This window comes from Theobroma cacao, chromosome 10, assembly GCF_053813885.1.
Source record: "Theobroma cacao isolate CCN51 chromosome 10, ASM5381388v1, whole genome shotgun sequence".
NCBI classification, from domain to species: Eukaryota; Viridiplantae; Streptophyta; class Magnoliopsida; order Malvales; family Malvaceae; genus Theobroma; species Theobroma cacao.
The window spans coordinates 24728196-24800284 of NC_142648.1; the positions used below are offsets into that span (position 1 = coordinate 24728196).

General features: G+C 32.1%; 5 protein-coding genes across 13 annotated transcripts; 1 reads left to right on the forward strand and 4 right to left on the reverse strand.

Moving 5' to 3' along the window:
* Positions 1-12111: 12111 nt before the first annotated feature.
* On the reverse strand, positions 12112-16443 carry LOC18587111 (uncharacterized). 9 transcript variants are annotated; one of them, XM_088810604.1, is made up of 12 exons: positions 16272-16443; positions 15845-15900; positions 15432-15503; positions 15119-15198; positions 14933-15006; positions 14416-14468; positions 14176-14298; positions 14029-14078; positions 13230-13280; positions 13009-13048; positions 12591-12683; positions 12112-12476 (listed from the first exon to the last, which is right to left on the reverse strand). In XM_088810604.1, exons 2-7 carry the CDS (start codon positions 15858-15860, stop codon positions 14189-14191), a joined length of 405 nt encoding a protein of 134 aa, XP_088666730.1. In that variant the 5' UTR covers positions 15861-15900; positions 16272-16443; the 3' UTR covers positions 12112-12476; positions 12591-12683; positions 13009-13048; positions 13230-13280; positions 14029-14078; positions 14176-14188. The 9 variants fall into 9 exon arrangements, with proteins under 9 accessions (XP_088666730.1, XP_088666731.1, XP_088666729.1 ...); XM_088810605.1 differs by lacking the exon at positions 12591-12683; XM_088810603.1 differs by having other exon boundaries at positions 12112-12683.
* A 14399-nt stretch (positions 16444-30842) lies between these two features.
* LOC108663702 (uncharacterized) lies at positions 30843-31616 on the reverse strand. The gene has a single exon (XM_088802469.1). It carries the CDS (start codon positions 31582-31584, stop codon positions 30988-30990), a length of 597 nt encoding a protein of 198 aa, XP_088658595.1. The 5' UTR covers positions 31585-31616; the 3' UTR covers positions 30843-30987.
* A 2364-nt stretch (positions 31617-33980) lies between these two features.
* Positions 33981-34454, forward strand: LOC148760475 (uncharacterized). Its single transcript, XM_088810502.1, has one exon. The coding sequence runs from the start codon at positions 33981-33983 to the stop codon at positions 34452-34454; it is 474 nt and encodes a 157-aa protein (XP_088666628.1).
* A 2701-nt stretch (positions 34455-37155) lies between these two features.
* On the reverse strand, positions 37156-42246 carry STT3B (staurosporin and temperature sensitive 3-like b). Its single transcript, XM_007010795.3, has 6 exons — positions 41168-42246; positions 40132-40668; positions 38847-39301; positions 37974-38096; positions 37800-37859; positions 37156-37637 (listed from the first exon to the last, which is right to left on the reverse strand). The coding sequence occupies exons 1-6, from the start codon at positions 42017-42019 to the stop codon at positions 37508-37510; spliced, it is 2157 nt and encodes a 718-aa protein (XP_007010857.2). The 5' UTR covers positions 42020-42246; the 3' UTR covers positions 37156-37507.
* Positions 42247-42763: 517 nt separating this feature from the next.
* On the reverse strand, positions 42764-47967 carry PRMT3 (protein arginine methyltransferase 3). The gene is made up of 7 exons (XM_007010796.3): positions 47584-47967; positions 46176-46724; positions 45995-46092; positions 45389-45467; positions 45043-45303; positions 44790-44957; positions 42764-43466 (listed from the first exon to the last, which is right to left on the reverse strand). Exons 1-7 carry the CDS (start codon positions 47881-47883, stop codon positions 43008-43010), a joined length of 1914 nt encoding a protein of 637 aa, XP_007010858.3. The 5' UTR covers positions 47884-47967; the 3' UTR covers positions 42764-43007.
* Positions 47968-72089: the final 24122 nt, after the last annotated feature.

Consider the following 72089-nt stretch of genomic DNA (forward strand, 5'->3'; position numbering starts at 1 on the left):
CTTTCACAGGAAATCATGTCATACCAACCTCTGTCCGAATTGCAAATTGGAAAAGAAAGACGCACAATTCAAATTTGTGTTGCGCGCATCTAGCACAACATCAACTATAAACAAGCAAATGACATTATCAGCCTTGATTTCCTTGCCACCGATGATAAGGTTCGTCAACATTTGATAATGTTATGATCTTAAAATAATGATGTTCCAAATCTTATCAAACAATTAATAATCTTCTTTGCATCCAGGGCAATGCGATTCAAGCTATCATCCATAAAATACATTGAATCCATCTTAGAAGAAGGACATGTTTATTGCATCTCTGATTTCAAGGTGTCTAAACTAAAAAAAAGCTACAATGTGATTTCAGCTCCTTGTACCATCACAATCACTTTAAAAACGAAGATTGTCAAGGCATCATCATCTGTTTTATCATTTCAACGCCACTACTTTCAGTTTCTGGAATTTGAACATCTACCACGCAGATATAAGATTAACGAAACTCTCACTAGTATGTTTAAATCTTTTTCTCAAAAATATCAGTTATTTATAAATTTTTACATAAAATTTAATTCAATTAAAATACTTAGACAAGACATTCAAATTAGTATTGAATACCTTATAGATATAAGCATACATTTTGCTCTTAGTAATTCTATATATAATCTCAGTAATTTATTCATTGTTAAATGCAGATGTCATCGGTCTGATCATTTCAATGAGTAAAGTTACTGCAATGTATGTCAGCAACAAATCAACTAAAGCTCCTAAACGGAACTTCCAATTACAGAACATTAGGTTTGCTACATCGAACTATACTTTCTAAGCCAATACTACATTTCTATACATGATTAATATAAGTTGACTATTTTATATTCCTTTTGTTTCTATCCAATGGCACAATAATTAACGTAACCCTCTGGGGAGATCTTGCATATTGTGTTGATGATGATATTATAGGACTAAAAAGCAAACCAATCATTATTTTGGCTGCTATGACAGTTGGAGAATACTAAGGTAAATCAATTAAATCTTCAACCATTATAGTGTCTTCAATCATTATAATGTTTGACATGAATATACTCATAATTTAATCCATTCTATGCATAAATTTATAGGACAACCATTTGTTGCTTCGTGCTCTGCATCCAAAATTTATGTTGACTTAAATATTCTGATTGTGGCAGACATGAAAGCTATGTAAACATTGAATAGAAATTATGATCTATCATGCTTTTTTTTTTTCATTTTGCTGTTGTTTCTTTAACCACCATGCATTAGCATTGAACTTATTATTTCTTGCTTTCATGTTCAATTCACACTCAGATTTGATGAAAAAATGCACCAGTGTTACTGTTTGACGTCTGCCAATGACCACAAATTCAACCTGATCAACAAGGAAATCACAATTGTGTGAAGATTAAGCAATTGCTGCAAATTGATCACTCCAAAGCACAAGTAAGAATATCTTCCCATAATTAATTATGAAAACAGAAATCATATTCATTCTATTTGTCATCATCACTTATCTTATTTTTGAACATCTCATTACAGACAGAGACATACACTTGCATTGCAAAAATCAAAGAATTTGATTGCACCAAAGGATGGTATTACATCAGTTGCAAAATATGCATGAAAACATGCAACAAATAAGTGATACTTTTTGGTGTCCAGATGCAAAACATGGAGAGCAACTGACTCATCTATGGTGCATTTATCATCATAAATGATGATAGTCATTAACAGAACCTGATTTTTCATCGCTTCTATCATTGTTTAACAAAATCATCTTTTCTTTCTTCCAAATTAGCAACAAATTGATCATCACTGTTGAAGATAATACTGGCAACGCAACATTTGTGGTATTTGGTGATGATGGTGAAAAAGTCATTGGTGCATCAATTCCTAAACTTGCATTGCTAAACCACTTAGACAAATATGTCCTTCCTGAACCAATCACCAAACTCATTGATCAAGAAAAGCTATTCAGCATAAGCTTGGTGACAAAATCATTGGACACTGGAAATCTTACCTTCAGAATCAATAGTCGCAAAGCTGTTGATGAATCCCAGAAACCAACAATGATGCTTGGACAATCATCTACCTGTGAATCGACTTCACATTTGGATAAAAAAAAGAACAACCTGGCAATCCAAGAATGCCCTGCTTCCTCACCAGAAAACCAAATACAGCAAGACCTTTTTCCTGAAGAATCTCCAAACAAAAAAGTCAAAATGAGGTAACCGACAACTACTTTACATTTTCAGACTTTATTTTAGATTTCTGAATTTAATAATATACATCTAAAATATCTTCTCAGTGACAATGTTACTGTTATGATTATATTTTTCTTCCTATTAAATATTATCTTAAACTAACCATCTCTTATTTAATATTTGTTACAGTGCTGAACATGAACGAGATAAACATGGCTGAAAATCTATAATCACTGCTGTAACATAAGTTTTTGTTGCTTCATAAACACCATCTTACTTCTCTGATGTTGTCCAAAAATTGACGCTGCATATTTTGAAAGAATTTGTATGGATCAAACTTTGTCCTTTTTTTGGACAACAAAATGTTCAGTTGTTCATCACTGAACATAAAACAACTTTTATATATTTTGTAATGTATGGTATTATTATAGTAAACTTCTACCTAACTTATTTCATAGCTACTTCATAATCCTATGTGTGATACCCAATGTTACCATGAGTGCATTACAAACAGCAAAAGCTGCTGTTGAAGAACTCTTTTATCATATAATAACAATGATATGAGCTGCTGATCTAATACTTCCAACAACAGAACCAAGGATGGGAAGTAACAGGCAAATTTAGACCAGCAGTTGCAAAATGATTCTTCATGAAAGGGTTGCTCACAGAAACAGAAACTGTCTGGTTTGAGAGTGGAAACATCTTCACATCATAAGGACATTGAACAGGATGTAGATCATGTTGAACAAGACAAGCTGTCAATGAAAAATGACTGCCACCTTTCCTAATTTGATTGAACGATTTCTAGATGGTAAAGATCAATGGTAATAAATATCAGTTGACAATTTACATAGAGTTGGAGACATTGCCAACCAATTAAATAAGAAGCTTTCTAAATAACCATGTAAGTTAAGGTGCAGATCGATCTACATAGAGCAATGCCTAAAAAAGGTTCATTCCTCCCATAATTTCATAAAGCCAAAAAGTACTTTTCTCTTCCTTTTTTTTTAAGAAAAAGAAAAAGGCACTGGAAAGCCCTCAACTTAATACTCAATTGAAATGGTCATCAAGCAACTAATCCACGATATGAAGACAAGGGATAATATCAAACCTGAACTTCAGCACCATCAGCTGTTGAGATAGGAATGAACCCAGGGAATACCAGAGAATCAGATCCAATCTTTTTAAATTTATCTCCTTGAGCAAAATTAAAATTCATCAGCTGTGGAACAGCAGACAGAAGCGTGTAAGCAATATCAATTATTTCTTGCTCTCAGTAGAAGATTAGAAAAATGTACATTAAAAGCAAAATACAATTATCCATCAAACAATGAACTGTTTGGCCGAACTAACCTTGCCAAACTTTGTGAACTCTGTTTCAAAGTGACTTGGTTTTTAAGGCTAAATACCATGAAAGAGTTTTTGATGCGGCAGGATGCTGGTAGTGATATAGACTTGAGGCTGCAGCACTAATGCTACTGCCTGGTAGCAATGGTGCTGAACAGAGCTGCAGCGTTGAGAACTTGGTGCTGCAGCGCTGTAAGTTCTGTTTGGTAAGGGGGAACAGCGCTGCAGCGTTGAGAACTTGAGGCTGCAGCACTGATGTTACGGCCTCGTAGCAGTGGTACTAAACAGCGCTGCAGCGTTGAGAACTTGTGCTGCAGCGCTGTAAGTTCTGTTTGTGAACTGCTTTAGCGTTTCACAGTAGAAGTGATGGAATTGCTGAAGACCGGAACTGGTTGGCACGTGACCTCTTATATACGTTTGCTTCCTTAGTCAACGACGTCGTTTCATTATTCAATCTTCCTTTTATAAGAAAATAAGTAACTAAAACTTCATTTCGATTTTGTCACACCCTAAATAGGTACATTAATTAAGACTTAAGAGGTGAGATTGATATAAGAAAGTACGTTTCAAGATTAATAAAATGTATATTCCCCTTTTTTAATATAGTTTTTCAAATTTCTATCCGCAACCCCAAACCATTTAGATTGTATACATGTTAACATTTTATAGCCAATGGACAAAAACTTGATCATGTATCACTTCTCAATCCTTGATCATGTACTTAAATAATCAAGGATAACTAGCCAACCCATAAAAAAATGCTTAGAAATATGGTTCTTAAAAGGGACATGCTTATGCCTATCACCTTGAGGCCTCTTCTCTCTAACTCGATTCCAAGTATTAGAAGCTTTATAAAGCCCTGAACCAGAAGCCAACAAATAAAATTTGATGCTTATCAGCTATAGGAATTATAATGTCACATAAAGAGATATACATCTCCAAAAGCTCATTTTGACCTTACTGGTAAACCAATACCAATTGCCATTGTCAATAACAGCTACTACTTGGGCGTACTATGTATGGCAAAATCAAATACCAATGAAGATGTAAGGAAGATCATTTCAAAATCCAAATTAATACACTATACAGATATTAAACAGTAATGGGCAATTTAGAGTTGTGCTAACTACTAATTGGCTGTCCCAAGTCCTATGCAAGTATGTAATGTTCCTATATTTTTCTGCATCCAAAGGAAAGTCATAAAGATGGTTTGATTGTTATCTGACTAAGACCTATGAATGCATCAGAAGGGAGAATTTGTTTAATTCACTTCAACGGTCTAGAGAAGAAGAGTATAACAGGGGCGATGATTAATAAAAAGTTTACATAAACATAATAAAACCAACATCAGACAACCTCAAAACAATATATATATATATATATATATATATATATATATAACGAGCTTGAATAACAAAATCTTTACTATTTTCAAATTTTTTACATAAAATTAGTGTCCTAAATCAACATCACAACCACAATCACAAAATATTGTCTGTACTGAAAATCCAAAAGTAAAAATGACTTAATGCTAAAAACACACACAAGTCTAACCTATCTTAATTGCCTTTTGTTTTCCCTTTGATGTCGCAACATCTCCTTGTTCAGCAAATCGTTTTTTTGGCAACATAGAATCATGTGCAATTTTATCTATAGGTGGTCTCCTACAAGGTAAATGTATTTAAGATTAATTGTCAAAAAATTGTACATCAATTTCAAAATAATAAAAAGATATTGACAAAGAATAGTATTAGATTGAATATAGATCTTACAATCTCCAGAGATGTGAACTCATTATAATAATAGGACTTGAAACAGAATGAGGCTGATCCCTTCCATTTCTTTCTTTCTGCTCTTGCCATACCAAAGTTGCTCGTACCAACATCACCTTGGTGAGAATGTTTCCCAATGAACCTGAACTTCTTACTATCAACCTAAAACACCTTTGTTGCTCAATGTTGTTGAATTCTAGCACGTCAGGTTCAACACGAATGTCAATTGATCGTGGGAATCTTTCCTGCAATGCTCTCCCAACCTTGTTAGTAAAAAACCTCGGATGAAATATTATCTTTGCCTTATAGCTACATTGAGAAGAGCCTACATTTGTCAATGTCCTATTGAATATGTACTCAGACCTTTCGTCCAATACCAAACTAAAATTTGGTAAATTAAGATCCATTCCTAAGATCTCTTCTCCTTGGATATTTTCCCCGTTAGATGATAGATATTCTTTATCACCATCCAGATTCAACAGGTATCTTCTGAACTCTTCAAGAGATATATCATATACTAAACCTGGATCGATGGCTTTCAGAGGATTAAGACATTCATTCCCGTATCCTAGCACATCCATATCTGCTGGCTTATTAATAGATTTTGCTGCAATAGTGGACAAGTTTCTGAGTTTTAAAACTTTAAAACAAATACAAATAATAAAGTTAATATATAGATATGTATAGCCAATTACCACTGGTCATTATAGCAGATTTAATTCTTGCAGGTCCCCAATTCTTATGAATTGCCCTAATGTATGATATCAATCCAACTGTTACCGCACTAGCCATTGAAGTACCACTCATCACAGAATAATGAGCGTACATATTCTGCATGTCGTATTTGCTAGCACATAGGATATCTTCCCCTGGAGCACATATGTCAGGCTGCAAAAGTTAAATCACTAAATTAGATTATCAATCTTATAAATAAAATTTCATTAATTATTTAGAACATTAATAATAACAATTAACATAAATGCCTTCCTATCCCTCAACAGGTAACTTTTAAAGGCCTATTCTGAATGTGAAAATAGTGGTGATATCATTTTAGTGCAAAATTCTAGGCTTTCCCAACAAAGCCAAGTTCCAAAAAGTTTGGCTAGATGCAGAAGGTAAATTTAGTCAAGCAAAAAAATACAATACATTTCTAACAACGAAATAAAAAGTAATAATTACCTTTAGTACATATGAGTCATACGAATTTGGGCCTTTTCCTGATTCATAACTTACTCGACAAACTTCTTCATCTTCTTCCTCGTAAACAGTCTTGTAAATTCTGGCCTTGGCTTTTGTCTCAAATTTACTTCAAAAAAAAATAAAAATAATAATTAAATATTTAAAGTATATATAACTTCGTCATTTTAAAATAAAAATTATGAAAATAATAAAACAGTTTAAAAAACCTATTGTTTTCAATGTAAGAGACAATTTGTTGCCCATCTCCATCCTTCACATAAACAACTGGTCTCCAAAGCTCATAAGATCGAAATTGCATACCATCATCTACGCATATAACCCCTGCTACCTTGGCATCCAAAATCGCATTTATTGGCCATATTCGGTCACCATTATAATATATAATTCTTCCCTCCACAACTTCTTCCCGAATCTTCCAATCTTTCTTTTGTGGTTGAGTTTCTTCCTTTATCGTTTTTTTTCTTTTGGGATAAGTTTCCTCGATCTGTTTTCCCCTTTCTTTTGCATCAACTCCTTTTGCTATACCTTTACCTTTGTTTATCTCTGAATCTTGTTCAAAACATCTATAATATATAAACTTATGGCTTTTATTACTATATCAAATTGTCAACATTAAAATTTTTCCTTATATAAAAAAAAAGTGAACATTATGAAACTCTAATAAGAATTAAGAAAATTTATACATTATATCTATGAAAAAGTAATCAATAGCAGATACTCTGAATAATCAATGAGTTCGCAAGCATGACCATCTGTATCAATAAATGCACCATATCCCTAAAATAAAAAAAAGAATGTAGCATTTGAAGTTAGTAACTTATTAGTGACACTAACTACACTAACAATTGAATTGAAGAAATTAATGTACCTTAAGTTTTAATGCATCACCTAGCTCAATATTGGTGATGAATTTTCCTCCAGAATTGCAAGATCCGACTGTAAGAACCCAAGGTGCTAGCCCACCACTTAACGTGAAATAATCATCACCTTTGTTTCCGGAGGATGTACAGAGTAAAATGTTTTCTTTCATGGCTAAGTAGCCTCCCAAATTAACTGGATCAAAGAGATAAGAAGCTCTATCCTGTTTCACATCTGTTGCCAATGCTACTAAAATTACATCAACCTTATCAGCAATTGCTTTCTTGATAGCATCAAGAAGGGAAGACTTCAAAACTTGAAAACTTTTATCAAGCACCATATAACTCCCATTAACCTTGTAAGATGCTATTCTCGCAAATGGATTTGCACCTTGAATCCTAGTGTTGGAAACTCCATAAATGTCTTTAAGCCATTCTAACTCTATCAGGGTTCCAGCAGCTATCGAAGCACATGCAGTACCATGACCATTGAGATCTTCAGGAAAATTATAATCTAGCAATGCAGGTGCTATAGTGGGACGCTTTGCTTTAGTAAAATTTTCTAAAGCCACAAACTTTCTGCATTAATTAAAATATCAAAATAAATCATGGTTCTTATATATAAATTTAAATATGAACAACAAAGGAAAAAAATTAAAATTCATACCTTCTAAAAGGAATTTGCAATTTCTTGCCCTCTAGGATAGGAAGATGCTTGTCTTCAAAACATTCATGGTTTACATTTATACCCGTATCAATAATGCCAATCACCTTCTTTGCCTTTTCTTCGTCTACAACTTTCTCTTCATCCTCAATACGTTCCCTTTCTTCCTCATCCATAATAAATTTTCGAAATTTAAACATGGATTGTTGAACCAACATAGTCTACATTAAAAAATAATCATCAACAAACAATTAGTCACCTTTAACACATAACACAATTATGTTTTTCGGTTAAACTTAATTTGTTCATGAACAAAGTAATAATCCAAATGAGATACAGCTTTTCTAATTAAAGAATTCATTAGAGGCATATAATAACAACCTAGTGATGAGCATAGCTAGGAAGATACCCAAATCTAAAGTATAAACAAGACATTACATAGCAACTTTTATAGTGGGATCGACCAACAGGAGAAACATCTAAAACATAATCATCTACAGTCATGAAATAAAAGAATAGCAAGAAATATGATTATAATTATACAACACTTGAAGTTATGTGGAATCAAGAGAAGCCAAACCTATTGTAGATTGAAGTAGATTAGCATCGTAGTCTACCCATGTTAGATTTTTTTTTTTTTTAAGGGCTGAATCAAACATTGTATTAACTATGCAAAATGATCCATCCAACAAGAGAGCAATAAACCTCCAACCACCATGAAAGGAGTCTGCAGATAAACAACAACATGATCTGCATCGGCAAGATCACCCAATGAACCCCAAAAAACAAAATGAACAACCTCCCAACAAGCACAGGATATTTGAAACCTCAGACAACCAAAAAATGGGATCAAGCTGAACAAAACAGCAACAAAAATACCACTGTACAGCAAGCTTGATCATTCACAGTAATATGCAAGAATCCACAAAGAAAGAAAAAAACTCCCCTGTACATTGAGCACTTGATTGAAACCCATGTTAGATTGAGTACGAAAAAACCCCAGCCCATGTTAGATTGAAACCCAGAAAGTTTCTTTTTGCTTGGCTTACACCTATGACTTTCACTCTCTGGGTGCTACGCCACCAATCTCACAGGTTTGTTTATTTAGCTTTTCTTATAAGTTGGTTTGAAAATTATTGTAAAACTAAACTTCACTCAATATGCTTTATATATGTTTTGCTTTATTTTTCCTTCTAGTTTTCTCCTTGAAACTACTAATATTTTTCAAAAACAGGTCTCATTCTAGTCATTTAGGCTATGGTAATGCCCACAAATTCCTATAAGCATATATCAAATTAAAAAGTCAGCTGTGTGGCAATATAATTTAGGAAAAACTATAATATTCAACGTGCACTACCCATGACCGTGTCACCCCTTCCAAATTTGTTAAAATAAAGATAATCTTAAACTAGAATGATATAATAATTACCTCATTGCGGTAGGTTTCTCTGGAGTCCCAACAACTTGATTCTTTGTTTTCTATCTCACTGCAAGTACAAATTAATGTTAATTTAAAGGCAAAATTAATTATAACAATATTGCACATCAGTTGGGAATTCATAGAAACAAGATTAAGTAATCACTTTCTAAGTTCATTTAGTTAAGCAAGCTAAAACTTTTCATATATTTCTATTTTTCCATCCATTTTATTAGCCCACATCACCATGTTCCTATATTATTTTTTCAATATAACCCATGAAATGAAACTATGATTTGCGACCCAAAATAGCAATATAACCCATACAATGAAACATGACTGTTAAACATAAACGGGTGTAAATTATTAAAAGAAAAGAAAAAATAAAGGCATATATACCAGCAACTGCTCGAGGAAACACCGACTTCATTTTCATTTGGCTTAGTAGATGACATCAAGCTATACCCATCTTCAGAGCATGTGAGTAGGTGTTCAGGATTCACACATTTTAGCAAGGAAGCAGCCATATCCACACTTCCTAAATGCATAGAAGTATCCAAGTTCTTTTGTTTTCCTTTACACTGACTGTGCTCGTGGTCCCGATCTTTCTTCGGAGACGAAGAAGCCATTCTTGTCTGCAAAGGGCTTCTTTCAAACTTGTTTGAGACACAAGAAATATTTGTTCTTGGGTTAAACCAGAACAGAAACAATGGAGTTCTGACAAATACAAGTCAAAAGAAGCTCAGGCAACTTTTGGTCTGCAAAGGTTTCTTTCAAACTTGTGGGAGAAAATAAAAAAGGTATTTAGATTTTGGGTTAAACCAGAGTAGAGCAATGGAGTTGTGAGCAATGCAAGTCAAAGAAAGGTTGAGTGAAAAAGGTTTGAACTTTTCAGGGCTGAGGAGAAGCTGTAAACTTTTGTTTTAAGGTAAAGTTGACATCTTTTTTGGTGATGGTTTGATGGAACAGCACAAAACCAGGAGTTGTAAACCTAAACATGGAAATACTTACTGAAGAGTTTGCAGGTTATTGCAACAGCGTGGTTGTCCTCTCCATCCTATCACTTCACTCCACGTGTTCCAAAAAACCATTTTATTATATAAAATTGTTATTACTATTTGTAATTTTAAGCTTCCAGTTAAATTGTCTATTAAGTCAATTATTCAACTAATAAAATTAAATTTTCAAGAAAAATATATTATAATTATACCCAAAATACATATATATAATTCTTTAAGATGAAAAAAATGCATAATTATATTTCTTCATAAACTAGTTATTTTATGTTTGATTTTACTTGTTAATTATATATCTGTTTTAAATTAATTTTTATATTGCTTTTTACAAATTATTACTCAAAAAGCAAAAATAAATAGCAAAAAGTATCATTTAAAAAAAAAGAGTCACTACTTATGGTATCTCTATTTATTTAAAAATAAATAGCAAATATTTTTTCTTTTGTTTAAAATTGTTAAAAAAATTAATATTTGCTTTGCAATCAGCTGCAATTGTGTGGGAAAAATTGTTTGTAGAAGATTTTTTCATAAATAACATGATACAAGAAGATAAGAAGCTAAACGTATAGACTCGATTAAGATATGAAAATTTTATGTCTTAACCATATCAAATATGATTAACACATTTAATTAATCTTGTTAATCATGTTATCGTATGTATTTAAATGTTTATAAGTGACACGTTTATCAATTCGTTAATATTAATAGTGAAAGACTATTTTAGCTTTAATTAAATAATTTTAAACCATTATTTAAAAAGTTTTTAAACTTTGGTAAGGATAATAAGGTAAGAATACCCCAACCCTAATTGTTTTGTTTCCTTTCTTTTCATTTACAATCTTCATCTTGGATCTATTCCAAAAGAAATGTCATTAGTGTTTTAAGGTTGAATGTTAATTATGGATTTTATTAGAATGGCAATGAATATGATATGGATGTTACTATTTATGTTGAATTTTATTATATTAGATGTTTTGATCATTTTGTTATGATTGTTTTTATGATTATTGATTTTAAATTTAAATAATAAAATTATATTTAATTGAAAAATATTTTAATTTTTAATCATACATTAATCATGTTAAACGTGTTAAGAAAAAATTATATTTATTATTTAATTGTATTTATTAATCATGTTATGTCGTACAAAACAAAATTGATACAGTTAATAAACATATTAATCGTTTCATATTATACAATTATAATTAAACGTATAAGTGTACCTTTAATGTTTTACCACCTCGAATAGTTATAAAGCAAATAATATATAGACATGATATCCAAAGGACTGGCTACTTAATTTAGAGGTGCAACCTCTTTATTTAACCTTCCAATCGCTAGACCATTTTGCCATGCAAATGCTTGTTGCACCATTAACCATTAAATGCTTATAAGCTTCTTTATATAACTTAAATGCTTTCTTGCTCCATCAACGTGTTTAGTAGCTGAATAATAGAATTTAGAGTCATATTGCAGCCACATACGTATTGGAGTAAATAAAAAATAAAAAATAAATTGAAATGTATTTTTATTATAGAGTAACGACAAAAATAAAAAATACAAGGGATAAAAGGGAAGTTTGAAAAGCCTTCCTTTGACAAAGGCTTCTTACGTTCGGGGGCTACCTCAACAAACAATCAATCCGAATATTATATCAAGGCAAAATGAAAGAGAAAAGAAAGGAAATTAAGAATGTTCAAACGTTGCTGAAGAATAATCAATGTCATGAACATTACACGCCATTCCTGGTCACTTTCATCAACTTACAAGACAGCCTAAGTCCTACTTAAGGACTATGACATAACTTACGTGGCTCCACCAACTCAAACAAACTTTAACACACAGGTATTTTGTCCAAGGGCAAAATCAACACGATAGGGTAGAGAAACCAACCATCAACTCTATCGGCCTCTTCCTCAGTCATGTGAGCATTAAACAGGTCAGGAGTGTAATAATTATAAATAGAATCAATTTCAGACTGGTCCTGCTGCACAAAGCACAACATTTCAATATAGCATATAATTCAATCTATCATTTAAATAAAGTCAAGCCAAAGAAACACTTCTGCAAACCATTCAAGCACAACTTGCAGCAAAGCTACCTGATCATCCTCTGTTTTCTCATCTACCAACCCTACTTTGTACCACAGCCATTTCACAACGTACAGCAATGACGCTACTGTCAATCATATGCTCTTTGAAAACATGAGAAATGAAAGTGAATAATATGACAATCCACATTATGCATAAATGGCACAAACTCAACAGACTACACCTAAATCAATAAATATAGCCAATAAGAACCTATTAAAAGATCCAGATCCTATATAGTGAAAACCAATTTTCCATTGCCACGTGGAGAAAATTGCAGGAAAAGGAGGCAAAGAGCAAAATCACTTTTTAAGAGTAGAAACAATAAAACAACTCAACATCACTATTTACACCTAATAAATCAAAAGCAACAAAAAGATATAACAAACCCTTTTCCCAAACTCATCAAAACGATAATAACCCTTGTACCTGTCATCAGAACCACTGAAATCACTGCTGCAATCATCCTCTGTAAACGCGATGGTTAAATAAAGGAACAAAGGAGAGAACAATCAATCAATGATAAAACAACACAAACTTAAATTCCAAAGTTGTGAGAGGTAAAAACTACCAAAAACCACAAACACATAAGCAACAGAGGAAGGGAAACAAAAAATCCAAAACTTTATAACATCAGTGTAAAGTGATACCTAAGAAGTCTTCCTCCTCTGAATCCTCTATTTTAGACACCTGCTCCAAATCTGTTTACAGTGAGTGAAAGAGTAAGACTTCAAAAGAAAATCACAAGACTCTAAAGAGTTATGCTCAATTACTCAATCAACTCAGTGACTTCCCACTTTAACAGCCCTTAGAAACACAGTATACACCTAATCTTACAATGAAAACATTAGAGATTAGTGCATTTTCAAAAGAGAAAAGTGGCTTTATGCTGCAGGCCATGATTTCACTGTAGCATCTAAAGCTAATAAATCAAGGCTTGAAGTCATAAAACAAGAGTTTGGCTACTTAAGTGAGCAGAATGAAGAAAACAAATTCATCTAGCCAAAACTATTATTTTGCGATTAAGGCTTAATTGAGCAATTGCGCAGATCAAAGACTAATAAATGCTGGGTCACAGGAACTTCCACATCATATAAATACCCTAAATGAGAGAGCACAAATACCAGTAAATAAGATAGCTTCCAATTGTTAGATTATTTGCACCTCAACTGTAATGTGAGACAATAATGTTTACTAGGGAGACGTCAAATATCCATAGCTGTAACCATAAGTGTAATGTCAGCCACTTGGTCATTGACGTTGTTTTCTTAAAAGCCAACTTGACTACTTTTCTTTTCTCTCATTTCTTATTGTCAATGCATATCCCTCTCTCACGCACACACCCCAAGGGTTCCAAAAAATAAGCAGCCGAACTTTTCAATAACACACCTAGTAGAATTCAAGATTAATACCACATATCCAAATAATTCAATGTCACATGAGGCATACCTTCATTATACCTCCATTTTTCCTTGTTTTGTCTCTAGTCCGAGAGTATGCTGCCAGCCACAATCATAATATAGATCTCACATTTTCAACAAACAGCATACAAGATAAACCTAAGAGCAAAACAACTGTAGAGCAAGTAAAGCTTACCTAGGCTAAGCTTTTATTTCTTCGATTTTGGTCTACCCTCCAAAATTCCAGACTTGGTTCGTTTTGCAGACTGAACATTGTCAGTCGGTGAAACAATTGCAACATACTTAACTTCTTCCAGAGCTTAAAACCAAAGAGAAAAAAAAAAAAAAGGAGAGGGGGGGAAAGTCAACTTTAACGCAGAGGTTCTGTTTCCTAGGGGAAAACTGAAAAGAGAGGGACCAAACTGAGGGAACTAACCATGGAATTTTTGAGCCTGTGCATAAGTCATGTAAGCTTGAAACAAACAGATACTACAGTATCGATAAATAGAATAGAGTTCAGACTAATCACTGTTGAAGAAAACATAACATTGTATCACTCATCTAATAGCATATAATTCAATCCATAAACATAAAAGGGGTAAACTCCACCTACACCTCTTTCAACTTTTATGACATTTCACCCTATAATTAGATTTTTCCTCAATTAGCACCCTGTTATTAAGTTTTGTTCCCATAAGGGAATATTCAGTTAATTTCACTTAGTTAAATTACCAAACTGCCCTCAGTTCAAAACTTATCATATTTGTTCACACTTAGCAGCATTATTGTAATTTTATGGAAGGAAATTAACAACGTAACCCCTTTGTGAATAAACTCATCCACAGGGTGCTAACTGAGAAAAAAATATGGAAAAAAGTTAAAATCACAGAGGGTATATGTGGAGTTTACCAATCTAAAGACTAGAGTCAAGCGAAGGAAAGACTTGCTCTTACCATTTAAGCACGTCTAACAGCAAAGCTACCTGCTCATCACGTTCATTCATCTCTAACAAGCCTACCCTGTACCACTGGTTTCATAAGGTCCAGCAATGAAGTGTCAAGAACCAGTTTCAAAAGAGCAAAACAAACTACTTACACTTGAAAAACTGAAAGCAACAAGAATAATCATATAACACATACCCTTTTTTCAGTTGTATAAAGGGAAAGATTAGTCCCATAGCTGTTTGAGAAACCACCGGAGTCCCGGCTTATATTATCTTCTGTTAAAGCATAAAACAATATTGATGAAAAAAAAATCAATGAAACTTAATACACACATTAGCTTCCAAAATAGTTAAGACAAGCAGTGATAAATAAGTGAAAAAAGGGTGATAAAAAATAGAGATCCAAACCCAAAAATACTGCTTCCTAGTCCGTTACATTTTTAGTCCATCTTATTCTTTCCTTACTAAATAGCCAAAAAGAAAAGATGATTATATAATTTAAGGAATACCTCTATTTTTCACATCTTCTCCTTCACCGATTTTCTCTTCAGGTTGCACCATCAAGGTGGACTCCGGCTCAACTGCATTTAATATGTCAAAGAAATTTCGATTAATTGAACAAGCTAAGGTAACAACTGAAAAATCAAAACAAAAAAGAAATAAAATGAAATTATATGACAGTTGAAGGTTTTTATTTTGGGGTTTCGGTTCCAAAAGGCTCCCTAAACCAGATGATTTGAAATTTATACACACATTAAGACAGGCAGTGATTCATAGGTAAAAAAAGAAAAGAGTAAAATCAAATAGAAATTCAAGCCAAAGAAACACAGCCTCCTAGTCCATTCCATTTCATTAGTCCATCTTATATTATCCTCACTAAATAGCAAAAAGAAAAGATAATGATTATATAATTGAGTAATACCTTTTGTCTCTTTCATCTTCCCCTTCCCCGATTTTCTCTTCAGGCTGCATCATCAACTGCATTGCATATGTCAAAGAAATTTCCATTAATTTAACAAATTAAGGCAACAAAAGACCAAAATAGAAAAAAGGAAAAGAAAAGAAAAGAAATTAAATGACGATTCAAAGTTTTTTTATTTTGGGGGTTTGGGTTCCGAAAGGGATCAGCTCTCTAAACCAGATGATTTGAGAAGAAATTTACTTGGAAGCCCCCCTGGCCGCTAGCATCAGCCACCATTATATTATATGTATGCAATGCAGTCCTAAAATCAACAAGATTTAAAAAAAAAAAAAAAAGGTCCACACACCAGACCAGAATCAGATAATAAGTTAAAAGGTTGAACTAAAGCACCAATTCGAAAACCATAGGAAAGGCTGAGGAGCGCAACCTGACGACGAGAAGGAGAAGGAGCTCTTCGCAAGGGAACTAAGTCTTGCTTCTCCGTGAACCACGACGGTAGTTCTGGCTTGCTACGGCCGCGAAAGCAGCTCCGGACAGCTAGAGGACACGTTTAACAGACGTTTGATTTATGAAGCCCGTTAGAAGCAGCGAGCGTTGGATTTTTCTGCCCTCTTAAAGGTTTAAATACATAATTATACTTTTATATAATAAAATAACTCGCTTTGCCACGTGTCTGTATCATTACAAAGTTTCTAACAGTTGACGTGGATTACAATTAAACAATTAAAATTAAAATTTTTGACAATTTAAATCACGGGAATTATACTTTTTAGCATTTTATTTTGCTTTATAGCAATTATTATTAAAAAATGAAAATAAAAAACAAAAATATCATTTAAATGAAGACACAACTAATTATATTATATTAATAAAAGTAATATTATCATATATTATTTCTTTTGTTAAAAGATTATGAAACAAAATGATTATTTATTTTGTGATTGGCTGCAAATGCGGGAAAAAATTACTTCGAAAACATGAGATAATATATGAAAAAAATGGTGTATAAAAATTTTCTTTTTTACACATAATTAACTTCAAAATATTAAAAAAAATAAAAGAATAAAAATATATTAAAATCCTCTGAAAATGAAATTTAGAAAAAATTATGAGTGATTATTTTTGAAGAATTTATAAGTGAGAAAATTTTTTAAAATTTTGCAACAAGTGTTGGAGAATTTAGAAAAATTGTCAATACAAACGATTTACATTTTACAAAAAATAAAAATAATAAAATGAATAAATAAATAAAATAAAGAAATTAATGAGGATAATTTCACCTATTGGAGAAAAGGTTGTAATCTTATTTTATTACATATAAATGTATGTTTATCACAAAGTAACAACAAAAATAAAGAATATAGGGATGACAGGGAATTTTTTTTTTTTTTATTTTGGAGAAGGAAATTTGAACTCTATTCCTTAAGTAAGGAATTATACACTAACTAATGAGTTAAATGTTCGAGTGTGAGATGAAAAAAAAAGTTGAAATTAAAGCCTACCTTGACAATTCTCTTTTTGACAAACCAAAAATCTCCAACATCTATGAGAATCAAATCCAAAGACAAACCAAAATGTACCACGTCTGTGAGAATCAAATCCAAAGGCCAATATATTGGATTTAATTAATAACATGAGCACAATGTTGTTATAAGTATCTACATAATGCAGATGTGCGACCAAGCCAAAGGTTTCTTCTATACATATATTTTGCATAAAAAATCAATTATATGTTTAACCAATATTATTAGTTAGACTTTAATTTTTATTCAATTCTTTATATGAGATATCAGCTAATATACGTTTTCCTTATAAAAAACATTACACTTCTTAAGCAATTATCTTATTTTTTATTTGAATTTGGCATAATAAACTTTTATCAAAAGGTTCTATTTACTATCTCGACCATTTTCATGCAATTGCCTTACTTTTTCTACTTGAAATTTTGCAAGTGGTAGATGTGTATTACTTTTATCTCAGCCCTTCAAAGTTGAAATCTTGACTTCTCCCTGATCATAGAGTAATGGTGTAATTTACTTTACCACTTGCATATGCTGATATTCATAGATGTTAGCATCCCCTTGTAAGTATAATTCTATGTCTGATTTCAACAATATAATTTTGAGCTTAAGATTAAGGGTGAGCAATCGATTAAGAAGGTTAAATCATTCAAAAAAATTCTAGTAACTGACTTTCTTAAGAGATTTAATCGAATTGATTGACTTTGACCTTTAATTGACTTAATCAATTAATCGAATTTAGTCAATTAATTCTATTTTAACTGACTTAATTCTATTTTTTTAACTTTTAAAATTTTAACCGATCAACTTTGGCGCTTAATATATATATATATGATATCTAAGGGATTGGCTACAAAATGTGGAGGTACAACCTCTTTATTTAACCTTCTATTTACTAGACCATTTTACCTTATGCTTATTACACCATTAACCGTTAAATGCTTAAATGCTTCTTAATTTAGCTGAAATGCTTTCTTGCTTCATGTAGTGGTAGCATTCATGATGAGATATTTATGCTTGCATTTATTGGGAGATTACTTTATTAAGTATAGCTAACAAAGTGGCAACTTACTGTCTCTAATTGGTATTTTATTCTAACTAAATGAATCTGATTGTTCAGTACAGTTGAATAATTATGGGAGATCAGGTTGAAAAAATGGGAAATTAGGAAACCCCACGGTCGGCAAATGACGTATACCCAACAACCTCGCTAAAACAGGTGTTCAGAGGGTGGTGAAACTCTTTGGACCTTGAATCCTGGCATTAATTCTGAGAAAACTTGTTTGTGAAGGGATATGTGTATGACTGTTTGATTGATCCTGCTGGTTGTTTCTTCTTATGTTTTTAGGCTTATTCTGGGGGCTGTACAGGTTGTTTAACGCAGGTTTTTTTCATGGCAGGGTCACTCTTGGCTTGCGGTTGAGAGGTCATTCTGCCTCAAGCTCAGTGGGGGCTGTATATGTGATTTTTTGTGGAGTGCCAAGGGTGATGTGAAGCTGCACTGCAGGTTCTGGGTTAGCGTTTTTTGACTTCTTTCGTCATATCTCAGTGGCGTTATATTCTTGTTCTGTTGAGTGGATAGAATGCCTTCTTTTGTACAGCTCTGACTTGGCTTAGGATTTGGTTGTCTGGTGATGATGCCCCCCACATCAAGAGGTGCTCTTCTTTTGTTTTTCTATGGTCTCCTTGGTGGATGTTGTCCTCATGATCCCTTAGACAACCGAGATCCTTCTACTGTAACGGCCACTCTCTCTTGTTTTGTAAGGGGTATACTGTATTCTGATTGAAAAAATTCCTTTATGCAATGAAGTCATTTCAAAAGAGTAACAATATTGCAGGCACACAAGTATTAGAGAAAATACTGTTATCTTATTTTATTACGTAGAAATGTATTCTTATCACAAGGTAATAACAAGAATAAAGAATACAAGGGATGAAAGGGAATGTTGAAAAGCCTTCATTGACAAACCTGCAGCAATACAAAGACTTCTTAGGAAATGAATTGGGGGATACATCTAAAAACACACAATCCAAATATCAAGACAAATTGAAAAAAAATAAAAAAAGAAAGAATGTTCCAACATTGTTGAAGAACAATCATGGGGTGCACTGATAGTCAGAAGAGACCTCCCTTCCACAATTATTGAGTAAGACGCTCAATGAAATTGGAAGATCGAGGTTAATCCCTAGGACACTGGCTTTGATGGCAGTGCAAAGGCAAGCAGCAGCTTCAAGATCAGCCAAGCCTTGAATGAGGGAGCAGCATGGTTTGGCTGGCACGTCACCAACCTGAGCCTTCACCAAACCATTCAGCAGATTAGCACAGACACCCAGGTTCAGGGAATTACAAGTGGACTTGCCCTGACGGTTGAGGGCACCAAGGATCATGGCTGCTGCTGGAAGGATAACAACTGGTTTCTCCGAATTTGCTGTGGAATCTTTTGAATTATCATTGGAGTTATCTCCACTTTCATTTGATAAACCATTGAAGTTTATCAATACCTTACCATTTGATGAATCGCCGTTTAATAAATCATGCAAAATTTCTCCAACTTTGTTTGATGAATCGTGAGAGTTGGTTTTAGCATCGTTATCCGATGGGTAATCAATATTGCGAGAGCTGCGGAAAAAGCCAAGAACAGAAGGTTGAACGAGAGAAATAGAGCAGTTGATGCTATGACCTTTAAAGCCATATCTCAAACAAAAAGATTGATTGAGTGGTTCTAGAAATTATATGGATTGTTTGTTTAGAGAGAAAATTTGGTCATCAATGAGTGAGCAAACGGTTTTATAGAAGAGAGATTACCAACTTTAAGAAATCTTTAAAACTTGAAAACAAGACCCATGCGATCACATTAATTGGAGAATTTTTATGTAATGTTTGGTTGGCAACTCTTCTATAGACAAACCAAAAATCTCCCACGTCCATGACTGTAAGAATCAAATCCAAAGGCCAATATATTCTATCTAATTAATAACATGAGCAAAACGTTGTTGTAAGTATATCTCAGATGATGGTATCAACTAGCCAATAACCCGTGGTTACCCTCAAAATGATAACAGGAAAATAGGTAGGTGCAGCAGGAGGTAGGCTGAGAGGTAATTACTAGCTAACGATACCCCAAGTTATCTTGACTTGAATAGTTGGAACCTTAATATAGCTGATAACGATATACCCCTTGGAAAGTATGGAATTAATCATTCTGTAGTTTACAAGAAAAGAGAACTTATATTCCAATCACACACGCCATTCCTTTTCAAGGTTGTTTCCTTTATTAAATTCCAACTTGTTTACTTAGCTAAACTAAATAAAGAAGTTGGAATTAAGCCACAAGTCACCCATTGCTCTATTCACATTCACTTGTGTTAAATAACAATACATTTGTGGTTGTGATGAGGTGAAAATAAAGTGAAATTTGTTTGAAGAAGTAGGACTTTTGAATCTTCTTAGAGATAATTAATTCCTTTCATTTCACCTCATCAGACTTTTTGGTGCAGCAAAAGTAAATGAAAAGAATGATCTCACAAGAATAACTTATCATACAATTACTCAATAGGTTCCCAAAACATATTCTTTTAAAATATTTTGTCAAATATAACAACATGTTCTTCTAAAATATTTTCCAAAACTTATCAAGCAAATTTCCTTTTACTTTCTTTTTATATAAGCATTATTTAAACTTGAGTGTTAACACCTTAAATTAAGAATTTACCTTCTCAACTTATCAAAAAAATTATGGACACGATTTATTTCTAAGAAAATATATTAATTGATATATTTTGCATACAAAATCAATTATGAGTGCAAGGTGTCTTTTTCTTTTCTTCTTCTTTTATTTCTAATCACCCTCTTAGTTATAGTTTAATTTTTATTCAATTCTTTATAAGCATAATAGCTAAAAAGTCTTAAACTATATTAAAAAATTCAAATAAATCTTTATTCTTTTATTACGTTCAATCCGAACCTCATACTTTTATTTTAGATTAAATAAGCATTTATGACTAACAATTTATTAACTGTTATTAGTTAAAAAGTCACTTATTATTATTATTTCATGTGACATTAATGTGACATACTAACATATCATAGTAAATAATAATGATGTGGTATGCTGACGTGACATGATTACATAACCACATGGCATTTTCATCCTCCATGTTATTGTCACATCAAAACTATATCAATGTCATATCAACATCATATGAACATAAAATGACAAATGATAATTTCGAATAATGGTAATTAGTCAAGCAGTTAGCAGTTATAAGGATCTATTTGATTTAAAAATAAAATAAAATGGTTTGATTGAACGCAATTGAAAAATAAGAATTTATTTGAATTTTTGTAAATAGTTAAGAGATTCTTTTAAAGTATGATGTCTTCTTTATATGAGATATGAACTAATATACTTTTTATGCAATTACCTTACTTTCTTATTTGAATTTGGCATAATATATATTTATCAAAATTAAGGATTTCTATTAACTATGTTTTACTCATCTTTTAATTATATTAAATATATATTATTTATATTTGAACCCTTCAAAATTGAAATCTTGACTTCTCCCTTGACCACAAAGTAATGGTGTAATTTACTTTACCACTTGCGTATGCTTATATTCATATACGATAGCATCCCCTTGAAAACATATTCCTATGCTGAATTTCAGCAATATAATTTTGTGCTTGAGATGAACCATCATAAAATTTCTAATATATTTCACTTCAATTCTCCCTTTATATATATATGAATTCATTTACAAAAGATTTTCATTTAGATTAAAAATTCATTTCTTTACATTTTTCATAGAAAGTCATTACGATGTGCTAAACAATTCATCATTGAACATTACCATCAGATCATCAGTCTCAAGAAAATATGATTTTTTGCTATGTATATATAAAATAGGTTCTAGCGAAGAACCAGTTTCTCGACATGCAAAGTGTCCACCAAATCCTCTTGCAAGCAATGACTGCCGAAAGGGAAATTAGTTTTAATTTTTATCCCTTTGTAATTGCACTTTCTTCTGTATGGAAATATATAATAACCAAAATCACAAGGACAAGTACGAACAATCAAAGAAAAACTAGAAATTAACATAAAATATTTCATTTACTGAGCCTTTTAGTGATCTCCAGGAACAAACACACATGTTAAATAAGGCCTTTGGGTGTGATGCTCTAATTGATAGACTCCCTTTCATAGTTTCTTTACAATTTTATGTCATTGAATTGATACCTGAGGATTTAATTCTGTTCATGCAGGTTGCAGCATATATAGGGCAAATTTCAAATAAATTTGCAGAGGGGATAACTATTTTGTTGAACAATTTTTTGATTTTATCAATAAAGATAAGGAAATAGGATAAATTAGAGGTTGGAAAATTATAACCAAGCCTATACATGCATATATATATATATATATATATATATATATATATATATATATATATCTTATTTTATTACATAGAAATATAATCTTGATACAAAACAACTCAAGAATAAAGAAAAGAAGTGATGAAAGGGAAGGCTTCAATGAGTCAGCAGGGATACAAAGACTTCAAACGAAATCAATAGGGAACCCCAATAAACAATCAATCCAAATACCAAGACAAACTGAAAGAGAAAAGAAAGAAAAGGAATGTGCAAACTTTGCTAAAGAACAATCATGGGGTGCACTGGTAGTCAGAAGCGACCTCTCGTCCACAGTTATTGAGTAAGACGCTCAACGAAATCGGAAGATCGAGTTTAATTATGCCTAGGACATTGGCTTTGATGGCAGTGCAAAGGCAAACAGCAGCTTCAAGATCAGCCAAGCCTTGAATGAGGGAGCAGCATGGCTTGGTTGGCACATCACCAAGCTCTACCTTCACCAAACCATTCAGCAAATTAGCACAGACACCCAGGTTCAGGGGCTTACAAGTGGACTTGCCCTGCTGGTTGAGGGCACCAAGAACCATGGCTGCTGCTGCAAGGTTAACAACAGGATTTTCGGAATTTGTTGCAGAATCCTTTGAATTATCATTGGAATTATCTCCACTTCCATTTGATAAATCATCGAAGTTTATCAATCCCTTTCCATTTGATGAATCCCCATTTAATAAACCGTCTAAAATTTCTCCGACTCCACTTGATGAATCATGAGGGTTGATTGTAGCATCGTTATTCGATGGGTCATCAACATTGTGAGAGCTGACGGAAAAAGCCAAGAAGAGAAGGTTGAAGGAGAGAAATAGAGCGGTTGATGCTGTGACCTTTGAAGCCATATCTCAAACGAAAAGAGAGATTGAGTGGTTCTTGAAAGAAGGATTGTTTGTTTAGAGAGAAAATTTGGTTAATGATGATGAAGGTGGTCAAGTGAGCAAAGGGTTTTATAGAAGAGAGATGCTGACTTCAAAACTAGAAAATGAGACCCACGCAGTCACATTAATTGGAGAATTTTTCCATGTAATGTTTGGTGGCAAACCAAAAATCTCACACGTCTCTGAGAATCAGATACAAAGGCCAATATACTGGATTTCATTAATAACATGAGCACAACGTGTTATAAGTATCTAAATAATGCAGATGTGAGATCAAGCCAAAAATTTCTTCTAGACACGTGTTTTCCATACAAAATCAATTCTTAGTTAGAGTTAAATGTTTATTCAATTCTTTATGTGAGATATGAGCTAATATATTTTTTACTTATAAAAAACAGTTACACTTTTTATGCAATTACCTCATTTTTTTATTTGAATTTGGTATAATATAATTTTATCAAAAGGTTCTATTTACTATTTTTTACTCATCTTTTAATTATATTAAATATATATTATTTCTATCTCGATCCTTCAAAGTTGAAACCCTGACATGTTCCTTGGTCACGAAATAATGGTGTAATTTTCTTTACCGCTTGCATATGCTAATATTCATATTTGGTAGCATTTCCTTGAAAACATATTCCTATGCTCGATTTCTGCAATATAATTTTGTGCTTGAGATTAGAGGTAAGCGACCGGTTAAACCGATCACGAATTCTATTAATGGAATTAATCAATTTTCTTAAGGGATCTAATCGAACCAATTGACTTCGACTCTTAATTGACTTAACTAATTAACAGATTTTAATCGGTTAATTTAGTTTTAACTGACTTAATCGAATTTTCATTACCTTTTAAATTTTTTTTAAGTTTTCAATTTACTTAATAAATAATTTTGGAATATTATTTCTATTATATTTTTTATGGTTAATAAAAGCTTTTTTTTGGGAAAATTTTGAAAAATTTGTGTTGATATTAAAATAAAAGGAATACGAAGCATTTCCACATTAAAATAAAATGAATCAGTGACATAAGTTTTTTACAGAATAAAATAGAATTTATGCCACTGCCAAATTCAATCAACATGATTTTCAAATATATCTCTAAGCTTAAAATGACAATGGCTATCGATTTTGTATCTACTTCAAATAAAAAAAGAAAAAGAAGTAGTAAATGAAATAGGATTTTTTTTAAAAGAGATTATTATAGAAGTTATTAAATTATCTAATTATAAATCTTATTTGGTGTACTGATTTAAAATCTTAATTTTTAACATAAGATTAAAATTATCTTAATGAAGATTGTAGTGAACTTAGTTTAATAAACAGTGAGACAATAAGAATTGGATAAATAGTTTTTAATTAAATAATTACTCATTTAAATTTTACGTAATTACATATTTAGTAATTTTTGTAAATGATATGTTCAAATGAAGTAAACTTTTTTTGAAAAGTATAAGGTGTTCAAATAAAACAAATTGATCAGCAAAAAAATCTTTCACATTCACTTGTGTTAAATAAGAAGATACATTTGCAGTTGTGATGAGATGAAAATAAGGTGAAATTCGTTTGAAGAAGCATAGGACTTTTGAATCTTCTAAAAGATAATTAATTCCTTTCATTTCACCTCATCAAAATTTTTGGTGCAACAAAAGTAAATGAAAAGAATTATCTCAGAAGTATAACTGATCATGCATTTAGTCAACAGGTTCCCATAACATATTCTTTTAAAATATTTTGCCAAATATAACAACATGTTCTTTTAAAATATTTTCCAAAATTTATCCAGCAAATTTCCTTTTACTTTTTTTTTATATAAGCATTATTTAAACTTGATTTTTAACACCTTAAATTATGCATTTACCTTCTCAACTTATCGAATAAATTATTGACACTATTTATTTCCAAGAAAATATATTAATTGATATATTTTGCATACAAAATCAATTATGGATGCAAGTGTCCTTTTCTAATCTTCTCCTTTTATCTAGACTTTAATGTTTATTCAATTCTTTATAGGTATAATACTTAAAAAAAATTAAAATATATAAAAAAATTTAAATAAGTCATAATTTTTTTACCAAGTGACATTCATTAACTATTATTATACTTTTACTTTAGATCAAGTAAGTTTTTTGACTAATTAGCACTTTATTAAATATTGTTAGTCAAAATGTCAATTAATTGTCATTGTTTTATCATGTGACATTGTCATATTAGATGATGGTATAACATATTGACATAGTACGATAATATAATCACGTGACATTTTTTTTTTTCGTGTTAGTGTCACATCAGTGTCATGTCAATGTCATATAAATATAAAATAAGAAGAGACAATTTGATTAATGACAATTAACCAATCTTTAGTTAGAAGGGTCCATTAAATTCAAAATAACAGTAAAACTGTTTGATTAAACATATGAACTTTCTTCAATAGTTCAAAAGTTTTTTAAAACATTATGCCTTCTTTAAATTAGATATGAGCTAATATACTTTTTACTTATAAAAACCATTACACTTTTTATGCAATTACCTTACTTTCTTATTTGAATTTGGCATAGTATATTTTTATCAAAATTAAAGATTCTATTTACTAATTTTTACTTATCTTTTAATTATATTAAATATATATTATTTATTATTTCCAACCTTCAAAGCGCAATCTTGACTTCTCCCTTGCTCACGAAGTAATGGTGTAATTTACTTTACTACATGCATATACTCATATTCATATATGGTGGTATCCCCTTGAAAATATATTTCTATGCTCCATTTCAGCAATATAATTTTGGGCTTGGGATTGTTCAAATGAACCATCGTAAAAATTTCTAATATGTTTCACTTCAATTCTCTTTTTATATATATGAATTCCTTTACAAAAGATTTTCATTCAGATTAAACAATCATTTCTTTACATTTTATAGAAAGTCATTACAATGTGTCAAACAATTCATCATTGAACATTACCAACTGATCATAAGTCTCAAGAAAATATGATTGCCGAAAGGGAAATTTGCAAAGAACCAATTTCTCTATTTATAAAGCGTCCACCAAATCCTCTGGCAAGCAAATGACTGCGAAACTATGTATTATTTTGTTACATAAAAATATAATCTTGATACATTGCAACGAGAAGAAGAAAGAATAGAAGTGATGAAAGAGAAGGCTTCACCAAGTCAGCAGTGATACAAAGCCTTCTTATGAAATGAACTGGAGAACCCCCAATAAACAATAAATTCGAATAACAAGGCAAACTGAAAGAGAAAAGAAAGGAAAAGAATGTTCAAACTTTGTTGAAGAACAATCACGGGGTGCACTGGTAGTTAGAAGAGACCTCTCTTCCACAGTTATTCAGTAAGACGCTCAATGAAATTGGAAGATCGAGTTTAATTATGCCTAGGACATTGGCTTTGATGGCAGTGCAAAGACAAACAGCAGCTTCAATATCGGCCAAGCCTTGAATGAGTGAGCAGCATGGCTTGGTTGGTACATCACCAAGCTCAACCTTCACCAAACCATTCAACAAATTAGCACAGACACCCAGGTTCAGCGGGTTACAATTGGACTTGCCCTGCTGGCTGAGGGCACCAAGAACCATGGCTGCTGCTGCAAGGTTAACAATAGGATTTTCGGAATTTTTTGCAGAATCCTTTGAATTATCATTGGAATTATCTTCACTTCCATTTGGTAGCTCATCGGAGTTTACCAATCCTTTCCCGTTTGATGAATCCCCGTTTAATAAATCATGCGAAACTTTTCCGACTCCATTTGATGAATCATGGGGGTTGATTTTACCATCATCATCGGATGGGTAATCAACATTGTGAGAGCTGACGGAAAACGCCAAGAAGAGAAGGTTGAAGGAGAGAAATAGAGCGGTTGATGCTGAGACCTTAAAAGCCATATCTCCAACGAAAAGAGTGATTGAGTGGTTGTTGAAATATTGGTTAATGATGATGAAGGTGGCGAAGTGAGCAAAGGGTTATATATACAAGAGAGATACGAACTTTAAGAATAATTAAAACTTGAAAATGCGACCCACGCAGTCACATTGGAGAATTCCCTATACTGTCTTTGGTTGGCAGTTCTCCTTAGAGACAAACCAAAGATCTCCCACGTCTATGAGAATCGAAACCAAAGGCAAATATATTGGATTTATTTAATAACATGACCACAACGTTGCCATGGGTATCTACATAATGCAGATGTGTGACCAAGCCAAAGGTTTCAAGTCTGTACATTTATTTTGCATACAAAATCAATTACATGTTTAAGTAAAATTATTAGTTAGACTTTAATTTTTATTTAATTCTTTATAAGAGATATGAGCTAATATACATTTAACTTATTAAAAATATTGCACTTTTTTTGCAATTACCTTTCTTTTTTTTTTGAATTTGGCATAATATAATTTTCTCAAAAGGTTCTATATACTATTTTTTTACTAATCTTTTAATAATATTAAATATATATTATTTTTATCTCAACCCTTCAAAATTGAAATCTAATTGACTTCTCCCCTGGTCACGAAGTAATGGTGTAATTTCCTTTACCACTTGCATATGCACCTCTGTGACAGGGTATGGATGACCTTTGTGTTGGTTATGTGAGGCTATTGAATCCTGTTGGTGTCTGTTGTTTTCTTTGGAATGATTCTGCTGGTGCAAGTCATTTGTCTAGCTTTGGACTTATGACTTGGGATAGCATTATCCTTCCCTTTTTAATGATATATCAATCTTTGCTTTTCAAAAAAAGAAAAATGCTAATACTCATATATGGTAGCATCCCCTTGAAAATATATTTCTATGCTCGATTTCAGTAAAATAATTTTGTGCTTGAGATTAGGGGTAAGCAATCAGTCAAATAGATTAGAAAATTTCATTAACGGACTTAATCAATTTTCTTAGAAGATCTAATCGAACCGATTGACTTTGGCTCTTAACTAAATTAACTAATTAACCAATTTTAATTGATTAATTTGATTTTAACTGACTTAATTGAATTTTCCTTTTTAAAAAATTTTAACTTTTCAATTTGCGTAATAATTAATTTTGAAATATTATTGGTATTATATCTTTTTTTTATATAAGCTAATTTGGGGAAAATTTTAAAAAATTTATTTTGATATTAAAATAGAAGGAATACAAAACATTTGCATTTTAAAATAAAATGAATTAGTGACATAAGTTTTTTATGTAATAAAATAGAATTTATTCCATTACCAAATTCAATCAAAATGATTTTTACATATGTCTATAAGATTAAAATGACAACGGCTATGGCTTTTGTATTTACCTCAAATAAAATAGGAAAAAAAGTAGTAAATGAAATAGCATTTATTGTAAAAGAGATTATTATAAAAGTTATTAAACTATCTAATTATAAATCTCATATGGTGTACTGGTTTAAAATCTTAATTCTTAATATAATATTAAAATTATCTTAATGTAGATTGTAGTGAACTTAATTTGATAGACTAAGACACAATAGGAATTGAATAAATAGTTCTTAATTAATTGATTACTTTTTTAGATGTTACATAATTATGTATGTAATTTTTGTAAGTGATTTATTCATATAAAATAAATTAATTGATGAAAAAATCTTTCAGATTTTTGAATAAATAAGTGAGATGTTTGTCATATATTTTGTAAATAAATAAAATTTTTTAATAAAAAGCAATGTAAATAATTTTATTAATATTAGTTTTGATTATTTTTAATTTTTTATAGGTGCTTTATATAATTATATCAATGATATTAACGTTTAAATAAAGATTTATAAAAATATAAAAAAAAATTTTCACATTGGGAAATTGAATATTGGCATAAACTATATACTTATAAATATAAAAATAAATAAATCAATTTTAAAATCAACAAAAACAAAAGTAAAATACCTAGACTTTCTAAATTTTAACAAAAATTCCTTACGGATCTATCAATTTTCAAAATAAATAATGAAATCCAAAAGTCTGAACACCGTTAATAAAAAAATATAAAAGAACTAAAATACCTTTTCTTCTTTCTCCCTTATTCTTTTTATCTCTCAAACAAAATGGTCAGCAGTTGACGCACTCATTTGTTGGCCGACCATCCCACTGCAAGTGCTCCCTAAGCAAGGAGAGCACCAATCTGGTGCACCACAGAGGAGGGGAGCACCCTTGGAAGCATCGATTTGGTGCTTCCCTCTTGGTGCTCCCAAGGGAGGGAGGGGAGGCTTGACAGAATTTTTTATTTTTTTTGCAAACGAGAGAAAAAAAATTTTAAAAATGAAAAAAAATAATTTATATAGTAATAATTTTTAAAATTAACGAAAGGTAAAATTATCTTTTCAATATTGTCATCTCATCAAACTAACAGAAGCATTAACGGTTAACTAATAGTTGAACTTATGTGTCCAGTAAAAAATATTTTTTTGAGACGAACTGTTTATTTTAAAAACTAATAAATAGACATGAAATTATGGTTAAAACTTAGAAAAGTCTAGATATATTACCCAAAAAGAAAAGACCAAAGAGATTACCTATTATTTGTCATTTGTTTGATGCAATCTAAATCCTTAACTTATATATGAATATGGAGAAGTTGTGTGAGTGAGATACATGCAAGACTTGCTTTAAAAAATAATAAATATAAAATCGATTAATTCGATTAACAGACTTAAATTTTTTTTTACCAAATTGATCCGACTTAATTGATTTGACCAACTTCCTTAATTGAATTAACCAACTTTTGTCACTTAAATCAATTTTAATCAACTTTTCCTCACCTATACTTGAGATTGTTGAAATGAACCATCTTAAAATTTCCTATTACGTTTAACTTCAATTCTCCTTTTATATATATGAATTCCTTTACAAAAGATTTTCATTCAGACTAAGCATTCATTTCTTGACATTTCATAGAAATTTATTACAATGTGTTAAACAATTAATCAAGAAGACCAATGACAATTCATCATTGAATATCGCCAACTCATCAGTCTCAAGAAAATATGATTTTTTTCTAAACATATAAAATAGATTCTAGCAAAGAACCAATTTCTCTATTTATAAAGTGTCCACCAAATCCTCTTGCAAGCAATGACTGCGAAAATATATATTATTTTATTGCATAAAAATATAATCTTGATACATTGCAACGACAAGAAGAAAGAATAGAAGTGCTGAAAGAGAAGGCTTCACCAAGTCAGCAGTGATACAAAGCCTTCCTATAAAATGAACTGGAGAACCCCCAATAACCAATCAATTCGAATATCAAGGCAAACTGAATGAGAAAAGAAAGGAAAAGAATGTTCAAACTTTGTTGAAGTACAATCATGGGGTGCACTGGTAGTCAGAAGAGACCTCTCTTCCACAGTTATTCAGTAAGACGCTCAATGAAATTGGAAGATCGAGTTTAATGCCTAGGACATTGGCTTTGATGGCAGTGCAAAGGCAAACAGCAGCTTCAAGATCAGCCAAGCCTTGAATGAGGGAGCAGCATGGCTTGGTTGGTACGTCACCAAGCTCAACCTTCACCAAACCATTCAGTAGATTAGCACAGACACCCAGGTTCAGGGGTTTACAAGAGGACTTGCCCTGCTGGTTGAGGGCACCAAGAACCATGGCTGCTGCTGCAAGGTTAACAACAGGATTTTCGGAATTTGTTGCAGAATCCTTTGAATTATCATTGGAATTGTCTCCACTTCCATTTGATAGCTCATCGGAGTTTACCAATCCTTTCCCGTTTGATGAATCCCCGTTTAATAAATCATGCAAACCTTTTCGGACTCCATTTGACGAATCATGGGGGTTGATTTTACCATCATTATCGGATGGGTAATCAACATTGTGAGAGCTGACGGAAAAAGCCAAGAAGAGAAGGTTGAAGGAGAGAAATAGAGCGGTTGATGCTGAGACCTTAGAAGCCATATCTTAAACGAAAAGAGTGATTGAGTGGTTCTTGAAATATTGGTTTATGATGATGAAGGTGGTGAAGTGAGGAAAGGGTTATATATACAAGAGAGATACTAACTTTAAGAATAATTAAACTTGAAAATGAGACCCACGTAGTCACATCGGAGAATTCCCTATAATATTTTTGGTTGGCAATTCTCCTTCAGACAAACCAAAAATCTCCCACGTCTATGACTGTGAGAATCAAATCCAAAGGCCAATATATAGGATTTAATTAATAACATGAGCACGACGTTGTTATAAGGATATCTACATTGCAGATATGTGACCAAGCCAAAAATTTCTAATATGCTTCGCTTCAATTTTTATTTGATATATATATATATATACACACGTATCTACATAATTCTGATGTTCGACCACGCCAAAGTTTTCTTCTACTCATATTTTCCATAAAAATCAATTATGCAACTTAATGTATATGTTTAACCAAAATTATTAGTTAGGCTTTAATTTTTATTCAATTTTTTATATAAAATATGAGCTAATATACTTTTTACTTATTAAAAGCATTAAACTTTTTATGCAATTATCTTACTTTTTTTATTTGAATTTGGCATGATATAATTTTCTAAAAAGGTATTATTTACTATTTTTTTTACTCATCTTTTAATTATATTAAATATATATTATTGTAATCTCAACCCTTCAAAGTTGAAATCTAATGGACTTCTCCCTGGTCACAAAGTAATGGTGTAATTTACTTTACCACTTGCATACGGTCATATTCATATATGGTAGCATCCCCCTGAAAACATATTTCTATGCTCAATTTCAGCAATATAATTTTGTACTTCAGATTAGTGGCGAGCAATCGATTAAATTGGTAAAAATATTCTATTGACTGGCTTATTTTAGTTGGTTAATTTGTATTTAACTGGCTTAATTGAATTTTTTTGCCTTTTAAAATTTGTTTCCAAAGCTTTATCTGGCTTACTTGATATAGCTAACCTCTCTAAAAGTATTTCGGGGCATAAATTTGTGTCGAGAAGGTTCGAATATTACTCATCTGTTTTTTACAGACAATAGTATGACATTCGGCAGGGCTCATAGACAAGAGGCTTCTGCTTTGAAGGCCATTTTTGTGGCTGGGAGAGAGATTCTCATTAAAGTAGTGGCACAAGCAATCCCAACATATGTAATGAGTTGTTTTAAGCTCCTTGACTCAACTTGTTAAGAAATTGATTCAATGATAGCTCAATTTTGGTGGAGTGGCGTTAATAAAGATAAAAAAAATTAACCAAAAGAATCGGAAGTCATTGTGCTCTTCAAAATTCATTGGAGGTATGGGTTTTAGAGACATCAAGAGCTTCAATTTGGCAATGCTTGCTAAACAGGGCTGGTGGCTACAAACGGAAGAGACCAACTCTTGCTTTTAAAGTTTTTAAAGCAAGATATTTCCCAAGAATCAATTTTATGAATACTTCAATTTGATCTAATCCTAGCTACATGTGGAGAAGCCTTAGAGAGAGTCATGATGTAGTTAAAAAACGGTCTAATTAGGAGCGTAGGAAATGGTAGAGAAATTAGTGTAAATCGAGATAACTGGCTGTCATATGATTTGCCTAAACCGATTATGAGTTTTAAATGTACAGTAGAATAGGAGTTGTGGGTTTCATAGCTGATAATTGAAAGAATAATGACATGGAATGTGGAAAAAATAAATAACATATTCCTTCCATATGAACGGGGTCTCATTTGTCAATGCCATTGAGCTTTAAAAGGCCTAAAGATAGGCAAGTTTGGTTCTTCAACACCCATGAGAGGTATAAGGTGCAATCGGGTTGCAGACTAATCCAAGCTGCTAGCTTGAATAATGTAGTGGGCTGTTTAAATGGTAATCGATTGGGACTTTGGAAAAAGATATGGCCATTAAACATTCCTAGGAAAATCATTCTGTTCGTGTGGAAAACCATTAATGGTATTCTTCTTACACGGGAAGCGATAATTCAAAGCAAAGTAAATGTTGAAGGAAACTGTCCTAATTGTGAAAATGAGCTGGAACTGAATACCATTGTTTGTGTTGTTTCCTATTGGCAAGGGCAGTATGGATGATATCTAAATGGGGATTCCTACATCTAGAAGAAAATTTCAGAACAGTGATAGATTGGCTACAATATTTATTTGATATAATGGAGAAAGAGCAACTTGAAGAAATAATGGGGGTTTTATGGGCTGTCTGGAAGGCTCAAAACTCGACGGTTTTTAAAAATCAAAAGCTGCGGCCGGTGCAGGTGTTAGAAAATGGCACCAGGACTATATCGCAATAAAAGGATGTTAATAAGGCACGTGGAAGCTTTTCTATTCAACAAACCAGGACAGTAAAATGGAGTCTCCCAAGGGTCTGTAAAATGAACGTGGATGCGGCATTAGTTAGGCTTGATGATGAGAAGAAAATGGGTGCGAGCTTTGTGGTCAGAGACGAGAGTGGACAGTTGATTCTTGCTGGTGCGAGTAAATTGAATTTTAGAACCTCTGCTGAAGAAGCTGAATTGGTAGCTGTTGTGTGGTCTCTACAGTGTTGTAAAAGGGAAGGATTAACGATACCTGAATTGGAATTGGACAGCTTGATGGTAGTTAACTGGATTAAAGAGAAGAAAGTTACTGGAGTGTTTGGTAATACAGTGAGAGATTTTTTTGATCTAATGCGCCAAGTTGGATGTGAATATGTTCAATATTGTCCTAGAGTGTGTAACAATGTAGCTCACTTGGTTGCAAAAAGAGTGAAGGAGATGGCTGAAGAAGCTATGGCGTGGAGAAGAATAGAGGATATGTATAGCAATATTCAACATGCTATGCTTAGAGATATCAGGAGTTCAAATTGAAAGCATTAAGATGTGGGGAGGTTAATGTATTCCATGGTTTTTATCCTGCAAGGTTTTTTCATGAGAAGTTTTTTAACGAAAGTATAGGGAGGGGGTTTAAAATAAACTGAGATGTTTTATTAAAAGGTCTTCTTATGCTTAGTTTGTATGATGTCTTGATGAATCAATGAATTGCATCATAATTCTTCCAAAGAAATAGTTAATTTTAAAATATTATTAGCGTTATCTCTTTTAGCGTTACATTGGAAAGTTGAATATGACTTGGATTATATATTTATATATAAAAATAAATAAATAAATTATGGAATTATCAGAAAAGAAAATACTAATGAAATTATGTATTATTTGTCATTTGTTTGCTGCAATTTGAACCTTTAATTTATATGTGAGTATAAAGAAGTTTTGTGAGTGAGATACATGCAATACGTGCATCAAAAAGTAGTTAATATAGTCAATTAATTCGATTAATCAACTTAAAAAATTTTTAACGGAACAAATCCAATTTAATTGACTTAACTGATTTTTTAACTGAATTAACCGATTTTTATCGTTAAGTTGGTTTTAACTGATTTTTACTCACCCTTACTTGAGATTGTTCACATGAATCGTCATAAAATTTTGAGTAAAATACCCCAACTCCTATGTTTTAATCAAAATTTCAAATAAATCTATTAATTCTCGAAATAGGCGCTCCGTTTCAAAAGTATAAATACCGTTAATAGATAATATGAAAAGATTAAAATGTATTGTTTTTCTTTATTAATTTAAAAAATTATTATTTATATAATTTTTTTTTATAAAAAAAAAAGGAGCACCAATCGGTGTGCTCCCCTCTCCTGAGAGCATCAATCGGTGCTCTTTTATTTTTTTAAATTAATAAAAAATAAAAATAATTTTTAAAATTAATAAAAAATAAAATTATCTTTTCAATATTACCACATCATCAAACTAATAAAAATACTAATAGTTGATTTACAACTAAACCTATATGTCAAAGATTTTTTTTGAAGCAAAGTATTTATTTTGAAAACTAATAAACTTATTTGAAATTTCGATTAAAACTTAAAAAAATGAAAGTATTTTACTCTATAAATTTCTAATATGTTTCACTTCAATTCTCTTTATATGTAATTATATATATTTACAAAAGATTTTATTGAGATGAAACATTCATTCCTTAGCATTTTATAAAAAGTTATTACAATGAGTTAAATAATTAATCAAGGAGACTAATGACAATTCATCATTGAACATTGCCAACTCGTCAATCTCAATAAAATATGATTTTTTGCTATATATATATATATATAATAGGTTCTAGCAAAGAACCAATTTCTCTACATTTAAAATAAAATGTCCACCAACACCTCTTACAGGCAATGACTGCGAAAATATATAACTTATTTTGTTGCTTACAAATATAATAAAGAATAAAGACAAACTGACAATCTATCGAAGTTATGAAAGGGAAGGCTTCGACAAGTCAATCCAAGTATCAAGGCAAACAGAAAGAGAAAAGAAAGGAGAAGAATGTTCAAACTTTGTTGAAGAACAATCACGGGGTGCACTGGTAGTCAGAAGAGACCTCTCTTCCACAGTTATTCAGTAAGACGGTCAATGAAATTGGAAGATCGAGTTTAATTATGCCTAGGACATTGGCTTTGATGGCAGTGCAAAGACAAACAGCAGCGTCAAGATCAGCCAAGCCTTTAATGAGGGTGTAGCTGGTTTGGTTGGTACGTTACCAACGTCCACCTTCACCAAACCATTCAGTAGGTTAGCACAGACACCCAGGCTTAGGGGGTTACAAGTGGACTTGCCCTGCTGGCTGAGGGCACCAAGAATCATGGCTGCTGCTGCAAGGTTAACAACAGGTTTCCCATAATTTGTTGTAGAATCCTTCGAATTATCATTAGAGTTATCTCCACTTCCATTTGATAAATCATCGAAATTTATCAATCCGTTCCCATTTGATGAATCCCCGTTTTATAAATCATGTAAAATTTTTCCAACTCCTTTTCATGAATCATGGGGGTTGATTCTACCATCATTATTCGATGGGTAATCACCATTGTGAGAGCTGACGGGAAAAGCCAAGAAGAGAAGGTTGAAGAAGAGAAATAGAGTGGTTGATGCTAAGACCTTAGAAGCCATATCTCAAACGAAAGGAGTGATTGAGTGGTTCTTGAAATGTTGGTTATTGATGATGAAGGTGGTGAAGTGAGTAAAGGGTTAAGTATGCAAGAGAGATACTAAGTTCAAGAATAACAAAAACTAGAAAATGAGACCCACGCAGTCACATTGGAGAACTCCCTAGCTATGCTTTCTTTGGTTGGCAGTTCTCCTCAGAGACAAACCGAAAATCTCCCACGTCTATGAGAATCAAATCCAAAGGCCAATATACTCAAACTAAACAAATAACATGAGCACAACGTTGTTGTCAGTATATGCTCTGCCATATATTGTGCTTGATTTGTTTCAATGAACCATCATAAAATGTTCTTCAATGCTCTTTCGATATTTATATGAATTGCTTTACAGAAAATTTTCATGCAAAATAATAAAACTAATTTTTACTTGGTATTATGTTTGTTTCTACATGTAATTCGGTGCTATTATTATGCATTAAGTGCATGGTAAAAATCAAACAAGACTAAACATTATGATATGTGACCAAATTTTTAAAGTTAAACCCAAATCATTGAGACTAAAACATTCATTTCTTGACCTTTCCATAGAAACTCAGTTACAAAGTGTGAAACAATCAATGATCTGAATGACAGTTTATGGTTTAATATGATGCATAAATAACTAAAAAAGTGAAAAGGGATGCCCATAACAAATCTGCAAAAATGGGTTCTAAAAGTTGACCAAAAAAACAAAATGGGTTCTACAAAACCTAATAGCCTTCAACATTGCCACCAACTCAAGTCTCAAGATCATATGATGATTTGTTGCTACAGCTAAATCTATATTCCAAGACTCAAGCACAATTACAACTACCATGTTTCCTTTTTTTCCAAGAGCCGCCAAGAGTGTGCAAGCAGAAACTCTCACCACCTATTGTTTGGTGGTTTGACTTTATAAATACGAACTATCCAGTTAGATGTCGTAAATGCCTCTTCCAAGTGCTCGAGTTTAATGTCTTTATTTCCAATTTCCACTCCTCGTGCACGATCATAACTGCAATATCAGAAAGCAATTGTAGAGCTTTGACAATGTAGCTATAACAGATATCTCTTTCATTTTTAAATACAAATACACTCACATATATGAATATGTACTGTGCACTAATTTTAATACCAACAACTTGAAAAGATAAAGTGGACAAGAGGGGCAACTTACCCAGGAGGTCTGCCATATTCAGTTACCAGCTCTCCAAATCGATAGTAAGATAGCTTGTACCTAACCACAGAAATAAATATATATAAACAAGATTTTACAACACCAAAATGCTTTAGAGAGTCAAAGAATAAATATGTACCAAAAGAGAGAGAAATAATAACTTCCAGAACTTACATAAGGCAATTCAACATTTTAGGAGCTGCACCTTTGTCAACACGATATTCACCATTAACAAGGTAATCAGGTTCCCTGATTACAGGGAATACTCCACCTCCAATTCTAACCATCCACAAAAACCTATTTCACAATAAAATGTAATTAGAATACAATAATGGCACTTTACAAATTCAAGACAGAAGAAAAGGGCAAGGGGGGACACCAAAAACAAAAGATTATGGTGACTGTATTGGTAAGACTATAGACTATCATGCACATATTGGAGGAAATCCACTAGGTAAAATTGTCTTGACAAATGGCCACTGAAAATTATTTCAAAATGCTAGATCATAGAAAGCCACTTCTATACACTGAAAACAAATATGATTCTCCATTCCTTTTTCATATTTCCTTTTCTGCTCATATTGGGGAGGTGGGGCTGGTGTTTACATGTAGAAGTGAGGAAGGGAATGGTAGTGATGTGAGAAGAATCATTAATTACATCCACCAATCGAAGTACAAAAGCATTAGTAGTAGAGAAACAATAATCATTAACCACTCAAGGCATATTTTCATACAATGTCTTATGTTTTGCACACCATACTTACACACAAAATTAATATGAGAGCATGAGGAACTGAGTACGACAGACAGAGAGAGAGAGATCCAGCCTTAGTTGTCATAATTTAAAGTACAGACCAGTGTTAACCAGTCAATCAGACTACACCCACCAATCCAGCTATCAAACTATGAACAGCATGAGTTTTCATGATTCAAAGCAAAGAACCAAGAACAATTAACCAGTCAAGGCATCTTTTACACAATGCCTGATGTGTTCCACAGACACACAAAATAAATAATAAAATAGGATAGAGTGATTTCCAGTCTTACTTGTTAATATCATCAGAAGAATAACCAGTAACACCTCCAAAGACAACTAATACATAATCCACATCGAGTGATCTCATTATCTCATACGCCTCATCTTCATAAGATGACATTGCACGCCCAACAGTAGCAATATGTGTATTATTCCAAGTGTTGTTGTCAACAATAACAGTTCTGTTTCCCATGGCAGTGATTTGATACCCATAATCCCACCAAGACATCACCTTAGCATCCGGAGGAGTATTTTGTCGAACCCAAAAGTATGCCTCACGATAATCATCAAAGATAACTCTATTCCCATGGGCACCTCTTGCAGCCAGCACAATTGAAGGAGATGAGTATGCCTCTGAAGTGACCCATGTACAGTGGGTAGCATACTTATTGAGCAAGTAAAAAGCACCAAAGAGCAATGCCATAGCACCATTTTTCTGGAAAGGCTGGGATTGATCAAGCGAAGCCTATTTGGAATAAACAAGATTGGTTATTTCTTGGGTAAACAAACCAAAAAGAACCCTAATATTATGGCTGGAAACAAAAACTATTAAAATACCCGCAATGCAACTCCTAGATCACATGATTTAGGAATATCTTTATACCTTATAGACATAATAAAGGCCCATGGCACAAGATACTTCTATGTCACTTTTGAACTTGCTATAAAGAAGCAATAAAAGAACAGTAATGCCTTTTATTGCAAATAAATCTATACTATCAAAAAGGATCTATGGAAGCTATGGATGAGATTAAGCATGCTAACAAATTAAACACCAGTATATACAACACTAACTCCTTTGGTCAAGGGAAATATAAGAACAACAGAAGTTTTAACTGATAGGAAACCTTTAGATCTTCAGAAGTGTAAATAAATTTTTCATTTTGCTTTCTACGCTAGAGGAAGAAACAGTCATAAAGACAAAGCGAACATTAGAAATAGCAACAATAAACAAATAACTAACTTGTGATGAGAAAACAAAAACATGTGTGCAACTGGAAACCATATTATCATTAAAACAGTGAAACTAAATGTTTCAATTGATCTCATAAACTAAACATATGTACTGATTCTTTTTTTTTCTTTGGCAAAGGACCACTAGCATTGTTATTTCAGTAGCATCAGCTCAATTCTCAAAAAATAGCAAGCACATTCTCGTCAAACAACTGAGAGAGAGATCACACCAACAGTATATTAAAGCAACACTTAATTCTTTGTCCATAGAAAGAGACAGACAAGCAAAAAAACAGAGGAAGGGAAGACAGATACAGAGAGAGAATGGCAGGGAGGGATCACCTTAGAGGAGGCCTTTCCGCTGCTAGTTCCTTTAGTGGAACCAGTCTGGACAACCTTGTTCTTTGACCTCAACAGCACAGTCAAATTCTTTACAGTGGCAGAAACAGCAATAGCACTAATAAGGCAAACTGCAGGTGTAGCAACAAGAATCAACCGAACCATAACACCAGCAAAATACAAGCTTGTAAGACCATACATGACAATAAATATAGTGGCATCTGACAACCGCTTGAAGCAGAAGTAAAGACCAGCTGGGAAAAGGAAAAGTAGAATGTGGAAATCAAACATGAAAGATGACCAAGCTGTTGGCTGATGCTCAGAGACAGATGCAATGATGGGGATGTGATCCTTGGCATATGTTGGATCCAGCAAAGAGTAAAATCTTCCTGTCCATGGTGAAATATAGCCAGATACCATGCCTACTCCCAAAGCAACAGCTCCCACAGCAACTGCAAAGGTCACAGTGATCTTCAAAAAAGCTTGAAACAATTTTGTGTCACTAAGCATGTGCTTCACCCAATCTAAGAAGTAGAAAACCTGCACCAGTAGTCAAAATGATGATTAATGCAACTTTCTACTACCAGCTCAACACTGGGACAGATAGATTTATTGAACAAATTTCTGCAAAACCAATTTCATTTTATCATTGTACAAACAAAATTAGTTTTTTTCTGCTTCACACTGATTTCTCATAACCTCAGAAGCAGAAATGCAGAAAACAGACCAAGCAGAAATTTCCCACTTGAAAACAGTTGCCATGATAAGATGAAAAACCAAAGTTACTTTTTTATGTTACCTGATACTGTTTCATAGACAGTAAACTCTACTCCCACTAAAATAGACCAAAGCATATATCGCAAAATTCTATTTCTTCAGTTGATGCTTTCCCTTATATAAACAAGCACAGATATAACCACCACCCCACCCCCCACCCGCCAAACAAAATTTTTCAAGCACCAATGCTTAGACTAACATAATCCTGCCAAAAATTCATTACATGAGACTTAAAAAAAAGGCTTGAAATAATGAGCAAAACCTGCATCAAGAAGAAGACGCCCATGGCAGCCATATGTTCTCCAGATTGTACATGTTGAAACCCAACAAACCGAATCTGCATTGCCAGCAACATTCCCAAAATATACATGCAATTATAGGCAACATACAGCCGCATGGAATATCTCCCAGTAATCAAAAGCACCAGCACATAAAGCGGGATCAAGTTAATAATAAAAACATATCCTCCCCAAGCTGAAACCATGTAAAAGTAACCGAACGCCGAAGCCAATCCCCAAGCCAACGATCCCGTATTAACGGCCTTCACGAATAAATAAAACGTGAAGAGTAAAGCGAAAATGGCAACTCCTTCATTATCATAAGAACCGGCCACGGACCTGGATATGTAACCGGGACAAACAGCAATCAATATTGCAGCAACAAGCCCAGCGCCGGAATCCCAAATTTCTTTGCCGAAGAAATAAGCAACGAGGGTCGTATTCGAAGCGAAAAACGGAGCTGTTAAAACGCAGACTTCGCGGATATGGACGGCGAAACGAAGGAAATGGAGGAGGCGATAAATGAGGGCGGCGGTAACCATGAGGCCAGGATAAAGAGTGCCGCCAATAATTCGGCCTAAAGGGTACCAGCTTTCGGAGTCGAACCAGTTCCAGAAATCGTAGAAGCCATTTTGGGTAAGGTACAGGGTGGTACGGTAATTGAAGTAAGGGTCGAATTCATGGATCATGGATTCATACCGGAGGACGGAGAAGAGACGGGTGATGAAGGCTAAGATGTAGACGAGGCAGAGGATTGAGACCCGGATCAGGAGTTCTTGTTGCTTTGTTTTGAGTTTGAAGGGTTTTAGTAGATCTGATGAGATCATGCTCGACATGGTTGCTTGCTGCAGATTTTGGGGGGTTTTAAGAAAATTACTTGGGTTTGGTTTTAAAGGATCATGAAAAGTAAATGGAGACTGATAATTGTTTGGATTTTGTGGGTTTAGAAAGGGAAAGGAGTGTTCGAACGAGAACTCAAAACCCTTGCAGAACACTGGAATTTTTACTGATCTATACTTCTTGTTGCTGCAGTCTAGTCTAGTAGTTCTGAGTTCTGATAGGACTTCTCTCAAGTCAAAGTGCCTTTGTTTGTTTCCGTCAACTGGGCTTTTATGGGACCTCCATTTTTGGGTCTCTTCATGTTTTTGGGATTTGTACTTCCTTTTGGACCAAAACTTTGCCCAACTTTGGTGTATGAGTCGGGCCATACATGGTGTTAATACAGTCCACCATGGCCGGGTCCATTGCCTAGCACTGTTTACATTTGTGGCCTTAATTAGTTTGTCATGCAAACAACAGTATGGTCACTGAAATCTGGGGTCGCTGCTCTCGGTAAAATCTACGAATTTGGACAATATCATTGTTCAGATGAACAAACAAGATGTTGTTGTGTTTGATGCTGTAACATTAGGGTGAAATTGAGCAAGAAAGAGCAAGGGAACGTTGTCAAATAAGGACACATGCTTTACTTGCTCTAACAATGCAAGTGAACCTGAGATAATGAGGGAAATGATAAATCAACCAATGTAAAGATTCTGAAGTTGGAACATGAGGAGAACAAGAGAAGAATGTTTCATCCGTTTCAGGAGATTGATGAAGCAATATTACTAGCATTAGCCTGAATTGATACAAGGGTAGCCAAGTTACACTCTTCAACAGAAAACAGTAACTGAAAAGACACTTATGAAAAATTACTTAGGAGAACAAAAGAGATTTAATGATACCGAGTGAAAGAAAAACAATCACCCAAACCTTGACCGTGTTGGCTATAAATAGAAAATGTCATCTAGGATAATTTCATCCCTTTCCATTCATAATGGATTCCTACGATAAATTAAACATTTGCACTGGCCAACTGCGTTTCTGACCATTGGGGCAGACTCCGTCAGTTTCAAGGGATATGTCAATGCTACGGTGCTGTGTTGCACGGGCAATGCTGATGCGCAAAAGAATTTTTGAAGCTGGACAGGCATCCGTTCCAACAGGTGCAGATCCATCAGCAGTGAATTTGCATGATGCCATTGCTATAGGTTCTCGAAAAGTGAGGATTGTCTGTTTCCAGTGGGTTTTAGGAGTATATGGTGATGTAGACAGAACAGTTGGCGTTTCTTTACAGAACCTGCTGGTGAATCCAGTCTCAAACCATAAGACAATCCCATAACAAGAGGTTGCCTGTTGTTTTAAATCATTTGGGTTACTTGCCAGACTATCCAACTTTGCTTCCAACTCAGTAATTGCAGTGAAATCTACTTCTTCGGGCTTCATAGTGGCAAGGTCAAAGCTCTGAAGTTAAACACAGTCAGTCACAACCCAATTAATAGAATATACTCCTGAAATCTAGGCTAATACCATAAAGGTTACAAAACAGACATGAGCCAATGACAGCTACTTTTTTTTGTCATTATTGATATATTATCCAAATATAGAAATAAGAAACTCTCATACTATTTGCTAACTGACACCAGAAAGCACTCATCGGTATGCTCGTTAATCATATAACAATTTTATAACTACTTAATATCATTCACTGATAACATTAAAATCAGCCTTGTTAAACATTGGGTCAACATACTGTCAAGCAGGAACAACTTCAATGCAAGATGTTTAGTCTTCCTAGTTCGCCATCTGTATAACTACATTTTTGTCCTAATATAACTTTCAATTCAATGCTAAAGCATATTGTTCAACACAAGCCCCTATAACACTTAAAATTTCCAGCAAGCCTCCATGAAAGAAAGAAAGAAAGAAACATGTAGACAAGTGAATCAGAACTTTTGAAATATAAGAACTAATACCGGGAGCAGATAAGAATGAAAGAAAAGGTTGAAAGGTGAGACAGCTTTTAAAAAGTGGGGAAAGGTGAGATGATTGGACACTTCACTGGCACACTTATGCATGCATAACAGTAATTCAGCCACAAACTTGGAAAATCTTGGATTGTTCAACTGTAAAAGAAAAAAAATGCTTTCTACCCTAGCCCATCCAAGAAAAAATGGACAAATTTCCAAAAGAGATGAATGGGCGACTCTCTAGAAGCTTGGACATATACTCCTAATAAATCTCAGGAACATGTAGCAAGTCAGCCACTTAAATTGTCATAAATATTGAAGGGAAACGTATTGTAATCTTAGAAATCTTTTTTATACCTTGAAGACAATAGAATAGATAATCTTAACACAACCTAAAGCAGAATTTGTTGATAATGCCTTTGCAGGAGACAGATGCTTCACCTCTTAAAAGGTCAAGATTGATTAGAAGCAGACACATACATCTAAAATCATGGAGCAAGAGCAATATATAAACAAATTTACAGTTTTTTTAATTATGGACCATCCAACAGCTGATCAATACATTAAAAATTCAAGCTACAGAAACAAAAGACAAATGTCTTGCACAGGTATATCAACATAGCTAATACAAAGGTTATCATTGCCCCCAAATTTTGACATAAACTAGATTGACCTTTGTATGCTTTCTCAAATGAATTTTTAAAGGCACATACTTAAAACAATTGAAGCCACTGAGTACTGCAGCATTTGTTACTAGATCATGATGATTAACAATGTCAACAATGGGAAATTTAGTAAGACAATTGAAGCCACTAACCTGGAGTAATGCAGCATTTGTTACTAGATCATGATGATTAACAACGTCAACAATAGGAAATTTAGCAGCATCTTCAACAACTTCCTTTCCAATAGAAGACATATTGAAGCCATAAACATTTTCCCAGAACGGAAGACTGGTACCACCCTTTCCAAATCCTGCAACAAACTAAAATGGAAGTTGAAGAGGAAAAATGTAAGCAACAATTATAAATCTATATGGGAAAGTAAGCGAAAAATTGTGAAGTACTCACAATAGTTGCTGTATCAGGAAGAATTGCACCCCCAGGCTTCAACCACCGATCTCTTGCAAAGAGCACTGAGCTGAGCATGGACTCATATAGGAGGCAGTATCCCATCCATTCACTTACTAGTATGTCAACACTATGAGGTTGGATTTGTATGGATTTATCAAGATTCTCAACCATATTCTGAACCACTTCAATTACACCACTGCAGTTGTTATTACCTGCAATGTCAGTTTTACTCCGCCAAAGGCCATTGTCTTTTGCAATCTGCATTAACATAATCAATAAATTAAAAAGCAATAAAACTACACAAGTAAGTCATTTTAAACACTACAAGTCTCAAAAATTTCACCTGAGTTGCCACTGTAGACATCTTCTCGCTAGCTTCGATGGCAATTACCCTTGAGGCTCCTCCTTGGGCTGCAAAGAGACTGATAAAGAGGGAAAAACTTGATAATAAGAAACATGGCAACATGGGTATATTCATTATTTCTGAACACCAAACTAAATAATCGAGCCCATCAATCTAAATGTTGAGAATACATACAAAAATTGGGTAGCAAAAAACATCCTTGTGGAAGTAGCAGTTCAAAATGAAAAAAAAAAAAAAAATCCAAGTAATACCAAAGACTGAAGCATAGTACCCTTTGAATGAACTGCAGGGCAAGAGAAAGGGGAGGAATGCAAAATACTCCATGTATGAAGCCATTATACAATCATGCATGAACCACAAACCTCCAATACAAGCATTTTACCTTTAGATTTTCATAATGGTAATCTACAGATTCTCAAATAATAAAAGGCGCAAGTTGAGGTAGGATTCAAGATTTAAACAAATAACAAAAGCATAAATGAATTGCACCATGACCAAATATGATATATACATTACATTTGAACAAATAAAATAAAACATTTCTAGTAAATAATATTTAAAAGAAAACTGAATAAAACATGTTACCTTAGGATGCCAGTCCCACAGCCTACATCCATCACAACTGCACCATTCAGGAGAGAAGGATTCTTCAGTAAAGCTTCCCTATAAGCATCAGTTCTTACCTGTGGAACCAAAAGATATGAGTATTAAATTGCTAGTCAAACCTTCTAGCACTATTATCAGAATACAAGAATAAATTTTATACCTTGTCACTTATCATCTCTCTATGGATTCCAAACGAACTGTACGACCCAAAATAACTCTCATTGACCTTTTTGATATCCTTTTCAACAACATCCGCAATATAAACTGTTGAATGCTTATCCTTTGGATTACTGTCACATGAACTAACACTTTCTCCATAATCCCTTCCATTTTCTGCAATCCTCTTCGAAGAACTTGCCAAGCTCAAATGACCATTAGAATCAGTCATAACAGCTTTATTTCTATCTTTGTTAGAGGTCTCAGCATTCAACTCAATCTCTTCTGCAATATCGTCATCATCAATACAAACATTACCAAAATTCCTCACAACCTCCTCTTCATCAAATGATGTGTTATAGTCATTTTCATCTTCTTCGTCTCCACCAAAACTGTATAAAAGTGAATCTTCTTGCATGAAAGGATTTAAATATTTATCATCATCCAAAAGAAGCTTAAAATCTTTGGAATTGACAAATTGATGTAAATGACTCTGTAGATCTTGCTTGGACTGACAGTGGACCCCACAACTCCAACATCTATTATCTGCTACCTGGTTAATTCAAAGAAATGTAAAGAAAACATTAATCCCCTAAACTATAGCATGCTGAAACTTCTTAACATTGCATACTCCCATCCAAACCCTTTCAAGAATTATGAGAACTTGCAGAGATGCAGGCCAAACAGAGTCCTTTGCAAACACAAAAGGTTGTCTGGTACCCCAATCTGAAAACCACTTAATTTGGTTCCTCTATTTTTCTTTTCATTTTTGACAATGATAATAGAGCATGAGGATGTAAACTGTTTTACTCAATTCTTTGTCATTTTAACGTTTTTGCTCAACTTAAAATCCTAGAAAACTATATTCAAAAGAAAAAAAACAATTCTTTTATTTTCACTATTTTCTGACCTTTAAAGCATCTGGAAACTGTAACAACTGATTATCTCCTGAATAAAGTAATATCCGGATCAATTTAGCCTTCAATTTCTCTATTTTCCTTGTGTTTGCAACATTTCCTTAGCTACCAAACAGAAACAGAACCCCAAAATAAAAAATCATGTTGATATTGCTTTTGCTGTTTGCTTTTCATATCCTAAACAAAAATCGCTATGAAAAAAAGAAAATTATAGAAAGCAAAACTATGGTTGATTGAACAAAAATATAACACCAATTCGAACATAATTATCATTCTATATAATAATATGTCAAAGCAAAGTCATGCATTTTATTCTCCAAAAAACAACATATTCTTAAAATTATCTATTATTAAGATGCAATTTTTTCCCTAGCAAAAAAGTAAATAATAAAAATAACTACCAAACGACGCTTTAATTATTCAAAAATAATATTTGTTTAAAAAAAGCCATAAATGTAGAGAAAAAAAGGAACTAAAAATGGGGCTTGGGTTGACCTGAGAGCGAACATAATTGATGAGCTTGAAGGAACCGTAAAAATCCAAACCCAACTCTTTTCTGATTCCATTAAAGTCGAAGAAATGAGTTAAACGACAGTGCTCGAACAGGGCATCGCAAGAACCGTACTTGGAGTCACAGAACAAACACAGAAACTCTGACTCTTCGCTGTTTTCATCATCATCTTCATTTTCTTCTTCGGTCCAAGGTTCTTTACTATCGTCATCATCTTCTTCTTCTTCTTGGTTTTCCTGGGTTAATCTGTTTGTTTCTTCGGTTTCTCTCAGGTTATTCGCCATGAGTTTGTGCAGTTACTTCGAAGTGGAGAACGACAGACAGAGTCATAGAGAGAGACCTTAAACCCTGGGGAGGAAGAGAAACCCTACCAAAGGGTTCGAGCCGCGCTGGCGCTGCTTTAAGAGACGGGCCTCTTGACTCTTGAGAGTTGAGACCTATGGCCCAAGCCCAATGGCTTTTAATTCTTTAGTCGGGTCTAGTTGGGCTTTCCTCTTTAAATGTCACTATTATTGACCCCATGCTTTGCACTCACGTAAACAAAAATAGAAAGTGTTGCAGAAATTTTCTATATAAATGTATATACAGGAATGTCGTCAATTGTTTGAGTATAAATTAAAAGAGTTCGCATAGTTATTTATATGGGTAGACATTCATTTATACATGAAATTTTTTTTTTTATAATTGAAGAAAAGGAGATTCGAATCTTACTCTTTAAGTAAATAGATCATGCATTAACCAATTAATTAAATATTCGGGTGTAATTTTTACATAGAATACTTGTTTGTGATTTGGGTTGAAATTGTAAAAGCAATTCATAATTGTTTATATTTACATATATTCATTTTAACTCACTTTACGAAAAGGTAATTGCTATCAACAAAATTAAGATCATGGTTTGTTGATGTGCTTTTCCATCTTCCTATTAGGGTAGAGCTCGTAGTTATATACAAAAGTTGTTTTAACAGTGTTCAAACTATCAAACTGCTTGTAGACAAAAAACGTAAGGCAGTTTGGGTGATATTTGCCAGTCAAATTAAAACATCAGTCTGTATCAAGGAATGGGTGAGTTCTCTTCAGGTGAGTTTCTCTTTAATGAGAGGGTTGTTTAGGCTGATCTCCTGCATGGGATAAGATGAATAAGATCAATTTCCTATTATGTTAACAAAAAGGAAAAAATTTGACTAACAATCAGATAAATATAAAGCAAATAATAAAATGCCAAACCATTATGTAATTCAGTTTTGATGATAGAAGAATGGTCAACAATCATTGGGTAACAAAACATTTTGTATTTATAACTAAATTATAATTAACAGGTTTTACACTTGTGTTGATCTAACATATGTTAACCAAGGTTTGAAAATTCTAATCAACTAAACCTGGCATAATTGCTCATAACTATATAGCATAAATACATCATTATAATCATCAAGCCAAAGCTGATCATATTGTAGAGGGTTAATAAAGAGAAATGAGATATTTAAGTCAGCAGTTGAATATTCATACACATTATTAAATGTCTTAAATTTGTTTAATTTACTTCTTTTTCCCAGCAACCAAACAACATTCTTTGTTCAAAAAGTCAAAATTGGCAAACCAAGCAGTGCAAGCACTTTCAATTAGCAAAACAAACAAAGCCAAACCTAGGCCATCTCTCAAAATCTCAACCTTCTTCACTTTTTCAACACAAAACACGAAACCAAGAAACTAACAAACCAATAAACCAAACAATCCACAATTCACTTTTCATTAGCAAAAGAACATGAGAAAACACTAAAGCTGTAGCTGTCAAAAATCTAAACTTTGTTTAGTTACATCAAATGAAACAATTCAAACAATACACATATAAGTACAATATATGGGAACCATCAAACTTGATAGCATTAGATAATTGTTTTATAAAATCAAATCATAAGTTTAATTGCAACAGCTGAGGGAATGAGCTAAGTGCGTGGTTTGATACTGAAAATGTAGTATGTATTTATTTCTTAAGTTTTTGAGAAGGTTAATTACTTGGTTTTGTGTTTCTTGGTTGGTGATTCTTCTTCTTTTTTGGTGTTGGGCTATTTCTTCGATGTTATCTCTAGAAAAAGTTTTCTAGCAACTTGGCTGTTGATCGGTGATGGTGGCAGTTGTTCTTTTGGTTGTTGCATCATTAACGGAGGGTTTTTTATCTTAATTGACCAGTAGAACTTGGATTGTGCAACTCTTGGGTTGTTAGTTCTCAAGAGTAAAATATTTTGTAGTTGTTGATCCCTGTGTAGATTGCTCCGGTGGTTAAACCTATGGTGAAAGTCCTTTTTTACTTGATCAAGGATTTTATGGATCCAGGTTGATAGTTTGTAGCACAACAAGCTTTGTAATGGTTGCACCAACCAATTTTTTCATTGGTTTTTTGAAAGATACCAAATCCATTTGTGCAATATGATCCTCCGTTTTAAGTTATATGCAACATTTGATATGAAAAAGGCAGAATAGAAAGAATAGTTAATGATCTTAAACCAAGCATGTGCATAATTACAGTGTGGGAATAACAAATGTAAATGGTTGGCCATTTACTTATGTTGGTAAAGGTGTCTTCTCGTCATGTTTTGTGCATTAATATTTGTTAGCATATAATCTGAATGTTGATCCACATTCATTACAGGAGTTATAATACCATTTGTTAAAGCAATCAATCTTAACAATTATTGCTTTGATTTTGAATTTAAAGTCTTGTAATGTGTTAATATTGTCAATAAGTATTTAAAAGTAGGTAAGTTTGTATTAGAATAAGCCCTATAGCCAATTGAGATTGGTCAAAGCTTGGTTTCAATTATGCAACGATTTTATTTATATTGAATGATTAAAGGTTTTTTTTATCAATAAAACATCAATTATAATGGATTATAAGTCTAATTAGATGAAGTCCATAATATTAATATGTTTTGTAAGAGAATTGTAATGGGTTGTAATTATGAGATCCCTATGCATCAAAACATAATCTCTAAATAGTTCTTGATCATTTTATTATTGAGACGGGCATTAATAATTCTCAAAGATCAACACATGCTATGTTCTTCACTTGTGAAGTAAGCAACTAATCTTATAGGTTGAAGCATGGAGATACTCGAAACTAGGATGTGGGTGTTTGCCTTAGGAAAGCAAGTTCACTGAATATGACTACATAAAAAGTGCATTTAGTATCTCACTCTAATGTCTATGCAATACTTCTTATGTGACAGTTATGTAAATACACCTTAGACTTGAGACATCAAATTATTTTATATGTGGAGTGTTATGCTTTGATTTCATCCTTACGGATGCCTAACCAAAAATGTCAAATTAAAATTCTTTTAAGTATAGTATAAAGCATGCGAAGGCAAATGAATGGTCAAAATAGAAATTATCACCCCAAGTAAATAAGGGGACATATCCTAACAATTCTTAGTTAATATTAACTTATTGAAGTCCTTGGCCAAGACGACTTGCAAATTATGAAAAAGAGTTTCATAAGTCTCTATTGAGATAATGATCTAACCTCAAGAACTATATAGAGGTCTATGAGAATAGACACTACACCATGTTTTTATTATCTTTGGGATATATGATGAGGGAATGAATTACACTGAAAGATTGATCACTAAAAGGTTGAGTTAAACCATCTTGACTCTTTTAACATTTAAGTGGCCATGATACATTGCTAGATACCAATCTTAGTCTATGAAATTAAATTAACAAAAATTACTATTTAATTTCATTACCAACATGTTGGAAGCTTAATAGGTCACACACAAAAGGTGATTATTGAGATTAAATTGGAAAAGGTGATTAAGTTGGAGTTAATCAATTAAAGACTTATAAGCTTTTAGACTTAATCGATTAGCAACTTATATGCTTTCAGTGTTATCAATTAATGAGTTATAAGTTGTTAAGGACTTAATTAAAATTGTTTAATTAAGTTATTGGATTGCTTTGTAATCACATAAAAGTTATATAACTAACCTAATTAGGGTTTAAATTAATCCAAGTATATAAACCTTGCTATAAGCCTAATTTTGATAAGAAAAAAGAAAAAAAAAAGCCAACTAGTGTGTGCCACCCTTAGTGAGTACAAAGGAGAAAATCAATTTTCTTCTTCACTATTCAACCTAAGTTTTTTTTTTTGGAGTAAAGTGTTATGAACACTACTTTGATAGCACATCATAAAGCTTAGTAATCCCACCCTAACGTAGGGTTTCTCATAATCATCATGTGGACTTTCTTTAGAGACAACACAAGAACCTCTTAGACAGCTTTGGTTTGCTACAACCAAGCTAAGTTTAAGGTCAATCAAAATGCATGTTTGGGGTTTTAGATAAAGAATCTAGCTTTCTTTATTTATAAAGGTAATGATCTCTGATCATATGTTTGCTGCATGAATGGTTGAAGACAATCAAGAGACTTTCATAGATGACCTTGGGTGGATAAGGCCGATATTATATGTTTTGTTTCTTTCCACTACGTTACTTTATTTCCTATTGCATTGTGATGCATAGTCGACCTATCCCAACATTAGTATTAGAGCCACCTTCAAGGCTTTTAATATTCTTAACATGTTTATATGTTGATGATTAATTCTCAAAAATTTTGCTTTTAATTCAACATCACTTTTTGAAAAACCAAATTCCAGAATGTGTTTTTAATTTTCTCAGTTTTATTAAAATTTAGAGACATTTTTTATCATGATTTAGATTATGTTTACATTATTTTAAATGATGTTTAAAGTCTTAAAAGGTTAGGATTAATTACCATTTGAGATAAATCTTTTGAAACAAGCAAACCACTAATTGGTTTTTGTGTTCTCTAATGACAACCCATGTGTTTTGGTTTGATCCTTTTACTTTGGTTTCAGAAACTGATCAACACATTTTGGAATTTCCTTATCTTAAATTGGTTAATCATGAGGTTCTGCAATCATTCTTGAATGCAAATGTAAATAGCATAAAATACAATTTCAATCGGATTCGAAAGGATGCATGGTGATGGATGTTCAGGTGGCATGTTGGTGTTGTACTTCTTGCTAAGTTTTTGCTTAATTTTCAGTAACCACATTTTATGGAATTGTTCCACATTAGTTGCTGGATTAGTGGACAACAAGATCATGAAACGTTCATGATCAAATTAGCTAATTTTAAGCAAGAAAATCAAAGCAAATTAAAATTTGTCCCTGCACACATAGTTTTTGACATGATTTTCAGTTTTAATTGACAAGTCTTGAAAATTAATTTTGAAAAATTTCAAAATATAATTCTTATTTGAAATGTTATATACAGATTATTTTGGGAAAATATCATGGTCAAATATGCTTATTTCAAGCAAGAAAATTGGTGCAAATACAAATCTGTCCAGCTCACTGTTTTGGCATGAATTTTAGTTTTAATTGACGAGAAACTCTTGGAAATTAATTTTGAAAAATTTCAGAAAAATTAATCATTATTAAAACATTTGATGATGATTATTTCTGAAAATTTTCATGGCCAAATAAGTTGATTTAAGCAATTAATTGTTGTAAGTTTGATAAAAATTCAGTGAGCAATTAAAGCTTGGAATTCGGTTTTGAACGGCAAGATAATCGTGCAAAATTAATTTTGAAAATTTCATAATATTATCCTATTTTGAAATGTTCAAGTAAAGGATAAAATTTTGAATTTGAATTAATTTTTAAGTGGTTGGACACTTAACTAAATTAAAGAAATGTTCTTCACATGTGAAATGACACCCATGACAAAAGTTGTGCATGGTGCCGCCACACATGGATGCCACACCTCTCATTGCCATGGATATAACCGTTTTATGGAAATAGGTTGTTTGTTGGAGAAATTGGGCACTCAATGATCAGGAAGGATTTTTTCCTTAGCTAATCATTGACTTCTTAAATGTTGAAGATGCATGCCTAAAATCAAGGAGTTTAGGTGTAGGACGGAATCAATTAATTTTGAATTAATTGATATCAAATCTCCTAATTAAAATATTATTCAATAAGATTAGATAACTCCTAAATCAATAAGATTGATTGACCAATTAAAATCTAATAATGATTAGATTTTTTTAGTTAAATTTTGTGGATAATTTTTAGAAGATATCCATATAATCTTATCACAAAAATTTAATTCAAAAGGAATTATCTTACCAAATTATCTAAATATTCTAATATGGATTAAAAGCCTTAAATGATAAGATAATTATTACAAGATAATTAAATGGATAAGGCTAAATCCTAAAGTGTTTAGGACACATAATTTATTTAAGACAACACTTCAAGTTTGATTGGGACCACATATGCAAGTCTCCTAATGGCATATTTCTAAAATGTTGGAATGTCTTAAATAATTATGGAACTTTCCTAAAACGTTTAGGATGGATATCTAAATTAGTAAAGTTTCCTAAATATTTTAGGATTCTAATTAAAATAAGTTTAATTAGAATGAACTACTAATCTAGATAGATTTTCAAATAAGATTTGAATTTACTAAAGTTGTTACTAGGATTAATTACTTTAGTAAATGATTTGATTAGGGTATTTTGCAAATTATGTTTTCACAAGAATATGTCGAATTATTCAAATTATGATCTTCAAATGTTGAATGATATTTTTCAAATGAAATGCAAGATCATCATCAGATGAAGCATTTTTGTATTTACTTATAAGTTCGTAATTAGATTATGAATGCATGAGGATGGTTATAGACTATAGATTTAATATGATTATGGATGAATGGTTGAATGGTTTTTTATGATAATTTTTCAAATGGAGTCTACAAACCTTATCTTATTTCTTATGTTCTAAGTTTATAAAATTCTCTTCTCATCTAACTTCCCTCAAATGTAATTTGAAGTTTCTACATTCAATTGTAATTAGAAATATTATTAGATTAGGAAAGAAATTTTGTAAATTTGAAGATGGAGATCCAAAGCGCTTTGAAGAGATAAAGGTGGATGCAAGCTATGGCATGAAGTGCTTAACATATGCAATCCCTTAGGATTTGACCAACTAGTTTCCTTTGATGGCTTAAGGAAACTAGAGTAGAAAAGTCTATAACCATTCTAATAGAACAACATGTGATAGATTTAGTTTTATGCAATATATTAAATACTATGCATGCTAATCAAATGAGACATTAATAAAACAAAAAGGACAAAATCCCTCGTAAAATATTAAGTCACATGTCACGCATGATTAATTGCCTTTCACCACATAACAAGCTAACTTAGCTGCTCTTTTAATTGAAGGCTTGTTAAGCACACTGAAGGTCATACTATTACACGAGTATATTTGAATTATTGGTGAGTCCTACTTAACTAGTTTCATAAAATTCGGACGCTTAGAAATTTGATTTTTATGAAACTAGAGGCAACAGTTAAGCGAAGTATGTACGATATAATTGCACAATGAATTGTCACCTAACTGAATTTAAGACTCACATAAGAGATGTGATCAATAAATTAAGTTATTTACCTAATTAGGTATATCATGGCTTGTTGAACATACTCAAGGTTATGGTATGTTGAATAGGGTCCTAACCTACTAAAAAGATCCTAAAAGAGACTTTCGTAAATGACTTTAAGTCATTTTACATATAAAATAGTGAGAGAACTATTTAAAATTCTAAAACTTTATTTTAAATAGTTTATGTATGTTATTTACCTATTGTTTTTATTTTATTTTATTCATGCATATTTTATATATTGCAAATGTCCAATAACTTGTCACTTCGGAGCATTTTGGATATAAACAAACTCACTAGTCTAAACTTCCTAGATTGGTTTTGAAGCCTCAAGACTGTCTTGAAACAAGAGAAGAAATCTTATATCCTTGACACTCCCATTCCACTAATCCCTACTGATGATGCTAGTGCTAAATAATGGGAATCGTATTAGCATTATAAGGATGACGATGAGCAAGCAGCATGCGTGATGCTAGCTAGTATGACCCTTGAGCTCCAAAGCAACATGAGCACATGGATGTTCAATCCATGATTCTTCACCTTAGAGAATTGTTTGATAAGAAATGGTGCATTAAGAGATATGAGATCTTTGAGGAATTGTTCTGGTGCAAGATGACAAAAAGTAGTTTTGTCAGACTCCATGTACTGAAGATGATTGGACTCATTGAGAGGCTTGGACAATAGAGACTGGCAATGGATCATGAACTAAGTAAAACCTTAGTTTTGCAATCTCTTCTTGATAGCTTCAATCAGTTCGTGTTGAACTTCTATATGAATCGATTGGAAGCCACTCTTCGCAAACTTCTAAATATGTTGGACACAGTAAAGAGGTCCATCAAAAAGGATAAGGGAGCTTTACTTATTGTTTCTTCTTCAAAGGCCTACAAGAAGCCTAAGAAAAAAGAAGTCTAAAAGGGGAAGAAGGTAAAGTCCCAAGCTAAAAAGGTAATTAAGCTTAAAGGAGGGTTCAAAAAAGACAAAAGGATTTACCATCACTACGGCAAGTTTGGGCATTAAAGGAGAAATTGCAAGGAGTACATGGCTACCATTAGCCAGAATAAAAAGCTTGCAGAAGTTTTTAATTCAGGTACCATTTGTTAGAATATACTACAGTATGTTATAAATTTATATGATACCTTATGTTAGTTTTGATATATATGACATATTGCAAAGACCAAAGACAAATGAGTAGGATCTTAATTGAGGAGGTGACCACATCGATAGACTACATAGAGCATTGGATACTACATATGGATGGTTGTACTCCAATTTATATTTATGTTTTGATTTGTTGGATAATTTAAGTAAATATTTTGAAACATTTATTGCCACGTTAATAGCTGATGAAACATTTATATTTGGCATTTAGATGTTAAAGTTTTAATGTTTCACGTTTGGAAAATATTTTGGAATAATTATGTTTTATTTTATTTTTCGCATTTCATATTTTTCCTTGCAATAAGGTTTGATCAATTACAAATTGCGATTGATATCAAATTAGTTTGATTAAAATGAATATTAATCAATTAATATTTATGATTAATTGATCAAATGGAATCAAATTGTTCGTTTAAAGATGAAATTTTCTTATAAATAAAACATATAGATGTTTATTTAAAAGAAGAAAACAAATTCATATAGTCCATCTATCTCCAATACGAAAAGCCTATAGTAATACTAAGTAACGATATGATTCTAAATACACATTGAGATGTATGAATGTAACATCATAGAATATTCAAAATAGTTTGAATATTACTTTCACAAAGGATCTTGGAATTTAATGGGAGCATGATGACACTAAGAAAAGAGTTTAGTAGTATTACTATGTTACATTAGAATCTAAGACTTATGATTTTGCATAGAGATGCATAATCAATGTAACTAAATGTATGAGAACTTTGTGGACTTAGTAGGTTACACTGATATGTATTATTCATATGAGATGAATCCATTAAATACGATCTACATTGAGGTTTTATACATTGTTATATCAAAAGGGATCTAAAAAGTTAGATTTGATAGAATATACAAGTGTACATATCTCATACACATGAGGAGGTTATTAGGAGTGAATCTGATTCTTTGGTAATACACTTGCATAGGATACAATGTGTATATAAAGAAATCATAAAATTTAAAAGGTAATCGAAATAACCCCGAAGTGTCAAAATCATACACATATATATAAATAAAGTCATATACATTCTATTGAAGGCTCAAATAAGAGGATATTTAGATCAAATAGGAGGATAATAAACTTATATGTCGTTCATTTGGTTGCAGGTACATTAAAGACTTACTACAACATTGACCAAATATAAAAAACGTCAAATTATTCTTTGGAACATGAACTGTTATATCCGGTATAATTCTTGAACTCACTTAATTTTCTTGTTATTCCTAATCACAAATTGGAACTAAAGGTAAGTATAGTCATTATGTTATTAAGAAACATAAATCAAAGCTCTAGACTATGCAATGAGACTAGAATTTTGGTTACACAACTAGCTCCCAATTTCATAGAAGGAAAAATAATTTTCGAATCATTTGTCAATACTGCAGTTTATATTCCAAGAATAATTATGACAGTCAAACAACAAAAATGGCCATTTGTTTTCCAAAGAAAATAATTTTCAAATAGATTATCTTATAGTATGACAATCAATAAAAGTCAGGGACAAACTCTTGATATTGTTGGTTTTTATCTACCAAAACCTGTCTTCACACAATCAATCATATGTAGCTTTATCTAGAGTTACATCACAACAAGGATTGAAAATCCTAATTTTGAATGAAAACAAACAACAATTGAATAAAAATTAAAATGTAGTGTACAAAAAAACCTTTCAAACTTTACATTAAGGTTAGGCATTCTTTTCTCGTACCTAATAAAGTTGTACAATCTCAATTAGTATCTATTTGCTTAAAAATCATTTTCTCTCTTGCTTACAATTTTCCTTAGTAATGGTTAACTTATAAATTTTTTATCTACGTAATGGGTACATTCTGAGTTAAGGAAATAACTTCAAGCTAATGTCAGTCTTGAAGTTGTTGCATCAATCCAGATAATTTATGGAGGTATATACCACATCATCCCTTTACTCTTACCTCTTGATCTTATCTTTAAGTTACTTTTACTCTTTAATAGGTTGTCCCTTAGAACTTTCATGTTCGGAAGGTATACGATAATATCTGTTATTAATATCTGTAATGTAATCGGTCTAAATAAGCTAATTAAATTAAAATAAATACTGAAAGAGAGGAAATATACTTGCATCAAATTTGTAGGCCAATGAACCTTCCAAAATTAGAAACATTGTCCTACTGTTGACATTTCATGCAGTAGTGTTCAGAAACTAAAGGGAAGCTTCTACAATGTGAAATATACCCTCAATATTATTTAGCCAACTACTGATTATCGATGTAATTAATCATTTTATTTGTTTTCTACCTACATTTGCTTTTTGATCATAGTGTAAAGCTTTTTCAGTATGTTGTAAAGGGATTCTCATGAGTATCATTTTAAGCTTGATGGTATATCTTCCAAGCAAGAACTGTTTGTCAACGATAAATTATTTTATTCCATTTGATTTTTAGAATAATTTATATTTCTTTGGATTACAATGCAAAGAATATTCTATGATCATTCTATTGCCCTTTATAAAATTGATGCAAACACTACTGTTAAGTAGATTGAAACCACTTTAAAAAGGAAAACTTTCAAGGTAGTAGCGCTACTTCTTCTTCATCACTTATTTGAACAAAGCTGATATTGTGTAATGTAAATGATGTCTAACATTTGGTAATATATTCTATAATAGAAACTTGCAGGTATTGTATAATATTTAAGTTTTTATGTGGGGAAGTCAATTGTTATCCTTTTATTTATTTATTTATTCATTTTTACTTATTAGAAGTAAATAAAAATCAGCTTTGAAACTCTATAGTTAATATAATCATGAATTAAGCATCTGGGTGAACTTGATGCATAGGAAAGAAATTTTATTTTATTTCTTTACTATTTTGTTTCGCCTTGATTAAGTCAATTTGATATAATTGTTCTTCATAAAATTAATGACAAAAGTGTTGGTTTTGTAGGAATTCTGTGGAGCAAAGGATGAACAAAGTCAAATGCTAAAGGTAATTTTTGATAATATCATCTGTAATATTATGGTTCATTGCCTACTGGTAGTCCTATTCCTACCCATGTTTTTTGAAAAGATGTGAGTTTTTGGATTGACATGCAATGAAGCAAGATAGAAAAAATTAAACAAGAATAAATTAATTTTTTGTAGTTCCACTTAGTGGGTATTTTGCTAATACATTTATTACATAATTTTAGAATCCGGTAGACTTTTTTTTACATATCTTTCGATCATCAAATTCAGATCATAAATGAAATAAAAGGATATTTTATTACGCCAATATTGACTCAATCGAATTGTTTTTTTTTAGATTTTTTCTTGATCTATTGCCTTATTTTTTACTTGATCTTATTGTTTATGCATCCTCTCATTCCGTTGAGGGTTTTGTTAATGACATGTAGTTAGGGTACAATTAGCCATTTTTCTCTTATGCTTTTCCACTGTAGTTGTAAAATATTTTTACAAGAAACATTTAAGTTATTATGTGGGGAAATCAGTTGTTTTTTCCTTATTTGTTTATTCATTTTACTTATTAGAAGTAAAGAAAAATCAATTTTGAAAATGAATTGCGCATCTGGGTGAACTTGACGCAAAGGAAAGGAATTTTATTTTATTTCTTTACTATTTTGTTTCATCTTGATTAAGGCCATCTAATATATTTGTTCCCCATAAAATTAATGAAAAAAGTATTGGTTCTATAAGAATCATATAGAACAAAGGATGAACAAAGTCAAATGCTAAAGGTAATTGTTGATAATATCTTCTGTAATATTATGGTTCATTACCTACTGGTAGTCCTATTCCTACCCATATTTTCTAGAGAGATGTCAGTTTTTGAATTGACATGTAATAAAGCTAGATAGAAAAAATTAAACTAGAATAAATTAAAATTTGGTAATTTCACTTAATGGGTATGTTGCTAATGCATCGATTACTTAATTTTAGAATCTGGTAAACTTTTTTTTAATTGATTGATTTTTTTTTCTTTTGTTGCAGAATTTTGATTTTTGGTATTGTTATTTTTTATACTTGAGATATAAAAGTATGGTTGTTGTCCTTATTTTTTATGTTTCAATGTGCAATTTGATATTATTAATATTTTTTGTTTGATACTGAATGATCTAATGAGTTGATTAAGTAATTACTTCAAAGTTGAATTTTGGAGTTCATATTTGTATTTTTGGTTGGCTTTGGTGAAATGGGTCATTGCATTAATGTTTCATTGTTATTGGAAAACTCCGACCAGCCAACAAAAGGATAAAAGAGATACGGTTAATAGTCAAAATTTCTCTTGAATCTTAAGCATGAAAACTGACCCTAAATAACAACGATCATAGGAAATTTATTTGCATCTCCGAATAAATAATAATTGTTATCTTGTTGCACAACATAATGCAATAAATTTGATGGTTCAAAGAGAATTTCTAACCTTTTCCTTTCTGTAATAGCATTAAGGCAACAAATCTACACTCTAAGCAGTTACCCGTAGCTTGAAGTTCAGAAATATATTTACTTTTTTAGCCATAAAAACTAGCGAAAGCTTCAATGACTCAGGCAAGTAACCTTTTGGTCTAGAAGGATCTATATACATTTCCTTATTAAGAGTTAGCAGCAGCTGCATTGAGATAGAAAACAAGGAATGAGCAATATAAATATAACAACTTAACTAAATCTATGCCATCTCTATCAAAAATAAAAGAGATCTTTTGAATAAGATACTTACATATGAAACATACATGCCTAGCAACCATAACCAGCAAAAAAGTAGAATAGCTAATGCATATTTATATTAAAGAGATATTGTTTATATTTTAAAAGCTTACCTTTATAGCTATATTAATCATAAAATTGTAGAGTACTTTTGGTTCAAAAAGTAATTTTATTTTTTGTTTAAAAATTACATAAATCAATTGTTTAACTTTCAATTATGTGTGGTACTTTTATAGGAATTAATGTATTACATCAGAACATATTACATAGTTACAATGTCAAAAGAAGGTCCAAAAAAAAAAAAGAAGACATGAACAAAATAATCATTGTTTAAACTATAGTAGCGATTTTAACCATATAATTTATGATGTACTTATTTTGACAATCAATCTTTGTTGTTTTCTATGGAACAAAGTCTTGTATTGAGGAAAAAGGTTTCTCAAGTATTCCATTTTCTTAGAAACTCTTAGACATTGTTGCATTAAACTGTAGAAGATAGAATAAATTATATTTTCTATATTTTTTTGGCTATACCATCTTTCTCACACTAATATCAAATGTTAATAGTGTGCAATCTCCTTGACAGATAAATCAACTTCCTCCAAAGATTGTGAAATATTTTACAAATTCAAATGCTATTAAACCATCAGATATGGAACTTTTTACCCATTTGTCGAGTTAGTATTGCCCTTACCATATGGTGATAATAGACATGAGAAATTAGGTAACAAGCAGTTTTTGACTTAACTTAGCAAATGGATTCTCCATAAAATAGGTCATCTTAAGGTAGATCACAATATGTAAGATGAAACTTCTTTTTACTGTTCATTACCCTAACATTTATTACAAATTGTGCATAGAATTAAAAAGTTAATATAATTCACAAAGTTTAGCAAGGAAAGGTTTGTAAGAAAAAGATATCAACTAACAATGTTCAATAGCTTTAAACATTTCTAGAAGATCAGTTTCTTTCTAGTACATATTCAAATATAAACAAAAACAATAAGATTGATAGTTGATTTGTATACCTAAGAAACAACATTTACTAAATGTCATCATTAAATTTTTTCAAATTCTTTAGTTTGCTTTTATTTATTTTAGTAAAAAATACTAAAAAATAATAATTTCTAACTTTTAATACCTAGAGGATAGATTCATTTAATATTTATTAATTGTAATTTAATATTATTTTTTGTTTATATCTTTTTATTTTGCATGAACCTGAATTCATAGTATTTAGACATCTTTTTGTACATGAATGTTTAAATTCTAATAAATATCCATTCAATTTATTGAACAAAATTAAAAAGTCAAGAAGGTCTACTCAATTCTCAGTATACATAGTGTTAGGAGGAAAAACAAAAGTGTTTTTATTCTCTGTCATAAAAAAATTATTTACAGCAGCCTATATATATATATCCATGTTAACTCTAAAACAGCCCTAAAATAAGAAGTTATCACAAATATAGAAAGCATAATATTATGTTTTAAAAATCAAATGCAAAAATATAATAATTCCTAAAATTATTCCTAAAAGATCTCTACCAAACACCAGTCAACACTCCCCCTCAAGTTGATTTTTAGATGTCACACATGCCCAACTTGCAAACTAAAGTATGAAATGGTTTGCTACTAAGTCCCTTAGTAAACACATCAGCTAGTTGTTTTACTAAGGTCACATGAGAAACCTTCAAAAAACAATCTGTTAGTTTTTCTTTTATGAAATGCCTATCAATCTCTATATGCTTTGTTTGATCATGTTGAATCGGATTGTGACTATACTAATAGCAGCCTTATTATCACAGAACAAGGATAGACATTTCCCTTCTGACAATCGCAATACTTCCGTTACTTTCTACAGCCATAGTAATTCATAAACACCTTGTGCCATAGCACTATATTCTGCTTCTGCACTTGACTGAGCTACCACATTCTGTTTTTTGCTCCTCTAAGAAACTAAATTTCCACTTATAAATGTGCAATAACTAAATGTTGACCTCATATTATCAGGTGATCCAGCCCAATTTGCATCTGTAAAAGCTTCTATCTTTACGTAACCATATTTAGAGAAGAGCAGTCCCTTTCCAGGTGCAGATTTTAGGTATCTTAAAATGCGAAAAATAGCCTCTAGATGAGAGTCTCGAGGGTCATGCATATTTTGACTTACCAAACTTACGGCATAGGCTATGTCTGGTTTAGTGTGTGAGAGATAGATAAATCTCCCAACCAACCTTTGATATCGGCCTAAATTAATTGACTTACCAATTATTGCTTGTAATTTATGATTAGCTTCAATAGGAGAGTCTACAAGTTTACATCCTAATATACCAGTTTCTTCAAAAAGATCCAAAATATATTTCTTTTGAGAAATAAAGATTCCCTTATCAGATCTAATAATCTCTATTCCAAAAAAATATAGCAACTTACCCAAATCCTTAATCTTAAACTCATGGGCTAAAAGTTTTCTGAGTTAAGCAATCTCTTTCTTATCATCCCCTGTCACAACTATATCATCAACATAAACAATAAGTAATGTGATCTTACCATTACAGTGTTTAATAAATAAGGTATGATCAACATTGCTTTGATGATATCCAAATGAGATCATGGCCTTACCGAACCTATCAAACCAGACCTTGGGTGATTGCTTCAAACCATATAATGCTTTCTTTAATCTGCAAACCTTCCCTTTAGTCTTCTCATCATCAAATCCTGAAGGAATTTCCATATACACCTTTTCTTCCAAGTCTCCATGTAGGAAGGCATTCTTGACATCAAACTATTGTAAGTCCCAATCAAGCTTAGCTGCACATGATAATATGATTCTGATAGTATTCACTTTTGCAACAGGAGCAAACGTCTCTTGATAGTCCACCCCATAGGTCTGAGTGAAGCCCTTTGCCATTAATCTAGCTTTGTACCTTTTAACTGAACCGTCTGCTTTATGTTTCACTATAAACACCCATTTGCATCCAATTGGTTTCTTTCCCAATGGGGGAGTAACAAGTTCCCAAGTCTCATTTTTTGCCAAAGCCTTCATCTTTTCAACCATTGCCTCTTTCCATTTTGGATCATGATATGCTTCTTGCTAACCCTGTGAAATAGAAATGGAGGAAACAGACAATACAAAGGCTCTATAGGAAAGAGACAAAGAATCATAGGAAATAAAGTTAGAAATAGGATGTTTAGTACAAATTCTGACTCCTTTTCTAATAGTAATAGGAACATCAAGATCATTAGCAATGGGATTAGAATTAGGGTAATCATAAGGTAAAAAAGACTTACCATATGTATTTTCAGGGGCTGAACTCAAAGATGGTGCTTAACTAGGTATAACATGCTTGATGGCTTTATCTGTCTTGTCCCGTCATGTGTAGGTTTTCAAATCTAGCTTATCTAATCGCCCAATTTTAAGCTGTTCCTTGACATCACTAGGATTTTCACTAGAAAAATGTATAGGGGCAAGTGCTATCACCTCTACCTCTTCCTTTTTATTCTTCCCCTGAAGAGGTGACTGAGGTGCATGAAAATAAAGCTCAAACTCCCTAAAAGTAACATCCATACTTATAAAGCACTTTCTCAAGGGTGGATGATAACACTTATATCCCTTTTGAGTTTCAAAGTATCCGACAAACACACATTTAAGGGCCCTAGGTTCTAACTTACCTACATTCCTCTTGTGAACAAAACATACACATCCAAAAATTTTTGGAGGAATAGTATATGAATTACTACCTTGTAAAACTTCTAAAGGACTCTTAAAGTTAAGTGTTTTTAGGGGCATTCCGTTAATAATGTATGCGACTGAAAGTATTGCATTGCCCCAATAAACCTTTGCAACATTCATAGTAAACATGAGAGATCGAGCCACTTCTAATAGGTGCCTGTTCTTTTTTTCAGACACTCCATATTGTGCACTAGTGTCTACACAGCTAGTTTGGTGTAATATTCTATTGGAATCTAGATATGCCTTAAACACCCATCCATGTATTCTATACCATTGTCAGTTCTCGGAATCTTAACCTTGGCATCAAATTGTGTACAAATCATTTTGTGAAATAGTTGAAAACAAGAAAAAACCTCATTCTTTGCTTTTATCTGATAACCCCAAGTTAATCTAGTACAACAATCGATAAAGGTAACAAACCATCAATAATCGGATAGAGAAATTGTTCGACTAGGTCCCCATACATCAAAATAAATAGTTGTAAAAGGAGCTGAACTATTATTATTAGTTGAAGGATAAGAATGTCTGCTGTGTTTAGCAAATTTACAAGCATCACAAAATAATAAATCCAACTTGCATTGTTTAAACAAACTAGGATATAATTTTTCTAAAATAGAAAAAGATAGGCATCCTAATCGTCTATGCCATTGGATTATTTCTTAGTTAATATTCATAGAGTCTCCTAATAGGGCTTGAGTTATACCAAGAATCAAGTTACTACAACCTTCCTCTAGTAGATACAAGCCATCTTGCAATCTACCAAAGCCAATCGTTCTCCTTGTTTTCAGGTCTTGAAAAACACAATGAGTTGGAAAGAATTCAATTTTGCAATCAAGTGATTTAGTAATTGAACTAATAGATAAAAGGCTAATAGGAAGACTAGGAACATGAAGAATTAAAGATAGATTAATGGTGGGAGTACATTTAACAGAACCTGTTCCAGATATAGATGCTAAAGATCCATCTGCTATACGGACTTTATCATTGTCTAAACACGGAAAATAAGCTGAGAATTTATTAGAAGAGCCTGTCATATGTTTGTTTTCTCTAGAATCTATAATCCATGAATCATTATGAGTATCAAGATTGGCAAGAAAAGCAATACCTGTTTTGACAAAATTAGAGGAAGCAATTGTGGTTGATTGAGAATCAAGCTGAGACAAAAGACACCTTAGGGTTTGTACTTCTTCATTGGAAAAATTCTCAGTATTAGTTATCTCTTTAGGCATTTCTACTGCTTCAGATAGGTTTGCTTATGGTTTTGTTGAGCCCATCCATTTACCTCCACGACCCCTAGTTGGTCGACCATTCAGCTTCCAACAAGTCTCCTTAGTATGCCTTAGCTTCCCACAATTATCACAGTGTAAATGATCCTTGTCTGTTGGATCTTGGTTACTAACTTTCAGCTGTTCATGAAAAGAATTTTCAACTAACCGTGCCTTGTCTACTGAAACTGTGTGTATCATGGCACTTCTTTGACTTTCTTCTTGCTGCACATATGAATAGGTTTGCCTTAATGAAGGCAAAGGATCCTTACCAAGTACCTGAACCCGTATTTGATCATATTCCATATTTAAACCAGCAAGAAAATCATATATGCGTTCTTTTTTCACTAATTTCTAGAACTTGGCTACATCTTCAAAACATGCTGCTTGGAAATCTTGGTAATAATCGAGTTCCTACCGTAAACCACTCAATTTAACAAAGTATTGAACAATAGTCATCTCACATTGTTTCGTCTCATGCACTTTATTTCGCAATTCATAAATTTGTGCGTCATTGCCCACGTGAGAATAGGTTTGAAAGGCTGCATTCTAAATCTTAGATGCAGTATTCAGCAACAGATAACCTCGGGCAATTTAAGGTTGCATGGAATTAATGAGCCATGACATTACAAAAGATTTTTCAGATTCCCACTAGTTGTAGGTGGGACTGGTGACGTCTTGCTTTTGTTTATCTCCAGTAACATATCCTTTCAGACCTCTAGCTTGGATGAACAATAGATAAGATCTTGACCACGCAAGATAATTTGTTCCATCTAGCTTTACGAGACTAATTTGTAATGAGGGATTCTCATCGATCAAACGAACCTTATTTTCAGTAGTTGTTTTCTTCTCATCAGCCATGATTTGAAACACCAGTCAAGCAACACTTCTGGCGGCTATCAAGAGTAGCAGACAAGATTCCCTTGCTGTCGAACAATAAATATGGCTTCTTGAGTCGGTAGAAGCTCTGATACCATGTTGAGAGGAAAAACAAGAGAGTTTTTTATTTTCTATCATAAAAAAATTATTTACAGCAGTCTATATATATATATATATATATCCATGTTAACCCTAAAACAAGAAATTATCACAAATATAGAAAGCATAATATTAGGTGCTAAAAATCAGACACAAAATACAATAATTTCTAAAATTATTCCTAAAAAATCTCTACCAAACACTAGTCAACACATAGCATACAGTCATCATTAAATAAACAAATACACTAAATTTGATAACCTTTAACCATTCATTTTATATACAAAAGACAAATACTACTAGAAATTAGTACCTATTTTATATTGATAAGATCTTTACTTTATATTATTACCCTACATTTTATAACCGTTTATCTTAATTGGCCAACAGTACAAATTATATACTCTTTTATTTCTTAATGTTTTACTATACATCTAACAATCTTTGTATAATCAACTTATTATAAAAATCATTTACATAATGGTTTCAAAATTTAACTTCTTTACATTACATCATTTGTTTTTACTGTATTTACATTATGCATTGGTGGATTAATCTTATTAAAGTTTGCCACAACAGGTAGAAATGGACCAACAATATCTATGTGACTTGGAATTGTACAAACCACCAAAAATAGTTAAAGTGAAGGTCATAGAATCTAGCAATCAACAACACTAGATAATCCACAAACACTTTTGAGCTTTAATTTCATAGTTGTTGACATCAAGGTAACTTATTAAAAATAAAAACCTTTACTTAAATGTTTCTTACTATATACATTTTAAAAATGTACTGAAATACAACTTTATTGTATTTATCTCTAATAGAAAAAAATGTAATGTAAATAATGATTAGAAGTTCAGATGCACAACAATTCAAATCTATATTGAAAGAAGGCTTTGTATACTTGATTGACAAATTTCAGGTTATGAAAAGCAAAAACAACTACAATGCTTTGCTTGGCGATTTGATGATCATATTTTCACAAATAACAGAAGTGAAGCAAGTTTATGAAAATGTAATTGCATATCCTACAAATCATTTTAATTTTACAAAGTACACCATAGTTCGTGACAAGATACATCAAAAGAATAAAAAAACGTCTTGATAGGTATTAAAAGAAAATATCCTACATAATTAAATTGCATTCAATCATTTAACTTTTAACTTTTATACTATGTTGTTTCAATAACAAAATTGTAGATCTCATTGGAGTGCTGACAACAATAACTTTTGTAAACAAAATCCAACTAAATCACAAAAGCACTCATGTTCTTAAAAGAGACATGTATTTACAAAATCTTAGGTAATTACTATGATGAATATATAATTCATTTTTACATCAATATTTTTACATGTAGAGATAGACATTTTAATATAAATACACTACTTAACATATCATATTTCTTTTGTTAAAAACTTTTCACAGTAGCAATACAATCAAAGTTGTATTATATGGAGAGTTGGCATTGGAAATAAATGAAGACCAAATACTTCAAAACATGCTAAATATTGTTCTTGCTATTGTTAGATTGATGATCAAGACTTATATGCATAAGTTGATCATTATAAATGTTTTTAACAGTAACAACAACTATTTACCATAAAAAACTATGGTTATTTAACTAATTACATTTTGTAGGATCATAGTACGCATCTTCTCGTTCTACAACCAAAGTTCATATTGATTCTATTATTCCTCAAGTAGAAGAACTAAAGGTCAGGTAATGTCGTACAAACTAAACAATTACATTATCTAATTTAAAATGACATTGAAAGCATCTTACTTATCACTAAAAAAAAAAATTATAAGTACTAACATAAACCAATTGAAACCCAACTGCAAAAAATGGAAGAGAGAAATCCCCGACAAATTACTCAACCAACTCCAATCTAAAAAGCAACAATTAGAGACCTACTGGCAATGAAACCAAGGAAAACAATGGTAAAAATCTAACTGTGTATATTACTATATTTTTAGCAACAAAGATTACATGTAATCATTTATGAAAAAATACAACTTTTAACTACAAAAACATGAATTACTAACTATAACATTAAATTAAATCAATTTGTCATACTATCAAGATTAACAATAACATTTACATCGTCTTACAGAATAAAAAGTTTGAAGTCACAGCAACGATAGTTAATATATAAGCACCAAATGGATGATACTACAATGCATGCAACGAATGTACAAAAGGATTGAAATATTTATCTAATAGATTTTGGTGTAGCATGATGCAAAAGTATTGGTACTAATGTAAAAAACCTAAATTTCATTATCAAATTTCCAAACAAATTATTATTCTACAACATAGCAATAATAATATTTTTTTCTATTTCTAACAGGATGATTTTGGAGTTAACAATACAAGATACAACTGCTGAAATTCAACTATTAATCTTTGGTTAGCAAGCAGAAAAGTTGATTGGAGCAACCTTGGCAGAGCTTGCTGCCATCAAGGAAATTGACAAAATGATTCTTCCAGCTCTTGTCAAAACTTTGATAAACATAGAGAGAACATTCAAGGTAGAACTAACAGCAAAAGCTATTGATCATGGATTGTTGAAATTCAAGGTTTTTGACTGCAACACTATCAAAGAAACCTTGCTTGATCGTTGGGAAGTAGAAAACGATACGACTAGAAATACTATTCTCGCTTTAGCAACTGAAAACCCACAACTCACAATTGAAAAGTTTGAAATTGAAGTGTCTTTATCACCAATAGATTCACAAATAACAAAAAAATTAATCCTAAAAGAATCACTAGCGAAATATTTGAAAATCATGTATGTTAATTAAATTACTTTACAAATCTTTTATTAATTAAACTTAAAAGCTTATAAAAAACTAAATGCTAAATAAATTTTATCTTTTTATGTGTACAACGATTCAGCGAAAAGAGAAGAACAAAATAAACAAAAGAAATGACAAGAAATGCATATGGCAAAAGAAATAGGAAACGATCACCATAGTTAGACATATCAGACAGTCGTATAACAGTTTGATCAGTTGGTTTAACGAAAATAAGAGCCTTTTTCTTAACCATTCGATTTGGTTATGGGATTCCCTGTCTATTATTTTATTATCTCTTTTACTTAAGGAATTGTTGCTATTATATATACTATTGACATAAATATGGTTGTTTCTTTCTCCATGTAAATATAAACAAAAAATATGGTTTTTGTCACGACCCGGAACTCCCATCGGGCCCGTGACAACCTCCGCGACGTCCCGATAAGCACTCATTACCCCGAATGCCGATCGAAACCCCGCAAGGCTTAGCATCAACTTCCGCATCTCCCCGGTGAGCGACAGTTATTAAATCTCGCATTTCAAGAAATCATAAGTTGTTTCCAACTCAAAACAATAAAAATATTATTTTCTAGCTCACTGGGGTATTTTCGTCATTTTTTTTTTGAAATTTCGAAATCCGAAAAAATGTAATATGTAAGTGGAAACACATATTTCATGATTTAAATTAAATTTTGAAGTCTAAAACATTCGTTTAAAGTAAAATTATAGCTATTTGAATATAATAAAAATATTAAATAAAATATTCTATTTTCTTAAAACACAATATTTTCAAAGTCTTCCTAAAATAACTTTTGTAGTGTAAGAGTAAAATAAATTTATTCATATAGTAATAAAGATAATTAAAGTATGAAATTTCGTTTACAGTGACACGTGGGCCCCCAACTAGCCAAGAAGGTGTAGAGCTACGAACCCTTACTTCCTATGATGCAACTCCGAGATTAATTCTCGTCTTAATCAACTATCAACAAACTGTCCTGAGCCTGAAAAATGGATAGGAAGAGGGGTGAGATTAAATAATCACAGTGAGTAAACAATTACCATCAAAAGCATCTAAAGCCGAGTAGATGGAGACAATATAAAAATGTTATATCTCAATAATGTTCATAACACAAAATTCGTTTCAATCTATACCAAATAATTTCTTTTCATCAAAATTTCCCGACTTATGAATTTTTTTAAACTTGGCCCCTGCCAATATCATTCTCGCGGGTACCTTCGTCAAGGTATCCCACTGAGACCGCCAAGGCTGTTCAATGACCCATACCCATAAACATGTTTTCACATCTGACACACAGTCGTTCCTTGGCGTTGGTTGAGTCTCACTCTCACGTGGTGGCCCGAACGTGAGGTGCACTCAAATCATACCTCAGGAGATACTTCACCCTACATCTCCCCCCGGAGGTAAGTATATAATTGAGTTACCGTGCCCCTCTCATAGGCAGTCCACGGAAACCCCCAACACTGCAGTGACCGTTTAATATACCACCAGACCCATAAAAATTCCAGTAGCATAATATGACGAATAAAATATAATCCAGTCTACCGAGACCAATCCAAAATTATTCATATATTTCATGCCAACCCCAAAAATTTAGCCATCATGCTACCATAGTGTCATAAGCCCCAATTTCAATAACATATAAAATCATAAATTTCAACACAGTCTCCATATACTCAATTTTCCCAAAACAATATTTGATTTCAAAACCAGTATAAATCTCATTTTTATTAAAAAAACATTTTAATTGGAAAACATAATATTTTATAATTTAAATTCACCATTCAATAAAAGCATCAAACAAGTATAATTACTCTAGATATTTAAGACGATAAATTGTCCACTCACAGTTCTAGGAGTCGATGTACTCCTAATCCCAGTCTTCAAGCACAATTTTGGTACTTTTACCAGTGTAATTTGCTCACCACCTATCCACAATGTACAATACATAATTCACCACATCAATGCTTGACCATTATAAAATCAATTCAGGCTCGGTATATATGCATGATATGACATGCAACTTATCCGACTACTGCTTAAATGCGGTGCTGACCTAATTCGGCCTATTACCCGATTAAATTACTAACACGTCCAATTTAATCTCAAATTAATTTTTTTCAGTTTCTATACCTCAATTGCACCCAAGTTGACTTAATGTCTCTCGGTGTGGTGCAAATTATCAGTCCTGATAGCAGATTACGAAAATACCCCTAATGGGTAAAAATTCATATTTTTGCTCCAAAAATTTCCATTATTTTTCTAGACTCATAATTCATCATTATTCATCATAATTTCTCAAATAAACATCAAGATCATCAGCCAATATTCCCCTAGAAAATTCAGCCAATAATGGTAATGGAGGAAAATA

What these genes read in the sequence shown, in the direction of transcription:
- PRMT3 (XM_007010796.3), bottom strand. Translation starts at nt 47,883, where the DNA reads ATGGCGAATAACCTGAGAGAAACCGAAGAAACAAACAGATTAACCCAG. An exon ending in TCAATTATGTTCGCTCTCAG is followed by an intron (nt 46,725 to 47,583) that starts GTCAACCCAAGC and finishes TGAATTAACCAG; the next exon opens with GTAGCAGATAATAGATGTTG. An exon ending in CAAATGCTGCATTACTCCAG is followed by an intron (nt 43,467 to 44,789) that starts GTTAGTGGCTTC and finishes GTTTAACTTCAG; the next exon opens with AGCTTTGACCTTGCCACTAT.
- LOC148760475 (XM_088810502.1), top strand. Translation starts at nt 33,981, where the DNA reads ATGAACGTGGATGCGGCATTAGTTAGGCTTGATGATGAGAAGAAAATG.
- LOC108663702 (XM_088802469.1), bottom strand. Translation starts at nt 31,584, where the DNA reads ATGGCTTCTAAGGTCTCAGCATCAACCGCTCTATTTCTCTCCTTCAAC.
- LOC18587111 (XM_088810605.1), bottom strand. An exon ending in AGAAGATGTGAAAAATAGAG is followed by an intron (nt 15,199 to 15,431) that starts GTATTCCTTAAA and finishes ATGCTTTAACAG; the next exon opens with AAGATAATATAAGCCGGGAC. An exon ending in CTGTTAGACGTGCTTAAATG is followed by an intron (nt 14,469 to 14,932) that starts GTAAGAGCAAGT and finishes TCGATACTGTAG; the next exon opens with TATCTGTTTGTTTCAAGCTT.
- STT3B (XM_007010795.3), bottom strand. Translation starts at nt 42,019, where the DNA reads ATGTCGAGCATGATCTCATCAGATCTACTAAAACCCTTCAAACTCAAA. An exon ending in TCTTCTGATGATATTAACAA is followed by an intron (nt 38,097 to 38,846) that starts GTAAGACTGGAA and finishes ATTGTGAAATAG; the next exon opens with GTTTTTGTGGATGGTTAGAA. An exon ending in AAAATGTTGAATTGCCTTAT is followed by an intron (nt 37,860 to 37,973) that starts GTAAGTTCTGGA and finishes TTCTGTGGTTAG; the next exon opens with GTACAAGCTATCTTACTATC.